Source organism: Chiloscyllium plagiosum, unplaced genomic scaffold, assembly GCF_037043375.1.
Source record: "Chiloscyllium plagiosum isolate Xiang-an unplaced genomic scaffold, Cpla_swu_hap1 HiC_scaffold_51, whole genome shotgun sequence".
Classification (NCBI taxonomy): domain Eukaryota; kingdom Metazoa; phylum Chordata; class Chondrichthyes; order Orectolobiformes; family Hemiscylliidae; genus Chiloscyllium; species Chiloscyllium plagiosum.
The window spans coordinates 34043263-34115351 of NW_028270189.1; the positions used below are offsets into that span (position 1 = coordinate 34043263).

The window sequence follows — 72089 nt, forward strand, 5'->3', positions numbered from 1 at the left end:
TTGCATTTATTGAAGGGAATGATAACCAGATCCTTACTGTGATAGTGGGAATTGATCTCAGGAACAATAAGATATTTACTGTGATTATTCCACTGAACAGTAATTAGATGGTCATGAAGATCTTTGTGTGGCTTTATGTGCAGTGTTTTGTTTGAACATTGATTTCAGTAACATTGAGATATTTTACAAGATTGACAATTGACAGTTAAAGATAAGTTTTAAAGGCAACATTTAAAAAAATTGTCAGTTTTGTTTAGCGAAACACAATTCTAAGTTTATGAAATCTCTACTGTGTGGAAACAGGCCATTTGGCCCAACAAGTCTACACTGACGTTCCAAAGAATAATCCACTCGGCACCATTCTGCTCTCAGATTACTGGACATTTACCCCTGACTAATGCACATAACCTACACATCCCTGAACAGAACGTACAGCTTAGCATGGCCAATGTACCTAACCTGCATATCTTTGGATTGTAGGAGAAAACCAGAACATGCAAACTCCACACAAACATATGGCCGAGGATGGAATCAACCCCAAGTGCATAACACTGTAAGACAGGAGTGTTAACCACTGATCCTCTGTTCTCAATGCCCAGCCCCCATGTTCAAGAGGTCTATGTAGCTGTTCATTGGTTCTCTTGTCCAGATACTAATTTATAATTGATATCGCTTTAATTGTGCCCGGAATTTTGAGATTTGTCTCAAAGTTAAGAAGAAAACGAGGAGCAATTAATATGAGAAGTTGAGAGAATAGAAAGCACAGTAAATTTAAATTACAGACTGTGAGAAACAATGCTCACTTACTTCAATAATTTCAGCCCAAGACAAGATCTGAAGCAATCAGTTTGTTTATTAGACGCTTGCAAGCGTGGTGCCTGGAATAAGGCACACAGAGTTTAGCAAATACATATCTTATATAGGATTCACTACTCCAAACCCGGTGTATCGAAAAGATTCCTGAAGGGCTTATGCCCAAAACGTTGATTCTGCTTCTCTTGAATGCTATCTGACCTGCTGTGCTTTACAGGCACAACGCTCTTGCTATTAGAAATATTTGACTGAACATTCAGAGACAATACTAAAATTTACCTCTGTCAATTTAATTTACTGCGCTTTCTATTCACTGAAGTTTTCATGTTAATTGCTCCTCTTTTTCTTCTTAAATCTGATACAAATTTCAAAATACAGAACACAATAAAATTCACATGAATTATAAATTTACATTCTGGGCAAGAAAACCAATGGAAGGCGATATAGAATTCTTGAACAGCCTACACATATGAATGAAAAAGCAATTCCTTCTAAAAAAAATGTTTCCACGTCTGTATCGTTTTCTCAATTCAATAATCCTGCAAGTAGTTTATAATTGTCAGTTGATCTCTCTGAATGAGTAGCTAATCAATGTCAATGTAACAGCTGAAACATTAACAACAGATTGATATCTGGGTGTTAAAGACCTTATTTGAAGCCAACAAATGTTTGGTATTTACTAGAATCCCACCAGAAAACATTCTTGAATCATAATACAAGAAGTGAGATATGTGAGAGATGTGCAAACCTTATTTTTAAATTAACAAACTCGAATATTTTCAAAGCATTTCAATCTTACGGTCAAAATGAACAGGTGAATGGAAAAATAAAAACAAGCTTCTGACAATTCATAAACTGAACAACAATTACATATTCACTTTGATCAAAGGACAGAGGAATATTTAGATGAATCACAACATTTAGTTACATAGTAGGTAACCAGCTGACTGACAAGTAATAGGTGGGAGCATTTGTTAGTTTCCTGAAGAAGATATCAACTTTATTTCCAATTTATAGCACGACAGAATAATGTTTAATGTGTATCAATTGTTTGAACTTGCCCCTTTGCAACAAAATAAAGGATCAATCTCATCGTAATCTTTAATTCTGCAACATTTTCAAATATTCTCCAGGAACTTATAAGCAATAGAATTAGATACAGGTATCCCCACTATCTGAAAGTACAGCGTTATTATGAAACCTTACATAAGCTGAAAAGGCGTAAATCGAAGAAGCTTGAATCTTTTTCCTTTTTTTTCGTAAAAGTGAAAATCCTCTTCAGATTTCTTCCAGTTAGAGAAAGCAGGGACAGATGTAAGTCTTTTGTAAAAGCAAAGTGGCTAAAGCAAACTTTCCAAAAGTAGGGGATACGTGTACACATATTTCTTGGTAACCTGACTCAAATAAGTATCACATTTTGTGATTATTCTTATAATAGATAAAAGCAGATCTAATGTTGGATTGAAAAGCAATTCAATCTGTGCTTGTGTACTCTCTAATCACCATTCAGAGCAGCTCTTGATATATTTCTGTTGAAGTTGTGATTTGAAACCTTCACTCGGGTCTAGTAATAGAGACCCTGCCACAGCTCCACAAGCTCCTTTCATAATGTTCCCACTCAGGACGGCAGGACTGCAATATTATGTTTAATGTGGTAACTCAAATCAAAACTCATCAGCTGTTTATTGCAGTAATTTGAATGGGAATTAATCAGGTAGTTTCTGTGTGTAATGGACTGGAAATTAAACAATATTTTACAATAACAATGGAATAAAGGAATGGTAAACTTAAATAAACAGGAATCTCATGACAATTCTTTGAAAGACAAATTGACAAAACTGTGTGATCATTGTACTTTGATTTCTAATATGCATCAGTCACTCAATGTGAATATTCAGCTGAAGACAATTTCCCTTCCTTTCAACAACGTACAACTTTCACAAATTCAAACTGAACAGGCATTGAAAAAGGAAGGAACAAGCAGATGGTAATTCGATTTTCTTTACATAAACATGCGATTAATTTTAAGTAAGTTTTATATACGTAAAAAGGAAACTTATTGTGGTTCGAAATACAATAAATGTGAGCATGAAGTGAAATATAATCAAATCAATTTAACTGTGTTTTCTCAGTTAAAATACAGTTCAATATTCAAAGTAATCGAGTGATTGTACACTGCAATATCTTTAATTCAGTGCTGAGATATAATTCCATATTTATACCCCTTAGAGTGAAGCAAACTTGTGCCAGGAGTCAGAGGGGGTAGGGGAGGTCCTGAATGAGTACTTTGCTTAAGTATTCACGAGTGAGTGGGACCTTGTTCTTTGTGAGAACAATGTGAAACAGGCTGATATGGTCGAACAGGTCGATATTAAGATGGAGAATGTGCTGAGAATATTGAAAAATCATGGGGATAGATAAGTCCCCTGGGCCAGAAAGGATATAACTTAGGTTGTTATGGGAAGGGAGTCAAGGGATTACTGTGTTTTGGCGATGATCTTTGCATCCTCACTGTCCACTGGAGTCATACCAGATGATTGGAGGGTGGCAAACGTCATTCCCTTATTCAAGAAAGGCAACTGAAATATTCCTGGGAATCATCGATGAGTCAGTCTTACATCAGTTGTGGGCAAATTATTGGAGAGGATTCTGAGAGACAGGATTTATGATTATTTGGAAAAGGATAGATTGATTAGAGATGGTCAGCATGGCTTTGTGAGCGGCAGGTTATGTCTCACAAACCTTATTGAATTATTTGAGGATGTGACAAACACATTGGTGAGGACAGAGTAGTGGATGTGGTATGTCTGGACTTTAGCAAGGTGTTTGATTAGGTTCCACATGGTAGACTCATTTAGAAAGTAATGAGGTCTGGGATACAGGGAAACCTGCCTGGTTAAATAATAAATTGGCTGGCCCATAGAAGACAGGGTGAGATTAAATGGATAGTTTTCAGCTTGGAGCACGGTGACCAATGGTGTTCTGAAGGGATTAGTTCTGGGGCCTCTGCTCTTTGTGATCTTTTATAAATGACTTGGATGAGGAAGTGGAAGGGTGGGTTAGGAAGTTTCCAATGACACGAGAGTTGGTGGAGTTGTGGATAGTGTGGAGAGCCTTTGTAGGCTGCTAGAGGACATTGACATAATGCAGAGCTGGGCTGAGAAGTGGCAGATGGAATTCTACCTGGGAAAATGTGAAGTTATTCATTTTGGAATTTCAAATTTGAGTGCATATTTTCAGATTAAATGCAAGATTCTTGACAATGTGGTGGAAAAGAGGGATTGTGGGGTGCACGTCCATATATCCCTCATAGCTGACATCCGAGGTGATAGGGTTATTAAGACAGTGTATGGTGTGTTGGCTTTCATTAGCAGGGATATTGAGTCTAAGAGCCACGTGTTTATGCTGCAGCTCTATGGATCAGTGGTGAGACTACACTTAGAATATTGTGTTCGGTTCTGATCACCTCATTATATATAGGATGCGGAAGCCTTAGAGAAGGTGCAGATGAGATTTATCAAGATGTTGCCTGGACTGGAAGGCATGTCTTCTGAAGAAATATTGAGGGAGCTGGGGCTTTGCTCATTGCAGTGAAAGAGGGTGAGAGCTTACTTGATAGCTTTGTGTAAGATGATGAGAGGCATAGATAGAGTGGATGATGAAAGACTTTTCCCCACAAAGTGGCATAATTTTAAGGTGAATTGGGAAAGTTGTGTGGAGATGTCAGAGATAGTTTCTTTATAGATAGTGGTGGGTGCGTGGAATGCACTGCCAGTGGTGGTAGTAGATTCAGATCCATCAGGGACATCTAAGCGACTCTTGGATAGGCACATGGATGATAGTAACTGAAGGGCATGTTGGTTCGTTTGATCTTAGAGTAGGATAAAGGATCGGAACAACATCGTGGCCAAAGGGCCTGTACTGTGCTGTACTGTTCTATATTCTATGGACTGAAATGAACAATTATTACATATTAGCAACATATAGATTTTCAAAACTCTATTAGCATACTTAAGAATAATGATAAATTTCATCTTGCTATTTGACTGTGCTATCTGCAAAAATGACCAGAAATTATTGTAGGGAAAAGTAATTAGGCTTTTCTAAATTTATAAGGCTGGGATTACACAGATCATTCAAATGAGCAAAAGTCATATTTATAACAGTGCGAGTTGCAGCAGAAATAATGGATTCTTTTGTAGGTGCATTGATTGGAAATAAAATTGATTTTTATATTACTGTATAGGTACTAGGGAATATTGGATTAAATTCAGATATAAACTTCACTGCTGTGTTAGCAAGACTAAACTAAAGCATATAATAATTATTATCATGCAAATGCCTTAATAATTACTGTTAGAATTCTGGAAAAAAAGATATATTGCACCATTTTTCAAACAGTCAATAAATTAAATTGTGAATCTCAGTATACTTGTTACCCAGACCAATTATTATGCAAATTATTGTAATGGTAATGACTTAATAACTAATGCTAAATCCTAAACAGATACATTGGTTCAATAATTTGTCAGCCTGTTGCTCTGAAATTGATTGGATATTTATTAAGATCCGTAAACTGAGGGACAAAATATAATAGCTCACTTGATAGAATTGAGGGAAAAAATGAGACAGTGTTTATTGAAAAGGATTGTTTTTGTTTAAAAATGCAGTTGATGCAAGAATAATATATTTTCCTCCATTGGTTTTCTTGTAGAGACATGGTTTTTTTTAATTGTCATGATTCAATGTTGAGACACTTGTGTCAGAGTCTGCAAAGGGGAGAGTGAGAGAGAAAGAAATTTTAAAAAAGCAGAAAGGAAAGGAACTGGCGAGCAGAGGAGCTCCAACTGTAGTGTCTCACCCTGCTATCATCTTATTGGGTGAGCTGGAATGCAGACTAGTCAAGGAACAACCTGACACAGTCATACGCTCAGAATTTTAGCTTACAATGTCCTAGACACCACCGTCGCCATCCCTGTATGTCCTGTCCCACCGGCAGGACATGGATGTCACTGAAATGCTGGGACATGCAGGGTTATGGACTAAGATTGGCAGAATGTGATCAGTGTGATTTATTTAACATTTCTCCAGAATATTAAACTCCAGTACAATTTGAAAAGTTATTAGCGTCATCAGACTTGAACTACAAATGTCAGAAAAAAATTATCAGGAAGTTAAAGCACAGATCGAGGCCACTTGGCCCATCCCATATGTGTTGACTGTAATAGAACTCCCTAGGCTTTACAGCTTTTTGTACTCACCATTGAAAGCCACAATTTCAGACTGTGAACTCTGCCAAATATGCTTTTATAATCTGTTTTATAAATGTATTTCTTTGACAGCTGCACACCTTGTTTCCTTGTTTCTTTCCCAGCCCTCACTCCATTCCCTTGGCCTTGCGGGATGACCATTTCTCCTGTTTAATCTCTCCTGCATTCCCCCGTGTGACAGACTGCCTTTTTGTCCTTGTCTCACCCCCACCTTGCTCACAACTTGTGACATTTCTGATGGTTCCCAGACCTCTGTAACTATCACTGCGCCCCCTGGGTCAATGGCGCGAGTTTTGAATTCTCTTCCTCCTGAGATAATCAGAAATCTTTCCGGTTGCAGTTTCCCCCAAACTTTATTTTGAAAAGCAAAGCATTTGTGTCAGAGTCAAGTTTTTGTGAGCCTTCATCCACAATTCCCAGCATTTGGATGTAATTTGTGACCCTCTCACAGATGTGTAACGTTACTGGATTGGCCATGCTAACATGGCCGCAGTGTGCAATACAGGTGGGTTGGGCTAGCCATGGGTAATGTGGGTTTATGGGGATATGGTGGGTGAGCAGCTCATTGTGGACTCGATGAGCCAAATAGACTCTTTCTGCACCCACTGGATTCTGTGATTCTAACTAGTTGTGATTGTTGTCACATTTTCCTCATGCCAGGTTCATTTAACTCAGATACATATGATTCTGTGGGTGCTCGCTCACTCCTTCCCTTCAGTTTTACATCAATTTCACACTGTATGTGAAGGTGGGAATGGGTGTGTAAATATAAATACTCCAACCGAAACCCCTCACAGGTCAGGACATGTTTCTGCTACTTTCATCACTCACAAGGAACAGGAAAATAAAGGTTCAGTCACAAATCTTACAGGAACATAGCGGTTATAATTACCAGGAAAGGCTGAACAGCTGAAAACGCTTTTCTCAAGAGGAGGCTCAGAGACAGCCTGGTACAAGTAGAAAGCTTTGTGTCTGTGTTTTCAGAGATTTGTGGTTGAAATCATTGGGTTGGAAGCATGTTTCATTGCCCCAGATCATCAAAGGTGCTATCTAAATGTGCATCTTTCTTTCTATCTGTCTGAGTTAACAATCAGATGGACAGGTCAATGTCTGAGTGTCTTACTAAATCCCTGATTGAATGTCTCCCCCTCCAAACTCAGGTGCCTCACCACTCACTGGGTCATGTGGAAACTCTGCCGTTACAATGAGAACTGTTTTTGCTGTCACCACTCCTCGTGCTTCCGCCTAACCCCGACTTCCCTTCATTAAATCCCAGCTGCCTCTAGCCCACCCACATGGACATGTTGAAGAGCATGACAGGAGAATGGATTGAAACCGAGAGTTCAATAGCCAGAATGAAATAGAAAGAAGAAAATAAACGGTGATTGTGGATCCCAGGAGATACAGACTCCAGGATTAGTCCTTGTGGGAATTCCTGCAGTAATACAAGACAGCATTCCATGATGAGTTAAACCCGGGTGGCAAGGCAGGGAGCCACTGAACATGGGCAGGTTGAGTTCAAACACAGGAGGTTTGTTCAGTCAGTAACAGTGTGTTCGACATGGAGGTGAAGTGAACAGTGAGGGGAAATGTTACCACAAGCTGCCGATGGATAACTTGCATTGGAACAGGAGGAGGCCATCAGCCCCTCAACCCTACTCTGCCATTAATGATGATCATAGCTGATGTGTGACCTAACGTACAACTTTCAAAACCCTCTAATTTCATCAATAAACTCCTCTGCAACACACAAGATGAGTATTGTAAAACTAAACATCTGCAAATGCTGGGACATCAGAAACAAAATCAGAAATTGCTGGAAAAATTCAGTAGTTCTGGCAGCATCGGTGGAGAGTGAACTGTTCGTGTCCAGTGACCAGCTGCAGCTGTCCATTCTGCTGTTTCTGTCACACTGGAACAGGTTCTGGTGCGGGGGAATGAGATTGACAATAACAACTGACAAAATAGGAGGATGTACTCAATCAGAATTAGGAATTCACTTACCCCTCCCAGTGGGACACACACCGACAAAGTCACACTGCGGAGAGGCTGTTCACCTGCCCCACGTATGGGAAGGGATTTACTCCATCTTACAATCTGCTGAGGCACCAGAGATGGCACAGTGGATTTCGACCCTTCACCTGCTCCATGTGTGAGAAAGGATTCATTCAAATCTCTCACCAGCGGAGACATTAGTGCATTCCCACTGGAGAGAGGCCATTCACCTGCTCAGTGTGTGGGAAAGCATTCACTCAGTCCTCTGACCTGCTTAAACACCAGTGAGCTCACTCTGGGGAAATGTCATTCACTTGTTCCCTGTGTGGGGGGAGATTCACTCAAATGCAGCACCTGCGGAGTCTCCAGTGAGCCCACACAGGGGAGAGGCCATTCAGATGGTCAGTGTGTGAGAGGGGATTCAGTAATTCATCCTGCCCCACTGAGAACCCAGTGAGCCCAAACCGCGGGAGAGCTCATTCAGATGCTCAGTGTGGGAGAAGGGATTCAGTGATTCATCGCTCCTGCTGAGACTCCAAGGAGCCCATACTGAGGAGAGACCGTTCAGATGCTTAGTGTGAGAGAAGGGATTCAGTGATTATTCCTGCCCCAGAGACTCCAGCGGGTTTACTCTGGGTAGGAGCTGTTCACCCCTCTGTGTGACAAGGGATTTGCTGCATCTTCAACATGATTGAGAGACCAGTGAGTGCTCACAGGGAAGTGGTCATACACCTACACCGTGTGGACTGCAGGATTCTCATTCTGATGTTACTATCCATCAGAGTCAGGAGTGGACCTTGTACATGATGACACTGTTGGAGTATTGATGTTGTTGTTGTTAACCACATTAACTGGGCTGGAGTTGACTGAACTTACATTGCCACTTTCTGAACCTCAGGATGCCTCTCTGGGCAGTAAGTGTCCACAAACAGCAATGTGACAAGGAGCAGGGATCATCTGTTTTGATTTAAATTGTGATTGCAGCACGGCTGCTTCACAGCCTTGGAGTCCAGCCTTGGCCAACAGCCTGTGTGGAGTTCCCACATTCTCCCCATGATAGTGTGGGTCCCCTCCAGCTGCTCTGGTTTCCTCCCGCAGTCCAAAGATGTGCAGGTCAGGTGGATCAGTCCTAAATTGACCACAGGATCCAGGATTGTGCAGACTAGGTAGATCAGCCATGGGAAATGCAGTGTTACAGTAAGAGTGCTCTCGGTGTGATGTTCTTCAGTTGGTCGGTGGGGTTTGATGGGCCAATGCTCTCCTTCCACACTGTCGTGATTCTATTCTATGATTGAGGATAAAGGCTACACAGCAGGGTGTCCTTGGAGAAGGAACATGTGGTATGCATCAGTGCTCTCGATGCCTTCAGATAGAGGTGGGCATCTCAGGGGATACAGTGCTTTATCTCCACCATTGCCCCCCTCCCCACAACTCTACCTCGATTTTGTCCCTTCTCATTCTGTCACTTGTAATGGTTTGCTTGGCCAGTAATGGGCTTTGTTTATAAATATTCAATTGGTTACACAAATGGTTTACTGCTGGTGATTATATGTCTAGATTAGAGTGGTGCTGGAAAACCAAAGCAGGTCAGGCATGATCCGAGGAGCCAGAAAATCAATGTCTTGGCAAAAGCCCTTTTCCAGCACCACTCTGATCTAGGCTCTGGTTTCCAGCATCTGCAGTCCTCACTTTTGCACTGCTGGTGATTATATGTTAGCCAAAAGCAAAATGGCGTAATGATGATTTTGATGGTGGAAAGGTTGCTGTGATAACATTTCTGGGTCGGAGAAATGGGGAAAAAGAACGCTTCACAGCTCATTGAACGAGAACTGAAAAGCTGTTAAATCAAACCTCAGACAGGGAGGCAATATTTCCCTGAGGTTTGAGTAACTGGAAAGTGATGGTGTCCGGGAATAGACAGGATTTTGTTTTACAGGAGGTTGAAAGCTTTAAAACTGTTATATTCAGACAGTTCAATTAATTTTCTTTAATTTTATTTGCTGTGCAAAAAACTTTTACAACATTTTAAAGCCAAAATGTACAAACCTTGTGTTAAAGATAAATGTTACATAAAATCCATCAAACCATCCCTCACTGAAAACTGTTGTGCAAGTGCAATCTCCTGGAGAATCCCTGCCCTGCCTACTCCTTCCGACCCGGGCTCCATGACTATATACATACCTGGGAGATAGCAGCAGGAGGAGGCCATTCAGCCTTTCAATCCTGCTCCACCATTCAATGGGAAACAGCTGACCATCCAGCTCAGTCTCCTGTCCCTGCTGTGTTCCAATCCCCTTTTATGACTTTACCTCGAAGAACTATATCGAAGTCCTCCTTTGGCTTCACTGCCTTTTGTTCCAGTGATGTTGATGTTGCTGTGTTACTGTGTAGGTGTAGGCAGGGGTAATGTGATGGTGCTGCCTACTGGAGGATGTACTCAGCATCCCTCATCATCCTGCAGTAACATCAACCGGGTTTCAGCAACTAGAGATAGATACCATTTCCAGGATATGGGCATCACTGGCTCAGCCAGCATTTATTCCTCATCTCTAGTTACCCTTGAGAACACGGTGGTGAGCTGCTGTCTTGAACCACTCGCAGTCCATTTGGTGCAGATAGACCGACAATGCTGGGAGGGAGAGTGTTGCAGGATTTTGGCCCAGTGATTCTCTATCTTTGGCTCTTCAAATATTGTTAAACTTAATCACCAGTCTGCAAATCTTCACCATCTCACACCCTGTATAAAGGAATATGTCCAGATTAGAAATTCAGAACAGATAATTCTAATTTCTCTGGAATATTTTTCCCCTTTGTTTCCCCAAAGCTGCAACCGTCCAGCCCACTTACTCTCTCCCATCATTCTGACTCTGCTGTCCCCTAATGTACACCCTCCCCATTCTCATGGAGTAACTGATAAACAGATCCATGCTACCACTTTCCGTCCCTGGTTAGACTCTGCACCCTTTCTGGGTTCACTTCCTTTCCCTTCAGTTGCTGCAAGTGAATAATGTAACAGCAGAATGAAACAAAAGGGAACAGACAGGGAGGTGGCAGATCCTGGACAGAAGAGGAACCTTCAGGCTGGGAGAATGGGTCAGATCCTTCTTTGTTTCTCAGAGGTCGATTCCCAGCATTACAACAAGTTGGGAATGGAACTTGGTTCCACGTGAGTGTGATGGCACTTTGACCCCCCCCCCCCCCAACTGATCAATACTATAAGCAGATGTGCCCCTTCTCCACCCAATCACAGTGTGAATGCTTTCTGCTGGTTACCCAAAACACATGCTCCAAAACCCATTCACATTCTGTACATGTACAGTAACAGGTTTCCCTGCACACATGTGATCCCTGCCTCAGGGATTGTGGGAGTTATAGTCCCCATGAAGCCTCTGGAGACCTGTTTCTGGAAAGTGAATGAAAAGTGTGGGGTGGAGGGTGTTGTGTATCCGATCCCCATTCAGACACACAGGACATGTGGGTTGTCACTGCGTTTTACTGAGACATCCGCTTAGAAAACTCGATTTCTGATGTAAGGAATATACATTCAGCCAATTGTGGGGTGGGGAGGTTAATAAGTGGCAGCAAATTTTAAGAGAGGTGGCTCAGTGGCTAGCACTGCTGCCTCACAGCGTCAGAGACCCGGGTTTGATTCCAGCCTTAGGCGACTGTGTGGAGTTTACACATTCTCCCTATGTCTGCGTGGGTTCCCGCTGGGTGTTCCGGTTTCTTTCCACAGTCCAAAGATGCACAAGTTGGATGGATTGGCCATGCTAAATTGCCTACAGGGTCCACGATGTGCCAGTTAGACAATTAACAACAGGAAATGCAGGGTTACAGGGAATGGATGGGTCCGAATGGGATGCTCACCATAGGGTTGGCGTGGACTCGATCGATGAATACCCTGTTTCTGCACTATAGGGACTCTATTCTATTCTCATGAGGAAGAATGTACCTATCTCAATGTGTTCTGAATTTGTGGAATTCCCTATTCAAAATGCAGTGGATGCCAGGGCAATGAGCAACCTTAATGAAAAGATACAGATGTTTAATTTGCAATGAGTTGAAGGGTGAGAGAGAGCAGGCGGGAAAATCCAGCTGAGAGCAAGGTGAGCTCAATCATCAGCGCATTAAATGGTGGAGATGGTTCGAAGGGCTGCATTGACTCTCCTGTGCGCAGTGCTTATCTTCTTACGGTAATAATTGGAAAGCTGAATCCAAAAATCACCACCTTCAGAAAATGCAGGATACTCAGATGGATTAGCATTCCAAACTTAGATAGTGAGGAAGCGAGTAGGAGATAATGATTTTGCAATTTTACACTGAGGGGACACAGTGATTTATGGTTTTCGACTGTGTAGGACATTCACACTGTCCAGAATACTCTGTTGGGAATATCTATCCTGTACTTTACTACAAAGCCAAGGTCTCTGACAATGAAACCCAAAACACCGCCTCCCCACGTAATCTGATAAAAGACTTGAGAAGTCTGGTTGAATTTAGAACACAGATGGAAAACGGGAAGATTAAATCCAATCCCAAGATCCTGTGCTTAAACAAAGGAGACGACAATAGGATGAGGCAGGAGTTGGCTAATATAGACTGGAAGCAAAGACTTTAGGGTGGGACAGTTGACAGACAGTGGAGGAATATCAAAGAATTTTTCAAACTGCTCAGCAAAAACATATATCAGTGAAAAGGAAGGACTGTAGGAAAAGGAGTAATCTGCCGTGGGTGGGTAAGGAAATAATGGAGTCTGTCAAATTGAAATAGAAAGCATACAAATTGGTAAAAACCAAGGAGAAACCAGGAGATTAGAAAAACTTCAAAGATCAACAGAAAGCTTGATGGGATTCGGGATAAAATGTAATGAGTAGCTATCTGCAGGGACAGAATAGCAGTTTACACTATTGGAGGGGAACCTATTGTTTGGAGAACATATGGCCTCTGTAATTGTTGAAGCACTTAACTGTTACCATAGAGATAATCCTGATCACGTTAAAACTCACAGCACACCCCAAAAACTTGTATGTCCAAATAAACCTGTTGGACTATAACCTGGTGATGTGTGGTTTTTAACTTTGTTGATCCCACCTCAACCCCGGCTCCTCCACATCAGAATCCTGATAGACAGCCCCACTGAAACTGAAGCGCCTGTCAGGCACTTGAGGGAGCCAAAGGGGCGTGGGGGGAGGGGTGCGTGGTTTAACCACAAAGTGCTGAACAGAACTAGACTTTTTAACTGCTGTTGCCATTGAGATAATCCTGAGAGATAGTCTCTATTCAAAGTCACAAACCACAAAGGTAGAAGAATGGGAGCCGTACACCGGACAGGCGGGGAGTTACCTGATGCTGCCTGGAGGCATTTTGCACGTAAAATATCCAGGTAACTACCATGTCTCATCAATAAAGACTCAAAGAAGACCTCTCAGAGTTCTGTGCCTATTTATTCCTACTCAGCAGGGTTCAGGAATATGAGGACACAGCAGTCAGAATTCACAGTGGAGGATATGAAGAACATGCCAGGAATTGATAAGGAGACTGAGGAAGGTGAGGACCTATAAATAACCGTTATCATGAAAGAGTTAGAGCTGGGCAACCTAATGGAGCTAAAGGTAGACAAGTCTCTTTGCTCTGATGGAATACATCCCAAGATACCAACAGAGTTAGGGGGAGAAATAGCAAATGCACTTAAGTCATAGAATCCTACAGCAGAGACAGGCACTTTGGCCCAAACTGGCCCATGCCAATCAGAATGTCCATCCACGCTAACCCTATTTCCATGCACTTGGCTCATCTGCTTCTGAAACGTTCCTATCCATGTATTTGTCCAAATGCCCTTTAGATGTTGTTAACAGACCCGCCTCAACCACTTCCACTGGAAGTTCATTCCATATACATACCACCCTCTGTGTAGAACAGTTGCCTCTCAGGGTTCCCTTTTAGTCTTTCTCCTCTAACCTTAAACTGATACCCTCCAGTCCTTATTCCCTGGGAAAAAGGCTGAGTGCATTCACCTTACCCATGCCTCTCATGATCTTATACACTTCTTTAATATATTCCCCCTCGGTTTCCTCTGCTATAAACAAAAAAGTCCTCGCTTGTCTAACCTCTCCCTGTAACTCAGACCCCTGAGATCTGGCATCATCCTTGTAAATTTCTTCTGCACCTTTCCAGTTTCATAACTGAAACCTACACTGCACTCATCACATTTCCAGTGTTTCCCCACGGCGCTGGAACCGACGTGACAACACCAATGGATTACAATCCATGATCGATAATTCACTCCGTTACAACAATTCCATTTTCACAGCTTTTTCCATGATGCAAGAATCCTTTTGTCTTTCTGGTTTCATGGTAAATTGTCCTCATACAAAACCAATCTGGGGCTTAACTGTTCCTGGGAAATGTGCCATGATGTTTTAGACTTTCAAAAACCAAATGAAATCTCTCTCCACAGTCCCCACGCTAACATGGACTTCGCTGTCTCAGTACTTTTTCCAGTCACGCTGACATTTGAGATATTCGTCCACAGGCAGAATGCACATCTTTCGTTCCAGATGAAAAGGCCAATGATATCCAGATCGGCACGGATCAAGTAACTATCAAAACTGAACATGAAATTCAATGTGAATTTCTCAACTACAAATTCCCCCTTTCAGTACTCTACAACAGAGAAAACAAAGTGCTGGAGCTACTCAGCAGGTCTGGCAGCATCTGAAATGGTGACAGATGCAGGAAACATTGCAGCCTGGAAGAAGTGTTTAGATGATTACACCAGGCACGTGCGCTTGATGACCAATATGGAGAAGATGGGGGCATTGTGTTCAACAGTTTTATACCAGAGACACTGACTCCATTTTATTCCGTGTTTCTCTGAGATTCCCTCTTTTCAGAAGCAGGCAGGAGTGGGAAGCAGTGGAGAATGTAAATGATGTGTGACCTTCCTAGTGAGAGGATTCGAGTACCGGAGCAGGGATCCCTTTCTGGAAGGGCCTTGGCGAGACCACACCTGGAGTACTGCGTGTACCTTTGTTCCCCTTTCCCAAGGAAGACTCTCCTGGTTACTGAGAGAGAGTAAAGGAGGGGCACCAGCCTGGGTCCTGGGATGTGTAGATAATTAAGGGCTGCAGATGCTGGAAGTCAGAGTTTATACAATGTTGATCTGGGGAAGTGCAGCAGGTCAGGCAGCATCAGAGGGGCAGGAAAGTTGATGTTTTGGGTCAGGACAGTTTGTCAGTCCGAATGAATAGTCCTGACCCGAAACATCAATTTTCCTGCCCCATCGTATCCATGCTGGTCATCAAACGCCTATTTATTCTAGTCCCACGTTCTGGCACTCCATGTAACATCTTGGTGTGATCATCTAAACACTTCTTCCAGGCTGCAATGTTTCCTGCATCTGTCACCATTTCAGATGCTGACAGACTTGCTGAGGATGTCCAGCAATTTATGTTCTTATTGCAGATTTCCACCATTTTGCTGAAGCACATAGACATGTATACAGCTCCATATTTTGTTGACTCACATTTCTGAGATGGCAGGACTGATGGCTGAAGAGGGACTCAATCCTTGTTTAATCCTCCTTTTCTTTGGCTTTCTGAGCTGCTGACTACATCACTAATATTCTACCTCCCATTCCCTGACCTGAATCTGACCCATCTAAGCCGACACTTTAGTTCCCAACCCCCTGCCAGACTAGTTAAAACCTCACCAATGGAACTGCAAAAGCCCCCATCAGATTTGTCTCAGCTCTGCCCAGGGGTAACCGGTCAGGCTGGTACAGGACCCACCCAGAAACAGTACCAGTGCCTGAAGAATCTAAACCTTTCTCTGGTACACCATTTCCCCAGCCACACATCCAGCTGATCTACCCTCTTATTCCTGCTCTCAGTAGCACATGGCACTGGGAGTAAGTCTGACCTTATTACATTTCAGGATCTACATTTTAATGCATCTCTGCTCTCCCTATATCTAGCTTTCAGGCCCTCATCCCTCTGTTTAGCGATGTCGTTGGTATCTGTGTGTTCCACCACCATGGGCTGTTTAACTTCCAGCTCCAGAAAGTCCTGCAGCCGCTCCATGATATTGCGGATCCTAGCTTTATGGAGGTAACATACCATCCTGGATTCATGTCTGTGGTCACAGCAGTGCCCGCCCTAACCCTGAGCATTGAATCCCCTGTCACTATAGCCGTGTTTCCTCTCTTTCCTCCCGCTCTTTGCAGCGGAGCTCTCTGTGGTGGCATGACCCTGGCTGGTGCTGATTTCCCGAGAAGCCACCCCACCCATTCCCACCCTTACAGAATCCCAAGCGGGATACAGTATCTGTATAAGAAGGGGATGACCACTGGGGACCCCTGCACCCCATTCCTGAGCCTTTTCCTTGATCTGATGGTCACCCATTCCCTTTCTGCCTGTGTAGCCCTCACCTGCAGTGTGACTAACTCACTAAACATGCTGTCCATAACATTCTCAGATTCTCCACAGTGAGTCCACTCACAGCTCCAGGTCTGAAAAGCAGTTTCCCAGTAACTGCAGATGAACACACTTGCAGCACACATAGCCGTCAGGCACACTGGAAGCGTCCCTTATTTCCCACACTGTACAAGAGGACCACACCACGGGTCTGAGGTGCCATATCACAACATCTCTCTACATTTATCTCGTTACTCCCATTAAGAAAATTTAAATGAGTGCGCAACCTTCCTTCACTTCAAACATGTACATTATAATTAAAAAAAACTTTACTTCAGCAGATATATCATACTTTAAAAACTTAAATACTCCGCAGGTATCACTGAGAAATTGGCTGTTCCCATTGGGACCACGTGAATTACTGAATGGCCTGAACTAAACTTGAGTTTCAGCTTCACCTTCTCCCAGTCTCACCTCACTCTGTTTACACCCAACTCCAAAACACTCTCATTGAGCCAAGCAGCACTCTCAGTGCAGCCTTGTCATTTTCAATGTCTGCTCACACCTACACTGCCCTCGGCCTCCTGTACTGTTCTAATGCATCTCAATGGGAGCTCAGGAACAGCATCTCATCTTTCAGTTCAGCCCTTTGCAACCCCAGAGTCAACATGGACTTCAGCAGTTTCTGGATGAACAGACAGTTGTCAGAATCTGGAATGTTCCACCTGAAATGGTGCTGGAATTTGAGTCCACAAGGAAATTCAATGAGAAGCTTGCAGGAAATTGGAAGTAGAGGGTTTACAGGTTAACATCATGAAATGGGTGACTGGGACTAAATCTGGCATTTGGATAAATCTGTGCTCTCTCTCAGGCCAATACCTCCTTCCACAGCTGCAGGGCCAAGAATTGAACACATACCCAAAGGGTGATCTGACCATGAACTTGAACATCTTTCTGCTTTTTGCTTGACAAAACTATTGGTGATATTTTCTCAGACTGAACAAACCTTTCTCGTTCCACAGTTAAATGCCAATGATATTCAGATCGTGATTATTCCGTGGACAGTAGAAACTTGTTTTTGAGATCCCAGTCTCAATTATTCTCAATTAATATCCTATAAAATGAATTCGCAAAACAAAGCTCACAGTCAGTGCAAGATGAATAGTGAAGGCGAACACTTCTCTTGGTATGTGTTTGATGTGTAAACACTCCTCTTGAAATCACCCCACCCCCCCAAAAAAGAGGACATGTGCATGCGCCTTGCTGTACCTTACCCCAAATAAAGATGGCGGCCATAACCCAGGACCTCTCACTGCCTGAGGCCCACAGCTGTTTTCCTCTTTGCTGCAAATGTGGGACCAAGATTTTCTAATTCAGATTAACAACCTGCACAGAGTATGACTAAACCCTCCCAGTCTACACTGATACATCTCATCCGGTTTCTGCTGCCACTCTCCCCTTTCCACCTCCTGCAAACACCAAGGGTCATCACGGGTTCTGTGACCCTTCATCAGAACCGAAAACAGCTGGGAAAAGTAGAATCCCTATAGCGTGGAAACAGGCTCTTCGGCCCAACAATTACACATCCACCCTCCGAAGTTCATTTCACCCAGACCCATTCCCCTCCCTATTACTCTCCATTTCCCCGGACTAATGCACATCCACGAACACTACGGGAAATTTAGCTGGGCCAATTCACTGAACCTGCACATCTTTGGACTACAGGAGATAGGGGTAAAGAGTAAATAATAGGTGGGGACAGAGTGCAAAGAGAGACAGGAACATTTGTAAAGACAAAGGAGTGAATAACGATCTGGTGGGACGGTGGAAAGCTGTTAGTGGAGGAGACAGGAACCTGGTAGCATCTGAGTGGCAGTGGTGGAAATGGTGACTGATGAGTTACATTGTGGCTGCAAAAAGGCCACACTTTAACGCAAGCTGGAAGAACAACACCTCACCTCCCAGTCGGGGACCCTGCAATCCTCTGGCTTCAACATCAAATTCAATAATTTTAGGTCTGAACTCTCCCACGTCCTAGTGTCTTTGCCCCCTACCCCACATACCAGGCCTTGTTATTACATAGCCTGCCATTACACACTACCTATGTTTAGCCACTAACAGTCCCCATAAACAGCTATTCACCCCCACCCCCCCCCAGCCAAATCGTTATCCACTCCTTTGTTCAACTGCTCCTATCTCTCTCTTTGGACTCTATCCCCCCAATCATTTACTCCTTAACCACTACCTTCTGCATAAAAACCAACATTTTTTTCCGAGTAGCACCAGCTCCTGAGGATGGGTCACCGAATCCAAAATGCGAACCGATTTCTCTTCACAGATGCTGCCAGATCTGCTGAGCTTTTCCAGTACTTTCAGTTGTTGTGTGTGATTTACAGGCTCCGCAGTTCTTTTGGTTCTAATTTCCCCGGAGTATCTAATTCAGGTCCAGCAGACTGAAACAGTGTTTATCAACCCTCCCAGTCCACACTAACTCCATCTCTCTCCCAGTATCTGCTGTCTCTCCCACTCCTTCACATTCAGTCCCCCCTCACAGTGACACTGCGCCTGCAAAGCTGATGGTCATGTGTTGGCCTGCTGGACCCACCCCTCATTCACTCCCATTGGCTGGAGGATCACGCCAACTCTCCTATTGGTCTGAAGCTGTGTCAATCAGTCAGGCCCCATTGTGACCTGAATGGTGGGATCCTCCCAGGTGCATCAGAGGCTGAGGGGTGACCTCACAGAGGTTTATAAAATCAGGAGGGGCATGGATAGGAAAAATAGACAAGGTCGTTTCCCTGGGGTGGGGGAGTCCAGAATGAGAGGGCATAGGTTTAACATGAGAGGGGAAGAATTTAAAATGGATCAGAGGGGCAATTGTTTTTCCCACTGAGGTTGGTGCGTGTATGGAATCTTCTGTCGGGAAGTGGAGGATGTTGCTACAATTATACAAATTTGGCATCTGGATGGGTATATGAATAGGAAAGGTATAGAGTGATATGTGCCAAGTGTTGGCAAATGGGTCTAGATTAGGTTGGGATATCTGGTTGGCATGGACTGGTTTATCCAAAGGGTTTATTTTCATGCTGTACATCTCTACGGCTCTGCCCTGGGATGAGCTTCATCATTCACAGTGAATTGGGCAGTATCACAGAGCACAGGGGCTGGAGGCTATTCCGCCCATTGGGGCTGTACTCTCTCCCTCTGGAGATAGTGCCAGTCAGTCCCAACTCAACTTCCATTTGGACACAGCCCTCCAAATCCTTCCTTAAAAAAGTTAAATTTCAAATTTGTTTTGACAATAGCTACTGAATCTGCATCCAGCTGTCTTTCAAACTGTTCCAGATGCTCAGAATTTAGTGAGTAAAATAATCTTCACATTTTTAATCTGCATTATTTGCCAGTTACCTGAAAGTAGTTACTAAAAATTGTGACGTTAAAAATTTCTCACTCTGTCTCTCTGTAAATGAAATGCCCTGGAAACAAATCAACTCCTGGTCGAAATCACTGCTTCACCTTCTCAGCTCCAAGGAGAATTGTCTGACCTTCTGCTAACTCTCCATAAAAGAGAAACCTATCTTAATTTTAATTTATTAGTGCCATAGAGATGTACAGCACAGAAACAGACCCTTCAGTCCAACTTGTCCAGGCCAACCAGATATCCTAAATTAATCTCGTCCCATATGCCAGCACTTGGCCCATAACCTTCTAAACCTTTCCCAATCACATATCCAATGAGATGTGTTTTAAATGTTGTAACTATACCAACCTCCACACTTTCTCTGGCAGCTTATTCCATACACGTATCACGTTCAGCTTGAAACTTTGCCCCTAATATCCCTTTTCAATCTTTTCCCTCACGCCTGTGCTTTCTAGTTTTGGACTCACCTAAACAGGAATAAGACCCTGGCTGTTTACCCTATCCATGCCCCTCACGATTTTATCAACCTCTATGGTCACCCCTCAGCATGCGATTCTCCAGTGAAAACAGCCTCAGCCTATTCAGCCTCTCCCTATAGCTCAATCCCTCAACCCTGGAAACATATTTTCTGAATCCTTTCAAGTTTCACAATATCGTTCCGATAGTGGGGAGACCAGGACTGAAAGCTGATTCAGTCACTTCTGGAATTCTATGTCCTGTACAGCCGCAAAATGACGTCACAACTCCTGTACTCAATGCACTGACCGATAAAGGCAAGAATACTAAACACCTTCTTCACTACCCTGCCTATCTATGATTCCACTTTCAAGGAACGATGAACCTGCACTCCAAGATCTCTTAGTTCAGCAACACTGCCCAGGACCTTCCCATTAAGTGTAGAAGTCCGGCCCTGATTTGCTTTTCCAAAATGCAGAACCTCACATTTATCAAAATTAAACTTCATCTGCCACTCCTCAGCCCATTTGATCGGAGTCTCATTGTACTCTGAGGTAACTTTACTGTCCACTGCACGTCAAATTTTGGTGTCTATTGTAAACCTACTAACCATAGCTCCTATATTCACATGGAAATCATTGATATAAATGACAAAAAGCAGTGGACCCAGCACCCAGCCTGACAGCATTTTGCTCACCACAGGCTTCCAGTCCTAAAAGCACCCTTCACCAAGACACTGACTGCTCAGCAAGGTTAGAGCTCATGGAATACAGGGAGAACTAGCCAATTGGGATCCAGAACTCGCTCAAAGGCAGAAGACAGAGGGTGGTGGTGGATGGTTGATTTTCAGACTGGAGGCCTGTGACCAGTGGAGTGCCACAAGGGTCGGTGCTGGATCCACTACTTTTCGTCATTTATATGAATGACTTGGATGTGAACATAGCAGGCATAGTTAGTGAGATGACACCAAAGTTGGAGGTGTAGTGGACAGTGAAAACAATTACCTCAGAGTACAACGGGATCTTGATCAGATGAGTGAATGGGCTGAGGAGTGGCATTTGGGGAAATCAAATCTTAGGACTTATACACTTAATGGTAAGGTCCTGAGGAGTGTTACTGAACAAAGAGACCTTGGAGTGCAGGTTCATAGCTCCTTGAAAGTGGAGCCGCAGGTAGATAGGATAGTGAAGGCGGCATATGGTTAGAACATTAAGTACAGGAGTTGGGAGGTCATGTTGTGGCTGTACAGGGCATTGGTGAGGTCACTATTGGAATATTGCGTACAAACCTGGTCTCCTTCCTATTGGAAGGATGTTGTGAAACTTGAAAGGGTTCAGAAAAGATTTACAAGAAAGTTACCAGGATTGGAGGATTTGAGCTCAGCTGGGGGTTGAATAGATTTTGAATAGACTGGGGCTATTTTCCCTGGAGCGTCCGAAGCTGAGAGGTGAGCTTATAGAGGTATATAAAATCATGAGGGGCATGGATAGGATAAATAGACAAAGTCTCTTCCCTGGGGTGGTGGATCCCAGCACTAGAGGGCATAGGTTTAGGGTGAGAGGGGAAAGACTTTAAAGAGACTTGTAGGGCAACGTTTTCACAGAGGGTGGTATGTGTATGGAATGAGCTGCCAGAGGAAGTGGTGGAGGTTGGACGAATGCAACATTTATAAGGCATCTTGATGGGTATAGAATAGGAAGGATATGAGCCGGGTGCAAGCAGGTGGGACTACATTGCGTTGGGATATCTGGTCAGCATGTACTGGTTGGACCGAAGGGTCTCTGCTTCTGTGTTGTACATCTATGACTCTTTGATCTTCCAGTCAATTTTGTATCCAAATAGCTAGTTCCGCCTGTATTCTATGGTGTTGAACTTGCTAACCAGTCTGTTATGTGGAACCTTGTGTCTTTCTCAAGTCCAAGTTATTGACTTCCATGCACAAAGCTATGCTGACTATCCCTAATCTTTTCTTGCCTTTCCAATGACATGTAAATTCTGTCCCTGAGAATCCCTTCCAACAACTTGCCTGCCACTGACTTCAGGCTCACTGGTCTATAGTTCCCTGGCTTTTCCTTACTATCTTTCTCAAATAATGATTTGGAGATGCCAGTGTTGGACTGGGGTGTACAAAGTTAGAAATCACACAACACCAGGTTATAGTCCAACCGGTTTAATTGGAAGCACACTTCCAATTAAACCTGTTTGACTATAACCTGGTGTGTGATTTTTAACTTTCTCAAATAATGGCACCCATCTTCCAGCACCCTGTCTGTGGCAATCGATGATACAAATATCTCAGCGAGGGGCCCAGCAATCACTTCCCTGGCTTCCCACAAAGTTCTGGGATACACCTGCTCAGATTCCTGGGATTTATCCACCTTTCTGCTTTTTAAGACATCCAGTACCTCCTCCACTGTAATATGAACAATTGCCAAGTTATCACTATTTATTTCTCCAAACTCTCTAGCTTCCATATCATTTTTCAGTAAAAACTGATGTGAAATACTGACAGAATCTCTCCCACCGCCTGCGGTTCCATGGACAGCCTAACTGATTTTTGAGGGTTGCTATTCTCTGCCTGGTTACTCTTTTGTCCATAGTATATTTGTCGAATCTCTTTGGATTCTCCTGAAACCAATTTCCCAAGCTATCTCACGTCCTCTTTTTGCTCTCCTGGTTTCCCGAGAGTTTTCCTCCTCTAGGGAGTCACACAAACACAGCTCTCAATACCTGCCATATCCCTCCTTCATTTTCTTGACCAGAGCCTCAATTTCTCTAGTCATGCAGCATTCTCTACACCTACCAGCCTTGGCCTTAAAAGGAAAATACTGTGTCTGTACTCACATTATCACAGGCCTATGGAGGCATTGGCAGATGTGGACATCAAAACAATCAATCATTCTCAGTAAAGAGGTACTGTTGAAAAAGCTAAGAGCCCAAAGGTAGATGGGTCTCCTGGCCCTGATAGAATGCATCCCAGAGATGGCGGGGGAAAATAGCAAATGCTCATGTGATTATTCACTAAAATTTGATTGACTCTGGGACAGTTCCGACAGATTGGCAAGCTGCAAACGTGATGCCACTTATTCTAAAAAAATGCATAGGGTGCTGGTGAGGCCACACCTGGAGTACTGTGTACAGGTTTGGTCTCCTTACTTCTGCAAGGATGTACTGGCACTGGAGGGAGTGCAGATGAGGGTCACTAGTTTGGGCCTGGAGTTGAGAGGGTTGGTGTATGTGGAGAGATTTAGGACTGAGTTCAGGAGGAACTTCTGCAGCTAAAGGGTTGTGAATCTGTGGAATTTGCTGCTGAGTAAAGCAGCTGAGGCTTTCATCTTGAATGTGTTTAAGGCAAAAGGTAGATTTCTGAACAGGAAAGCAATTAAGGGTTACAAGTAAGAGCAGGAAAGTGGAGCTGAGGCCATGAAAAGATCAGCCCTGGTCTTACTGAATGGCAGAGCAGGCTTGAGGGGCCAGATTGCTTACTCCTGCTCCTCTTCCTTATGTTCTTATGTTCCCCCTTTCCAGCCATCCCTTTCCCTGGAAATAACTTCCCGCAAACAAATTTTGCAAGTTCTTACCTTGTGCCATCGAAATTGTCCAATTTAGAAGGCTATCTATTAGATCTGGTCTATTATTTTCTGTAACTATTTTAAAGCTAGTAGAATTATCAGAGAATCCAGACAGCGTGGAAGCGGGCCATTCAGCCCATCACATCCACACTGAACAACAGAGCCTTCTACCCTACCCCTATAACGTTGCAATTCCAATGAGCAATCCACCTGGCCAGCACATCCCTGAACACTATGGGCAATTCAGCCTGGATAACCCACCCATCCTACACATCTTTGGACTGTGGGAGGAAACCAGAGCAACCAGACGAAACCCAAGCAGACAACCACAACAAGGTGATCATCCCTTTCTTATTTCCCAGTCCATCCAAATAACTTCACTGGAAATACTCCCAATAATATCCTCCCTGAGCACAACCATAAAGGTATCCCTAATCCAAAATGCCATTCTGCCTCCTCTCGTCCCTCTTTCTATCCTTCCCATTGCATCTATACCCATCCATCACTGAGCCACGTTTCTGTAATATTCATGATATCCCAGTCCAATGTTCAAAACCAAATCCTCAGCTCATCTGCCTTCCCTGTCGGGCCTCTTGCACTGAAATAAATGCAGTGAAACTGCTCGGTCCTTCCTCGTTCTGTGCCTTGCCCTTGCCTGCCTTGACTGTCTAACTTGGAGGAGAAAGTGAGGTCTGCAGACGCTGGAGATCAAAGCTGAAACTTTATTGCTGGAACAGCACAGCAGGTCAGGCAGCATCTAGGGAACAGAAGATTCGACGTTTCGGGCACATGCCCTTCTTCAGGAATGACTGTCTAACTTCTCAACTGTACCAGCCTCAGACATACCTCTTCTCTCACTATCTCTTTAGGTTTACCCCCCACTCCCTCACTGGTTTAATGCCTCCTGAGTAGCACTAGCAAATCTCCCTGCCTGGATATTAGACACCTTCCAATTCAGGTACAATCCATCCTTCTTATGCAGGTCAATTCTACCCCAGCAGAGATTCCAATGATCCAAACATGGCAATCCTTCTCCCTGCACCAGATCCTTAGCCACACATTCATCTGCTCTATCCTGCTGTTCCTACTCTCACTAGCATGCGGCACAAAGAGTAATCCAGATATTACTACCCACGAAGACCTACTTTCTAATCCTCCAGGATAATTTGCTATATTCTCTCGTCAGGACCTCATCCTTTCCTCTTCCGATGTCATTGGTACTAATGTACAATGAGCTCCCACTGATCATACTCCCTTTTGAGAATACTCTGCTCCCTCTCCGAGACATCCTTGTCCCTGGCACCAGGGAGGTACCACCCATTCTGATGTCTCACTGTCAGCTGCAGAAACGGCAGTCTGTGCCCTATACCAGAGAATCTCCTATCACCATCGATTACCAGGCACCTCATATACCTCACATTACATTGGAGCCAGTCTCTGTACCCCAGTACCTTGCTTGTCAGTGCGATATGCCCCTGAGAGGGTGACCTCCGACGCTTTCCGAAACAGTGTACTTGTTTGAGATCAATCAGCCGGGCCCCATTGTGAGGTAAGTGGTGGGATCCTCTCTCTCTCTCTGCCCAGTGATGAACTTCATCATTCACAGTGAATGGGGCAGTATCACAGAGCACAGGGGCTGGGGGCTATTCAGCCCATTGGGACTGTACTCTCTCCCTCTGGAGATGCTGCAAATCTGTCCCAACTCCCCTCTCACTTGCCCAAAGCCCACTAAGTCCTTCCTTAAAAAGTAAAATTATAAATCTGTTTGAGAACATCTGCTGAATCTGTGTCCAGCTGCCGTTCAGCCTATTCCAGGTGCGCAGAACTTACTGAGTGAAATAATGTTCCCATTTTCACTCTGCATTATTTGCCAGTTACCTGAAAGTAGTTACGAAAAATTGTGATCGTGCTAACAATTCCTCTCTCTCTGCAAATTAATTGTTTGGAAACAAATCTGCACCTGGTCCAAATCACCGCTTAACTTAATTATCTGTGCTTCTGCTAGCTCTCCACAAAAGAGGAACACATCTTAATTTATTAGTGTCATAGAGATGGACAGCACAGAAACAGACCTTCGGTCCAATTCGTTCATGCCAACTCGGGATCCTAAACTACTGGAGTCCCATTTGCCAGCTATTGGGCCCTATCCCTCAAAACCCATCCCATTCATGGATGCCTTTCAAATGTTGTAATTGTATCAGTCTCCACTACTTCATCTGGCAGCTCATTCCACACACACACCACACTCAGCTTGAAAACGTTGCCCCTTAGATCCCTTTTAAATCTTTGCCCTCTCAACTTAAGCCCATGTGCTCTTGTTTTGGACCCACCTCACCTGGGGGGGGGGGGGGGGAAGACCCTGGCTGTTCACCGTATCCATGCCCCTCATGATTTATAAATCTCCATAAAGTCACCTCTGTCTTTGACTCTCCAGGGAAATTACCCCCAGCCTCTCCCTGTAGCCCAAATCCTCCAACCCTGGCAAAGTCTTTGTCAATCTTGTCTGAATTCTTTCAAGATTCAGAACATCCTTCCCAGAACAGGGGATTTTGAACTTAAAACAGAATTCCTGAAATGGCTTAATCAATGTCCTGTCCAGCCACAATATGATGTCCCAGCTTCTGTATTCAATGCATCGACCAATAAATATAAGCATACCAAACACCACCTTCACTAGTCTGCCTATCTGCGACTCTACTTTCAACGAACAATGAATCTGAACTCCATGGTCTGTTTGTTCAGCAACACTGCGAAGGACTTTACCATTAAGTGTAGAAGTCCTGCCCTGATTTGCCTTTCCAAAATACAATAGCTCAAATTTATCTAAATTGAACTCAGTCTGCCATTTTTCGTTCCAATGGCCCATCTGAACAAGATCCTGTTGTATTCTGAACTAACTTTCTACACTGCCCACTACACCACCAATTTTAGTGCCTTCTGACCATATCTCATATATTCACATCCAAGTCATTTATTGAAGGCCCCAATATCCATTGCTGCAGCACACTGCTGCTCACAGGCCTCCAGTCCACAAAACAACCCTACATCACCACTCTCTGTCTCCTACCTTCAAGCCAGTTTTGTATCTAAATAGCTCATTCTCCCAGCATTCCATGTTATCTAACCCTGCTAACCAGTCTGCTTTGTGGAACCTTGTTCAATTCCCATGGAGACAACGTTCACAGGCTGCCATCAATCATCTTTGTCACTTCTTCAAGAAAAAAAACACACTCAAGTTAGTGAGACACGATTTTGCACAAACAAAGCCACTTTAACTCTCCCTAATCATTTCCGAATACACGTTTATCCTGTCCTTTAGAATCCCTTCCAACAACTTGCCTGCCACTGACTTCAGGCTCACTGTTCTCTTGTTCCATGGCCTCTCCTTCCCACCTTTTTAAAAATAATGGCACCTCGCTCGTCGCTATCAATGATACAAATATCTCAGGAGAGGCCCAACAATCTTAATGGAGGACAGAGGGGGTTAGGGAGGATATTCTAGAGGTTTGTGTCCTTGGCAGCTCCAATCGTGGAGTGATGTAGGTGGGGAATAGCTGTCAACGGAGACAATTAGTGGTTAATCGTGGGTAGTGTGTAATGGCAGGCAATGTGATAACAATGTGTGAGAGTTAAGGGTTGGAGGGGTGGAGCTCAAGGGCAGTGGTGTCGGAAGTGGAGGAGATACACTGGAGGGCATTGGGGTTGACCACATGAGAGGGGAAATTACAGTCCTTGAAATATGGTCCATTTGGTATGTTCTGGAGTGTTCTGCCAGCTTGCAACAAGCTTCACTGGATCACTGCACCTAAGCATGAGACAGATGTTGGCCAGGGAACACGCTCGCGTGTTAAAGTGGCAGGCAACCAGGAGCTCAGGGTCTTTTTTGGCCTGAGAGGGAGCATAGATTGATCCAAATTGCACTTCATTTCTTTGTAGGAACTGTAAGATTTAGTCCCAATCACCCAATTCATAATGTTAACCTGTAAACTCCTTATGGACTCGAATCCTAGCACCTTTTCAGGTGGAATGTTCCAGATTCTGATAACTCTGTTCATTGAGAAAAATGATCCCTTTTATATCTTTTCCCTCTCATCTTAAGCCTGTGTCCTCTAGTTCTGAACCCACAGAACCCGGGAAAAAGTCCCTGACTGCTCACCTTATCCAGGTCCATCATGATTTTATAAACATTTAGAAGGTCACCTCTCAGTCTCTAACTCTCCAGGGAAAATAGTCCCAGCCTATTCAGCATTTCCCAATAGCTCAACCCGTCCAACCCTGGCAAAGTCCTTGCAAACCTTTCCTGAAACCTTTGAAGTTTCACAACATCATTCCGAAAACAGGGAGATTGGAACTGAAAACAGAATCCCAGAAGAGCATTCATCAATGTCCTGTACAACCACAATATGACGTTACAACAGCTGCATTCAATGCATTGACCAATAACGGGGAGTGTACCAAACACTGCATTCACTACCCCGCCTACCTGTGACTCTACTTTCAAGGAACTATGAACCTGCACTCCAACGTCTCTTTGTTCAGCAACACTCCCCAGGACTTTACCATTAAGTGTACAGGTCCTGCCCTGATTTGCCTTTCCGAAATCCAACAGCTCACATTTGTCTAAATTGAACTCCATCTGCCATTCCTTGCGCCATTGGCCCATCTGATCAAGATCCTGTTGCATTCTAAACTAACCTTCTTCACTGTCCACTACACCTCCAATTTTTGTGCCTTCTGTAAACCTACTGACCATACCTTACACATTCACATCCAAGTCAATTATTTAAGGACCCAATATCGATCCTTGTAGCACACTGCTGACCACAGGCCTCCAGTCCGCAAAGCAACCGTCCATCACCACCCTCTGTCTCCTACCTTCAAGCCAGTTTTGTATCCAAATGGCTTGCTCTCCCTGCATTCCATGTTACCTAACCCTGCTAACCAGTCTGCTTTGTGGAACCTTGTTGAATGTCCACATAAACAACATTCACCGCCTGGCTTCATCAATTTTCTTTGTCACTTCAAAACACTCAGTCAAGTTAGTGAGACACAATTGTGCACGTACAAAGCCACATCGACACTCCCTAATCATTCCTTACCTTTCCAAATAGATGGATATCCTGTCCCTCAGAATCCCTTCCAACAACTTGCCTGCCACTGACTTCAGGCTCACTGTTCTCTTGTTCCATGGCCTCTCCTTACCACCTTTTTAAAATAAGGGCACCTCACCTGTCGCTATCAACGATACAAATATCTCAGGAGAGGCCCAACAATCACTTCTAGATTTCCAGAAAGTTCTGGGATACACCTGATCAGGTTCCAGGGCTTTATCAACCTTGATGTGATTTAAGACATCCAGTACCACCTCCTCTGTAACATGGACACTTTTCAAGTTATCTCTGTTTATTTCTCCAAACTCCTGAGCTTCCATATCCTTCTCCAGTAAAAAATGGCAAGAAATAGTTGCATATCTTTCCCACTCCCTGTGGTTCCATAGACAGCCTTGTTGATCTTTAAGGGGGCCTATTCTCTGGTCGAGTTAATCTTTTGTCTGTGATATATTTGTTTAATCTCTTTGGATTTTACTTAAACCAGTGCCTGAAGCTATTTCATGTCTTCTTTTTGCTCTCCTGATTTCCTTCAAGTATGAAAGCGTGATCCTGTACTCCCAATTCCTCTGCCTCTGCGATATCTGCTCCCAGGAGGAGCAATTCCACCCCAGGACATCCCAGAAAGGCCTCCTACTTCAAGGACCACAATTTCCCTCTCACTTGATCAACAATGCCCTCCAATGCATACCCTCCACTTCCCACACCTCCACCTTTATCCCACCACTTCAACCACAATAAGATTATAACCTTGCAGTCTTCACCTTCCACTCCACTAATCTCCAGATACAGTGCATTAACCTCTGTTATTTCTGCTACCTAAAGTCGGATCCCACCACCACAGACATATTTCCCTCTCCATCCCTATCTGCGTTACATGGAGACCATTCCCTCGACAACCCTCTTGTTAGGCCCACCCCCTCCCACCAACCCATGCTCCACACTCTCGACCCTCCCTTGCCGCCACGGGAGATGTAAAACATGCGGCCACACCTCCCTCTGACCTCTGTCCAAGACACGAAAAGGATCTTTTCACATCAGGCAGAGATTTCTCCGCACATCCCAAAACCTCATCTACTGCATCTGGACACTATGGGAAATTTAACGTGGTTCATCCAACTAACCTACACATCTTTGGACTGTGGGAGCAAACTGGAACACCCGAAGGAAACCCTCACAGACACTGGGGAGAACGTGCCAACTCCAACACAGAGTCGCCAGAGACTGGAATCAAACCCAGGTCTCTGGTGCTGAGGAAGCAGCGCTAACCACTAAGCCACAATACTGTGGGATCTTTGGTGCTGATGTGCTGCCCCACTGATACCTCGGTCACTCACCCTGCCTCATTTCCTAAGAGGCAGCGATGACAGAGTGAAATTATCGCTAGACAATTAATCCAGAGACCCAGATAACGTTCTGGGGACCTGGGTTTGAATCCTATCACAGCAGATTTTGGAACGTGAATTCAATAAATATCTGGAAAAATTAATTTTGTGACGACAATGAATCCATTGTCAATTGTTGGGAAATCCCATCTGGTTCACTCATGACCTGTAGGGAAGGAAAATGCCATCCTTACCTGTTCTGGTCTGCATGTGACTCCAGATCTATAGCAACGTGGTTGATTCTTAACTGCCCCCCGGTTAAACAAAGCAATAAATGCTGGCCAAGCCAGTGACAGCCTCATCCTGTGAATGAATAAAGAAAACAGGTCAGGTTTTGTTCCTTCTCTAGTAGGTACATCCTACAAACTGAATCTGAAATGTTCTCGTACACACTGAACAAATACCTTTCCATCCAAACCCTTAACACTACAGCACTCCAAGACTATGTTGGTAAAGTTAAAACCCCTTAAAATTGCATCCATATTATTCTTACAGATAACTGAGGTCTCCTGGTAAAATTGTGTCTCAATTCCCCGCTGACTATTGGGAGAGAGTCTATAATACAATCCCAGTAAGACGGTTATCCCTTTCTTATTTCTCAGTACCACCCAAGTAACTTGCCTGGATGTACTCCCAGGAATATCCTCCCGAAGCCCAGCTGTAATGTTATCCCTAATCAAAGACGCCACTCCCCCTGTACAGTTGCCCCCTTTCTATCGCATCTACACCCTGGAATATTAAGCTGCTAGTCCTATCCATCCCTGAGTGATGCCTCTGTAATTGCTATAATATCCCAGTGCCATGTTCAAAACCATTCCCTGAGCCCATCTGCCTGACCTGTCAGGCATCTTGCACTGAAATAAATGCAGTGTAACTGGTCTGTCCCACTTTATTCTGTGGCTTGCTCTTGCCTGCCTTGACAGTCTAATCTGAACTGTACCAGCCTCGGACATCCCTCTTTTCTCACTATCTCTTTAGGTTTACCCCAACTCCCTCACTGGTTTAATGCCTCCCGAGTGGAACTAGCAAATCTCCCTGCTCATCAGGACCCCATGCTTTCCCCTTCCTATGCCATTGGTACCAATGTACAATGTCCTCCCACTGGCTATTCTCCCCTTTGAGAATATTCTGCTCCCTCTGTGAGACATCCTTGACCCTAGCATCAGGGAGGCACCACCCCATTCTGATGTCTCACTGTCAGCTGCAGAAATGGCAGACTGTGCCCCTGACTAGAGTGTCCCCTAACACCATCGTTTGCGTGGAACTGGGTATACCTTACATTATGTTAGAGCCAGTCTCAGTTGCAGTGCAGTAACTTGGCAGTCAGTGCTATATTCCCCTGAAAGTCTATTACCCCCTACATTTTCCAAAACAGTACACTTGTTTGAGCTGGGGATAACCACTGGATATTCCTGCAGTACTTGCCTACAGCTGTGAAATGTCACTGTTTGTTTCTCTTTTCTCCAAGCTGCATTTCCGAGCGGTTTATACCTGCACAACCAGTCAGCTGGGAGAGGTCACTGCTCGGTTTTATTCACTGGAGGTTGCCTTTGCTGCCCAGACCAGTATTTATTGGCCACCTTTATGTGTCTTGGAGAAAGTGGTGGTGAACGGCCGCCCTGAAATGCTGCAGTCCATGTACACCACAGTGATGTTTGGACAACAATCCCCCACTAGACCCACATCCCTCCCTGTCTCTGTAATCCCTCTCCAGCTTCAGAAATTGCATGTGTGTAATTTTACCTCAAATTGTACACTGAGAATGATGGAGCTTTTTTAAAAATAATACATTGCTAAAAAGGGAGGCAATGGCCAGATGATATTCTTGCTAGACGAGTAAAATGAGCAATCTTCCGAGGATTACGGTTAGATGGTAGCACCATGGCTGATGGTGGCATCTGATATCAATAAAATCTCGAATGAAAAGGCTCATGATGACCATGAAACTACTGTCGACTGTTAGGAAAAAACCCATCTGGTTCACTAATGCCCTTTAGGGAAGGAAACGGTCTTCCTCACCCGGTCTGGCCAACATGTGACTCCAGACCCACAGCAATGTGGTTAACTCCCAACTGCCCTCAGGGTAAACATCCACATCTGAGTGAATAAACAAAAAGAGATTTATATTTAAATCGCAGAGGAAAGATTTTTTAAAAACAAAATGGTGTTTTCAAACTTTAAAAAAATCACCTTGGTCAGATGGCACTATAGACGCTGCAATAATCAGGGAGAATATAAGGAACAAATATACAGAGAGATCTCCGATATACAGTCACAACAATAAGGTTATAGTAGTAGGTGATTACGATAGTGTGAAAGGTTTGGTTGGTAAAGAATGTGTTAAATGAGTTCAAGAAATGTTCTTTATCAATATTTAAATGTTCCTATCAGGAAGCAAGCAACACCTGACCTTTTCTTGTCTGATCAGACAGGGCAAGTGACTGAAGTGATAGGACGGGAACAGTTTGGGTGAGAGGAAATTGTGGGCACCATGGAGAAATAGTTGTGTAATCGATAACTACAGGTGAGCTGCCTGATGACTGGAGAGTGGCTAATGTTGTACCTTTGTTAATGAAGGGGTGTAAGGAGCAGCCCAGGAACTGTAGACCTCAGTGGTGGGTAAGCCGTTGGAGGCGATTCAGAAGGATAGGATTTGCATGTATTTGGAGAGTTAAGGAATGATTAGGGACACTCAACATGGTTACTTAACAGGGTGTCTCACAGACTTGATTGAGATTTTTAAGGTAGTCACCAAGAAGATCGATGAGGGCAGAGTGGCAGACATTGTTTATTTGGACTTTAGTAAAGCCTTTAAAAAGGTTGTGCAGGGAAGACGAAGTTGTAAAGTTCGATCCCATGGGATTCAGCAAGAGCTTGCCAACTGGATACAAAATTAGCTTAACAATAGGAGACAGTAATAGTGGAGGGTTGTTTTTCACACTGGAGGCCCGTGACCAGCAGTGTTCTCCAGGAATCGGTGCTGGATCGATTTTTGTTTGTCATGTGTGTAGATGGTTTGAATTAGAATATACAAGGCATGGTTTGTTTGTGGGTGACATCAAAAACTGTTAAGGTAGACAGTAACAAAAGGTTATCCACGAATACAGAGGGATCCTGATCAATTGGGTGAATGGGCTGAAATGTGGCAGATGGAATTTAATTTGAATAAATGTAAGATATTATATTTAATAAAACAAAATCTCCTTTAGCCTCATTAATTAATTACACTAATTAAAAGTAAGGCCTTGAGTAGTGATGTGGAACAAAGAGACCGAGGGGTTCAGGTCTTTGCAGTTTGTGTCACATGTAGACAGGGTGGTTAAGTGGGTGTTTAGCACGCTTACCTTCATTGCTCAGACCTTTAGGTATAGGAGTTGGGACCCTGTCATGAGGTTATACATGATGTTGGTGAGGCCTCTTCACTGTGTTCAGTTCTGGTCCCCGTTAGAGGAAGGATGTTATTAAATTGGAGAAGGTTCAGAAGATGTTTCCCAGGATGTTGCCATGAATGGAATGATTGTTTTAGAAGGAGAGGATGGATAGGCTGGGATGTCTGTCACTGGAGAGCAGGAGGTTGAGGGGTGGCCTTATTAGAGGTTTATAAAATCATGGAGTGTGAGCAGCAGCTAAGGTAAGACAGTTTGTTTTAAAATTACTTACCGGTAGCGGACAACGGTGTTTTTTTCTCTCTTTACAGAAAGAGCGGGAGCAGCAGGGGAAAGTGACGAAGACCGGAGGGGCAGTCGGGTAGGTTTTTTTTCCCTTCAAAAGCGCGCAGGAGAAGAACCCGAGGCACTACAGAGGTAGTGTCTCCCAGCCGCCCTCCTCCTCTAACCTAAATAATAAGACCCGTTGTGGTAAGTAGGTAAGTGCTGCATTTTGCTTGTTCTATTCTTTAGACCTAGTTTTTTTTTTACAAAAGGTTACTTTCAGAGGGATGGCAGTGAAGGCAGTGCAATGTTCCTCTTGCAACATGTTTGAGGTGAGGGATGCCATGGACATCCCTGCTGAAAACACTTGCCGGAAGTGCACCCATCTCCAGCTCCTCCAAGACCGTGTTAGAGAACTGGAGCTGGAGTTGGATGAACTTAGGATCATTCGGGAGGCAGAGGGGGTCATAGATCGGAGCTTTAGGGAAGTAGTAACTCCAAAGATGGCCGATAGATGGGTGACAGTGAGGGGGACTGGGAGGAAGCAGCCAGTGCAGGGACCCCTGCGGCCGTTCCCCTCAAGAACAAGTATACCGTTTTGGATACTTGTGGGGGGGACGACTTACCAGGGACAAGTAACGGGGCTCAGGTCTCTGGCACGGAGCCTGTCCCCGTTACTCAGAAGGGAAGGGTGGAGAAGAGCAGAGCAGTAGTAATCGGGGACTCGCTAGTTCGGGGCACAGATAGGAGGTTTTGTGGGAACGAGAGAGACTCACGTTTGGTATGTTGCCTCCCAGGTGCAAGGGTACGTGATGTCTCTGATCGTGTTTTCCGGGTCCTTAAGGGGGAGGGGGAGCAGCCCGAAGTCGTGGGCCACATTGGCACCAATGACATAGGTAGGAGGAGGGCTGAGGATGTTAGACAGGCTTTCAGGGAGCTAGGTTGGAAACTCAGAGTTAGAACGAACAGAGTTGTTGTCTCTGGTTTGTTACCCGTGCCACGTGATAGAGAGTCGAGGAATAGGGAGAGAGAACAGTTAAATGCGTGGCTACAGGGATGGTGCAGGAGGGAGGGATTCCGGTATTTGGATAACTGGGGTTCTTTCTGGGGAAGGTGGGACCTCTATAAACAGGATGGTCTACACCTGAACCTGAGGGGCACCAGTATCCTTGGTGGGAGGTTTGCCAGTGCTCTTGGGGGGGGCTTTAAACTAACTCTGGAGGGGCATGGCAACCCAGACTGTAGCTTTAGGGTGCAGGACCTGGAGTGTAGGGAGGTTAGGAACATGGCATCAATTTCAAAGGAGGGTGCCTGTAAACAGGAAAGTGGTTTGAAGTGTGTATACTTCAATGCAAGACGTACACGGAATAAGGTAGGTGAACTTGCAGCGTGGGTTGGTACCTGGTTCTTCGATGTTGTGGCTATTACGGAGACATGGGTAGAACAGGGACAGGATTGGCTGTTGCAGGTTCCAGGGTTTAAATGTTTTAGTAGGGTCAGAGGTGGGGGTAAAAGAGGGGGAGGTGTGGCATTGCTTGTCAAAGATAGTATTACAGCTGTGGAAAGGACGATGGATGAAGACTCGCCATCAGAGGTAGTTTGGGCTGAGGTTAGGAATAGGAAAGGTGAGCTCACCCTGTTAGGAGTTTTTTACAGGCCTCCTAATAGTCCTAGAAACGTAGAAGAAAGGATTGCGAGGATGATTCAAGAGAAGAGTGAAAGTAATAGGGTGGTTGTTATGGGGGACTTTCCTGATATTAATTGGGAAAGCTATAGCTCAAGTTCGTTAGATGGGTCAGTGTTTGTCCAATGTGTGCAGGAGGGTTTCCTGACACAATATGTAGATAAGCCAACAAGAGGTGAGGCCATACTGGATTTGGTTCTGGGTAATGAACCAGGCCAGGTGTTAGAATTAGAGGTAGGTGAGCACTTTGGGGACAGTGACCACAATTCGGTGACCTTTACTCTAGTGATGGAGAGGGATAAGTGTGCACTACAGGGCAAGAGTTATAGCTGGGGGCAGGGAAATTATGATGCTGTGAGGCATGACTTAGGATGTGTGGCCTGGAAAAGTAAGCTTCAAGGCAAGGGTGTAATTGATATGTGGAGCTTGTTCAAGGAGAAACTATTGAGTGTCCTTGGTAAGTATGTACCTGTCAGGCAGGGAGGAAAGGGTCGTGTGAGTGAGCCGTGGTTTAATAAGGAATTGGAATCCCTTGTTAAATGGAAGAGGGCGGCCTATGTAAAGATGAGGCGTGAAGGTTCAATTGGGACGATTGAGAGTTATAAGGTAGTCAGGAAGGACCTGAAGAGAGAGCTAAGAGCAGCAAGGAGGGGACATGAAAGGTCCTTAGTTGGTAGGATTAGGGAAAACCCTAAGGCTTTCTATAGGTATGTCAGGAATAAAAGAATGACTAGGGTAGGAATAGGTCCAGTCAAGAATAGTAGTGGGAAGTTGCGTGTGGAGGCTGAAGAGATTGGGGAGACACTGAATGAATACTTTTCGTCAGTATTCAGTCAGGAACAGGACATTGTTGTCAATGTGAGTACTGAGTCACAATTAAGTAGAATGGATGGCTTTGAGGTATGTAGAGAAGAGGTGTTGGAAATTCTGGAAAGGGTGAAAATAGATAAGTCCCCTGGGCCTGATGGCATTTATCCTAGGATTCTCTGGGAAGCAAGGGAGGAGATTGCAGAGCCATTGGCCTTGATTTTTATGTCCTCGTTGTCTGCAGGAGTAGTGCCAGAAGATTGGAGGCTAGCAAATGTGGTTCCCTTGTTCAAGAAGGGGAGTAGGGATAACCCTAGTAACTATAGGCCGGTGAGTCTCACTTCTGTTGTGGGCAAAATCTTAGAGAGAATTGTAAGGGATAGGATTTATGAACATCTGGATAGGAATAATGTGATCAAGGATAGTCAGCATGGTTTTGTGAAGGGCAGGTCGTGCCTCACAAACCTTATTGAATTCTTTGAGAAGGTGACTAAGGAGGTGGACGAGGGGAAAGCAGTAGATGTGGTGTATATGGATTTTAGTAAGGCGTTTGATAAGGTTCCCCATGGTAGACTACTGCAAACAATACGGAGGTATGGCATTGAGGGTGAGTTGGAGGTTTGGATTAGGAGTTGGCTGGCTGGAAGAAGACAGAGGGTAGTAGTTGATGGCAAAGGTTCATCTTGGAATGCCGTCGCTAGCGGTGTTCCGCAAGGATCTGTTTTGGGACCATTGCTGTTTGTCATTTTTATAAATGACCTGGAGGAGGGGTTAGAAGGTTGGGTGAGCAAGTTTGCGGATGATACGAAAGTCGGAGGAGTTGTAGACAGTGAGGAAGGATGTGGCAGGTTACAGCGGGATATAGATAAGCTGCAGAACTGGGCAGAAAGGTGGCAAATGGAGTTCAATGTAGCTAAGTGTGAGGTGATTCACTTTGGTAAGAGTAATAAAAAGATGGGGTACTGGGCTCACGGTCGGATACTTGGTAGTGCGGATGAGCAGAGGGATCTTGGTGTCCATGTACACAAATCTTTGAAAGTTGCTACCCAGGTAAATAGTGCGGTGAAGAAGGCATATGGCGTACTGGCTTTTATTCGTAGAGGAATTGAGTTCCGGAGTACTGAGGTCATGTTGCAGTTGTATAGGACTCTGGTGCGGCCACATCTGGAGTATTGTGTGCAGTCTTGGTCGCCATACTATAGGAAGGATGTGGAGGCACTGGAACGGGTGCAGAGGAGGTTCACCAGGATGTTGCCTGGTATGGTAGAAAGATCGTATGAGGAAAGGCTGAGGCACTTGGGGTTGTTTTCATTGGAGAAAAGAAGGTTTAGGGGTGACTTGATAGAGGTGTATAAGATGATTAGGGGTTTAGATAGGGTCGACAGTGAGAATCTTTTTCCTCGTATGGAGTCAGCTATTACAAGGGGACATAGCTTTAAATTAAGGGGGGGGTAGGTATAGGACAGATGTTAGGGGTAGGTTCATTACTCAGCGAGTCGTGAGTTCATGGAATGCCCTGCCAGTAGCAGTGGTGGACTCTCCTTCATTATGGGCATTTAAGCGGGCATTGGATAGGCATATGGAGGATAGTGGGCTAGTGCAGGTTAGGTGGGCTTGGATCGGCGCAACATCGAGGGCCGAAGGGCCTGTACTGCGCTGTATTCTTCTGTGTTCTATGTTCTATGTAGATAAGATCAATGGCTGCATGGGAGGGGGATTCAAGACACCGGTGCATACACTTTGAGAAGAGATGACAAAGATTTTAAAAAGACATGAGTTTTTCTATTTTTGCACTTATGGGTTGAACTTCCAGAGGAAGTGGTAGCTGTGAATAGAATTACAATACTTAAAAGATATTTGAATAAGTACATAAATAGGAGATATTTGGAGGGATATAGGCCAAGCAGAGGCAGGTGTGATTAGTTTAGGTGGAATTATAGTCGACATGGATTGGTTAGACCACAGGATCCATTTCCATGATACATAACTTTGAAACTCTTAACTCTCGGTGTCTTCGTGTTCACAACTCTCCCTATCACTGTCACCTCATGAAGCTTCACAACTCTTCCTTATCTCTGCTATCATAAGCATCTCTGTAACATCCTCCAATCACACAATCCTCCCTATCTCTGTAATCTCGATCCCCACAAATCTCTCTGCTAAGTGCCTTTCTGTAATTCCAGCCTTGAGGATAGCCCATTTTTAACTCAGATTCCTGCACCCTGAGCTCCAGAATTTCCTACTAAACCTCTCTGCTCATTTGCCTCCCCAAAACATTAACCAATCATCTATCATCTATTCTAATATCAAAAAGGTATGAGATGATCGCAGCGGGCCTGTGTGCTTGATGACCAATATGGAGAAGATGGGGGCATTGTGTTCAACAGTTTAATACCAGAGACTCTGACCCCATTTTATTCCGTGTTTCTCAGTGATTCCCTCTTTTTGAAGCAGACATGAGTGAGAAGCAGTGGAGAATGTAAATGATACACAGTCTGCATAGTGAGAGGATTCCACCACCACTGGCTGTTTACCCTCCAGCTCCACAATGTCCAATAACCTATCCATGCTATCGCGGATCCTGGCACCAGGGAGGTAACATACTATCCTGGATTCATGCCTGTGGCCACAGAAGTACCTGTCTGTACCCCTGACTATTGAATCCCCGTCACTCTCTTTCCTCCTGTTCTGTGCAGAATCCGAAGCGGGATACAGTATCTGTTTGATAACGGGATGATCACTGGGAACTCCTGCATTTCCTTCCTGAGCCTTTTACTTGATCTGATAGTCATCCATTCCCTTTCCTAACTCACTGAACGTGCTGTCCATAACATCCTCAGAATTGCAGATGAGCTACAGTGAGTCCATTCACAGCTTCAGATCTGAAAAGCAGTTTCCCAGTAACTGCAGATGGGCACACTTCCTGCACATATTGTCGCCAGGGACACTGGAAGCATCCCTTATTTCCCACATTGTACAAGAGGAGAATACCGTGGATCTGAGGTCTCCTGTAACAATGTCTCTCTAGATTCAGCTAGTTCTCCTATCGCGAGAACTTAAATGAGCTAGCAACCTTTCTTCACTTCAAGCATGTCCATTATAATCTAAAGCCCTGACCTTTACTGAAGCTAACATGTTATACTTTAAAATCTGTTACAAAATATTCAGCAGGTATCTCATAAAAATTGGCTATTCCCATTGGGGCCATGTGAATTTCTGAATGGCCTGAACTAAACCTGAGTTTCAGCTTCACCTTCTCCCTGTCTCATCTCATTGTTTTCACCCAACTCCAAAACACACTCACTGAGCCAAGCAGCATTCTCAGTACAGCCCTGTCATTTTCAGTTGTCAGAATCTGGAACATTCCACCTGAAAAGATGCTGGAATTTTAGTCCATAGGAATTTTAATGGGTAGCTTGCAGAGAACTGAAAATAAAGAGTTTACAGGTTAACATTACGAAGTGGGTGATTGGGGACTAAATCTGACAGTTCCTGCAAAGAGATGAGGTGCAATTTGGATAAATCTGTGCTCCCTTTCAGGGCAATATCTCCTTCCTCAGCTGCAGGGCCCAGAACAGAGCACACACCCAAAGGGTGATCCAGACACAAATTTGTCAATCTCTCTGATTTTTGCTTTACAAAAGTATTGAAGATTAGATTTAGATTACTTTACAGTGTGGAAACAGGCCCTTCGGCCCAACAAGTCCACACCGACCCGCCAAAGTGAAACCCACCCATACCCCTACATTTACCCCTTACCTAACACTACGGGCAATTTAACATGGCCAATTCACCTGACACTGCACATCTTTGGACTGTGGGAGGAAACCGGAGCACCCGGAGGAAACCCACGCAGACACGGGGAGAACGTGCAAACTCCACACAGTCAGTCGCCTGAGGCAGGAATTGAACCCAGGTCTCAGGCACGGTGAGGCAGCAGTGCTAACCACTGTGCCACCGTGCCGCCCACTAAATGATATTTTCTCATAGACAGAACAGACAAACCTTTCTGTTTTCACAGTTAAATGCCAATTATATTCAGGTCCTGATGTCTCTGCTGACTGTAAAAACCTGTTTTTGAGATCCCAGTCTCAATTAATATCCCATAAAATGAATTCACACAACAAAACTCACAGTCAGTGCAGGATGAATAGTAAAGACAAATATTTATCTTGCACCTAACCTACACGTCTCTGAAAACTAGGGGCAATTTAGCTCCCAGTGCAATGGCAAAGGAGATAGGGGTTAAAGAGTGAATAATAGGTGGGGACAGAGCCCAAAGGAACATTTGGAAAGAAAAAGGACTGGGATAGCGATCTGGCTGGGAGAGTGCATAGCTGTTAATGGAGGGAACAGGAACCGGTGTCTGGCAGCATCTCAGTGGATGTGATGGAAATGGTGGCTGATGTACGTTCTGCCGCAAATAAGACCCTGAGCTTCCAGTTGCCTGCCACTTCAACACACGAGCCTGTTCCCTGGCCAGCATCCCTGTCTCATACTTACTGCAATGTTCCAGTGAAGCTTGATACAAACTGGCAGAACACTCCAGAACATACCAAATGGATCCGTATTTCAATTACAGCAATTTCCCCTCCCATGTGGTCAACAATACCCTCCACCGTATCTCCTCTACTTCCCACACCTCCGTCCTTGAACCCAACTCCTTCAACTGCAACAAGGATAGAATCCCCCAAGTCCTCACATTCCACCCAGGTACAACACATCATCCTCCACCATTTCCACCACCTACAATCAGACCCCATCAGAGATATATTTCCCTCCCCAGCCCTTTCAGCATTCCTCAGAGACCATTCCCTCTGTGACTTCCTTGTTAGATCCACACTCCCCACCAACCCATCCTCCACTCCCAGGCACCTTCGCTCGCCATTGCAAGAGGTGGAAAACCTGTGCCCACACCTTCCCCTCACCTCCATCCAAGACACCAAAGGATCCTTCCACATTCAGCAGAGATAGTTCTTACATTCAAACATCTCACCTATTGAGTCCTTTGCTCTCGATGTGGTCTCCTCTACAGTGGGGAGACAGGACACCAACTTGCGGAATATTTCAGGGAACACTTCTGGGACACGTACCAACCAACCACACTGCCCTGTGGCCGACAACTTCAACAGCCCCTCCCACTCCGCCAAGGACATGCAGATTCTGGGCTGCCTCCATCGCCAAATCGACCCATCCGAAGCCTGGAGGAATAACACCTCATCGTCCGCCTTGGGACCCTTCAACCACACAGCATCAATGTTTCCTCATCTCCCCTCACCCCACCTTATCCTAGCTCCAACTCTCCAACTCGGCACTGGCCTCTTGAACTGACCCACCTGTCCATCTTCCTTCCCCATTATCCACTCCACCCTCTCACCATTACCTCTCATCTGCATCTACCTATTGCCTTCCTAGCTCCCTTCCCCCCCAACCTACACACCCCCTCCTATTTATTTCTCAGCACTCTTTCCCACACCACACATTCCTGATGAAGGGCATATACCTAAAATGTCGATTCTCCAGCTACTTGGATGCTGCCTGACCTGCTGTGTGTTTCCAGTGCCACATGTTAACGAAGCTGGAAGAAGAAAATCTCATCACCCACTCGGGGACCCTTCAGCCCTTTGGCCTCAATATCAAATTCAATAATTTTAGATCCTGAACTCTCCCACGTCCTAGCATCCTAGCCCCCTACCCCACACACCAGGCCTTGTTATTATATAGCCTGCTATTACACACTGATTAGCCACTAACAGTCCCCATAAACAGCTATTCACTCTCCCCCAGCCAGATCGATATACACTCCTTTGTCCAATTTCTCCTCTCTCTCTCTTTGGGCTCTATTCCCAATCATTTACTCTTTAACCTATACCTTCTGCATATAAACCAACATTTTTTCCTCAGTCACATCAGTTCTGAGGAAGGTTCATAGGATCAGAAATGTTAACTATGACTTGTCTTCAAAGATGCTGCCAGACCTGCTGAGCTTTTCCAGCACTTTCTGGTTGTTGTTTATCATTTCCATCATCCACAGTTTTTTCTGGTTTTTATTTAGCGGGAGCTTGTAATTCATGTCAAGCAGCCTACATCATGTGTTTATAAACCACCCCAGTAGCCACAAACTCCATTTTTCTCCCAGTCTATGCCACTCCCATCACACTCACTGAGTCCCCCCCTCACAGTGACACTGCGCCTGCACAGCTCATGGTCACGTGTTGGCCTGCTGGCCACACCCCTCATTCACTTCTATTGGCTGGAGGATCACGCCAACTCTCCTATTGGTCTGCAGCTGCTGTCAATCACCTGGGCCCCATTGTGTCATGTTGGTGGGATCCTCCCATAAGTGTTGGAGGCTGAAGGGTGACCTCATTGAGTTTTATAAAACCATGAGGGGCATGAATGGGATAAATAGACAGGTCCAGAACGGGAGGGCATAGGTTTAAGTTGACAGGGAAAATATTTAAAAGGGACCTAAGGGGCAACTTCTGTCAATCAGAGGATGCTGCATGCATGGAATTTTCGGTCAGGACAAGTGGTGGAGCCTGGTACAATTACACCATCTGAAACGCATCTGAATGGGTATATGAATAGGAAGGGTATAGAGGGATATATGCCAAGTGCTGGCAAATAGGACTTGATTAGGTTAAGACATCTGGTCAGCATGGACGAGTTTGACCGAAGGGTCTGTTTCTGTGCAGTACATCTCTATGGCTCGATGGCTCTGCGGTGGGATGAGCTTCATCATTCACAGTGATTGGGGCATTATCACAGAGTATAAGGGCTGGGGGCTATTCAGCCCATTTGAGCTGTACTTTCTCCCTCTGCAGATGCTGCAAATCTGTCCCAACTCCCCTCCCATCTGTCCATAACCCTCCAAATCTTTCCTTAAAAAGTTGAATTCCAAATTTGTTTTGACAGTAACTGTTGAATCTGCATTCAGCTGTTGTTCAAACTGTTCCAGATGCTCAGAACTGACTCAGTAAAATAATCTTCTCATTTTTACCTTGCATTATTTGCCAGTTACATGAATGCAGTTACTAAAAATTGTGACAAACCTTCTACTTTCCCTCTCTGTCAACTAAATATCCTGGAGACAAATCTGCTCCTGGTCGAAATCACGACAAGGGGAGGTTGAATAGGCTGGGGCTGTTTTCCCTGGAGTGTCGGAGGCTGAGGGGTGACCTCACAGAGGTACATAAAATCATGAGCGGCATGGATAGGATAAAGAAGATAAATAGACAAAGTCTCCTCCCTGGAGTGGGGGCTTCCAGAACTAGAGGGCATAGGTTTAGGGTGGGAGGGGAAAGATATAAAAGAGACCTGAGGGGCAACGTTTACACGCAGAGGGTGGTACGTGTATGGAATGAGTTTCCAGAGGAAGTGGTGGAGGCTAGTACAATTGCAACATTTAAAAGGCATCTAGATACGTATATGAATAGGAATGATTTGGAGGGATATGGGCCGGGTGCTGGAAGGTGGGATAGATTGGGCTGGAATATCTGGTTAGCATGGATGGGTTGGACCGAAGGGTCTGTTTCTGTGCTGTATATCTCTGTGATGAATGACCTTTCAGCCATTTTTTTTTAAAACCAAATAGCTAGTTCTCCCCGTATTCTATGATGTTGAACTTGCTAACCAGTCTGTTGTTATGTGGAACATTGTGTCTTCCTGAAGTCCATGTTAACGATGTCCATGCACAAAGCCATGCTGATTCTCCCCAATTATTTGCCTTTCCAATTACATGCAAATCCTGTCCCTTAGAATCCCTTCCAACAACTTGCCTGCCACTGACTTCAGGCTCACCGGTCTATAGTTCTCTGGCTTTTCCTTACCACCTTTCTCAAATAATGGCACACATCTTCCAGCACCTCACCTGTAGTTATTGATGACACAAATATCTCAGGGAGGGGCCCAACAATCACTTCCCTAGCTTCCCACAAATTTCTGGGATACATCTGATCAGGTCCCAGGGATTTATCCACCTTTATCCATTTTAAGACATTCAGGGTATCCTCCTCTGTAACATGGACACTTGCCAAGTTATCGCTATTTATTTGTGCAAATTCTCTAGCTTCCATATCGTTTTTCAGTAAAAACCAATGTGTAATATTCATATAGAATCTTTCCAACCTCCTGCGGTTCCATAGTCAGTCTTGTTGATCTTTGAGGGTCCCTATTCTCTGCCTGGTCACTCTTTGTCCTTAGTGTATTTCTAGAATCTCTTTGGATTCTCCTTAAACCTATTTCCCAAAGCCATCGCTTGTCCCCTTTTTGCCCTCCTGGTTTCCCTCAAGTATTCTCCCACTGTCTCTATACTCCTCCAGGGATCCACTCAAACCCAGCTGTCTGCACCTGTCATATCCCTCCTTCATTTTCTTGACCAGAGCCTCAATTTCTCTTGACAGGCAGCATTCTCTACGCCTCCCAGCCTTGCCCTTAACAGGAACATACTGTCTGTGTACTCTCATTGTCTCATTTTTACAGGCCTACGGAGGCAATGGCAGATGTGGACAGAGAATCAATCATTCTCAGTAAAGAGGAAGTGTTGGGAAAGGTAACAGCCTAAAGGTAAAAGGGGTGCCTGGCCGTGATGGAATGCATCCCAGGGGCGAAAAGAGATGGCCAGGAAAATAGCAAATGTGTTTATGATAATTCCCGAATATTTGCTGGACTCTGGGACGTATCTGACAGATTGGAAAGCTGCAAATGTGATGCCACTATTTTAAAAAAAAACACCCATTAGTTTAACTTCTGTAGTGGGGAAAATGCTTGAACCTCTCAAGGAAGTAATAGCGAGTTATCTGGGCAGAAACTATCCCCCATTGAGCAGACACAGCATGGATTCATGAAAGGCAGCTCATGTTTAACGCATTTACTTGAACTATTTGAGGACATCACAAATGCATTGGACAAGGGGGACCCGGTGGATGTGGTGTATCTGGATTTCCAGAAAGTAATCGACAAGTTGCCACATGAAAGGCTGCTGTATAAGATAAAGGCTGCACGGCTTTATGGGTAATGTATTAGCATGGATACAGGATCGGTTAACCAACAAAAAGTAAAGAATGGGGATAAACGGGTGTTTGGATTAGTGTTGGCACTACAACTGTTTACAATTTACACAAATGTTTTGGAGTTGAGGACCAAGTGTACGGTGTCGGAGTTCAGATTTGATACAAAGATGAGGTAGAGCAATGTGTGCAGAGGCCACCGTAAGTCTGCACAGGGATACAGATCGGTTGAGTGAGTGGGTAAGGATCTGGCAGATGGAGGACAATGTTGGGAAATGAGAGGTCATCCATTTTGGTCGGACTAACAGCAAACTGGATGATGAAATGGTGAAAACTTGCAGCATGCTGCTGTGCAGAGGGAGCTGGGTGTCCTTCTGCATGAATCACAGGAAGTTGGTTTGCAGGTGCAGCAGGTAATTAAGGCAGTGAACGGAATATTGTGCTTCCTTGCTAGAGGGATAGTTATGCTGCAGCTGTACAGGCCACACCTGGTACAGGTGTGTACAGGTTTGATCTCCTTACTTCAGCAAGGATGTACTGGCACTGGAGGGGGTGCAGAGGAGGGTCACTAGTTTGGGCCTGGAGTTGAGAGGGTTGGTCTATGTGGAGAGATTGAGAAAACTCATTGTAATTTAGAAGAATGGGAGATTGGATGGGGTAAAAAAACAAAATTATGAAGGGAGTAAGTAAGATAGAAGCAGGGAGTTTATTTTCACCAGGGGTGGGTGAAACTAGAGAACGTAGCGTCAAAATAAGGTGGAGCAGATTTAGGACTGAGTTCAGGAGTAACTTCTTCAGCTGAAGGGTTGTGAATCTGTGGAATTCCCTGCTGAGTGAAGCAGTTGAGCTATCAACTTTATTTGCCTTTAAGGCAAAAGGTAGATTTGTGAACAGGAAAGGAATTAAGGGTTATGGTGAGAGAGCAGGAATGTGGAGCTGAGGCCATGAAAAGATCAACCCTGATCTTATTGAATGGCAGAGCAGGTTTGAGGGGTCAGATGAAAGTTTTTGCCTTGTGCCATCAAAATTGACCTTTGAAAAGTTAAGTTTCTAAATTGGACAATCTGGTCTATTATTTTCTGTAACTATTTTAAAATTAATAGAATTATCAGAGAATCCCAGAATCCCAACAGTGTGGAATGAGACCATTCGGTCCATCACATCGATACTGACGCTCAGAGCCTCCTAACCTCCCCCTGTAACGTTGCATTTTCCAGGGCCACCCAACCTACACATCCCTGAACACTACGGGCAATTCAGCCTGGATAATCCAATCTACCCTGCACATCTTTGGACTGTGGGAGGAAACCAGAGAACCCGGATGCAATCCACGCAGACAACCGCAATAAGGTGATCATGCCTTTCTTAATTCCCAGTTCCACCCAAATAACTTCACTGGGCGTACTCCCATGAATATCCTCCCTAAGCACAAACATAATGCTATCCCTGATCAAAAACGCTACTCCCCCCCTCTCTTGACCCCGTTTCTATTCTTCCTATAGCATCTATACTCTGAAACATTAAGCTGCCAGTCCTATCCATCCCTGAGCCACGTTTCTGTAATACTCATAATATCCCAGTGCCATGTTCAAAACCATACCCTAAGCCCATCTGCCTTCCCTGTCAGGTCTCTTGCATTGAAATAAATGCAGTGTAACTGCTCAGTCTGACCTCATTCTCTGCTTTGCCCTTGTCTGCCTTGAATATTTGACCTCAGAACTGCACCAGCCTCAGACATACCTCTTTTCTCACTATCTATTTGCAATCACACCCACTCCCTCACTGGTTTAATGCCTCCTGAGTAGCATTAACAAATCTCCCTGCCCAGATATTACACACCTTCCAAATCAGGTACTATCCATCCTTCTTATCAGGTCAACTCTACTCCAGAGGAGATCACAATGATGCAAAAATGTGAATCATTTTCCCCTGCACCAGCTCCTTAGCCACTCATCCAGCACCTCCTCCTCTGTAATATGGACATTTTTCAAGACGTCACCATTTATTTCCCCACATTCTATATCGCCCATGTACTTCTTCACAGTAAACACTGATGCAAAGTATTGTTTCCCTATCTCGCCCATCGCCTGAAGCCCCACACAAAGACTGCCTTGCTGATCTCTATTTTCTCCTAGTTAGCCTTTTGTTCTTAATGTATTTATAAAAGCCCTTTGGATTATCCTTAACCCTATTCGCCAAAGCTATCTCACGTCCCCTTTTTGCCTCCTGATTTCCCTCTTAATTATACTCTTACTGCCTTTATACTTGAAGGACTTTTGGATTGGAATAAATGCAAAATACTACATTCTGACAAAACAAACGAGGGTAGGACTTACACTCAATAAAAGTAGGACCTTGAGTAGTGATATGGGAACGAAGAGACCGAGGGCTTCACTCTTGGAAGTTTGTGTCACATGTAGACAGGGTGGTTAAGAAGGTGCTTAGCACACTTACCTTCATTGTTCAGACCTTTGAGTACAGGAGTTGGGACGTTATGTTGAGGATGTACAGGACGTTGGGGAGGCTTCTTCTGGAATACTCTGTCCAGTTCTGGTTGTGCTGTTATAGGAAGGATATTATTAAATTGGAGCAGGTTCAGGAGAGATTTACCTGCATGTTGCCATGAATGGAGGGATTGTGTTCTAAGGAGAGGCTGGATAGGCTGGGAATTTTTTCCACTGGCGTGCATGAGGTTGAGGGGTGACCTTATTAGAGGTTTATAAAATCAGAAAGAGTGTAGATAAGGTGAATAGCCGGGGGAGAGGGGGATTCAAAACTCGGGTGCATTCATTTTGAGAAGAAATGAGAAAGGTTTGAGAAAAGACATAAGGGTTTTAAAAAATATATATACGTGTGGAATGAACTTCCAGAGGAAGTGGTAGCTGTGAATACAATTACAATATTTAAAATACATTCAGATAAGTACATAAATAGGAAATATTTGGATGGATGTGGACCAAGCGGAGGCACGTACACTTAGTTCAGTTTGCAATTATGGTTGGCATGGACTGGTTGGACCACAGGGCCTGTTTCCTTGCTGTATAACATTATGACTCTAATCCTCACTAACTCTAAATCCCTCCATCCTCAACTCTCCTGATCACTGTCACCTCATCCAGCCTCACAACTCTTCCTTATTTATATAATTCCTCACCAGCCACAGAACGCTCCCTATCTCATGTCCTCCAGTTTCTCAGATCTCTGCTACAAGTGCCTTTCTTTAGTTCCAGCATTGAGGATGCCCTCATTCACTCTGATTGGTTGGAAGACAAACTGGTACGACCTGGTCCTCTAGTACTGCCCTCTGCCCCCTATTGGCCTGCGCTGACATCAATCACACGAGACCCATTGTGAGGTGAGTGGTGGGATCCTCCCTCTCTCTGTCCTGGGATGAGCTTCATCATTCATAGTGAATGGGGCAGTATCACAGAGCACAGGGGCTGGGAGCTATTCAGCCCATTGGGACTGTACTCTCTCCCTCTGGAGATGCTGCACATCTGTCCCAATTCCCTTCCCATTTGCCCATAGCCCCCCCAAATCGTCCCCTAAAAAGTAAAATTCCAAATCTGTTTATGAATAACTGCCGAGTCTGTGTCCAGCTGCCAATCAGACAGTTCCAGATGCTCAGACTTTACTGAATAAAATATTGTTCACATGTTCACATATTATTTGCCAATTACCTGAAAATAGTTACTAAAATTGTGACATTGTTCACAATTCCCTTCTCTCTGCAAATTAAATATCCTAGACACAAATTTGCAGCTGGTCAAACTCACTGCTTAACCTTCTCAGCTCCGCATACAATTATCTGTGCTTCTGCTAGCTCTCTACAAAAGAGGAACACATCTTATTTTCATTTATTCGTGTCACAGAGATGTACAGCACAGAAACAGATCTTTGGTCCAATTTGTCCATGCCAACTAGGAATCCTAAACTAATGGAATCCTATTCCCAGCTATTGATCCGTATCCCTCGAAACACTTCCTATTCATGTACCCAATCAGATGCCTTTCAAATGTTGTAATTGTATCAGCCTCCACTACTTCATCTGGCAGCTCATCCAATACACACACCACACACAGCTTGAAAACTTTGCTCCTCAGATCCCTTTTAAATCTTTGCTCTCTTGACTTAAGCCCATGTGATCTTGTTTTGGAACCACCTAACCTGGGGGGGGAAAGACCCTGGCTGTTCACCTTATCCATACCCCTCCTGATTTTACAAATCTACATGAAGTCACCTCTCAATCTTTGACTCTCCAGGGAAATTACCCCCAGCCTCTCCCTGTAGCCCAAATCCTCCAACCCTGGCAAAGTCTTTGTCAATCTTGTCTGAACTCTTTCAAGATTCAGAACATCCTTCCCAGAACAGGGGATTTTGAACTTAAAACAGAATTCCTGAAATGGCTTCATCAATGTCCTGTCCAGCCACAATATGATGTCCCAGCTTCTGTATTCAATGCATCGACCAATAAATATAAGCATACCATACACCACCTTCACTAGTCTGCCTATCTGCGACTCTACTTTCTACGAACAATGAATCTGAACTCCATGGTCTCTTTGTTCAGCAACACTCCGAAGGACTTTACCATTAAGTGTATAAATCCTGCCCTGATTTGTCTTTCCAAAATGCAGCACCTCGCATTTGTCTAAATTGAACATTCTTTGCCATTCTTTGCTCCAATGGCCCATCTGATCAAGATCCTGTTGTATTCTGAACTAACCTTCTTCGCTGTCCACTACACCTCCAATTTTGGTGTCTTCTGTAAACCCACTGACTATATCTCATATTTACATCCAAGTCATTTATTAGAGGACCGAATATCCATTCCTGCAGCACACTGCTGCTCACACGCCTCCAGTCCGCAAAGCAACCCTCCATCACCACCCTCTGCCTCCTACCTTCAAGCCAGTTTTGTATCCAAATGGCTAGTTCTCCCAACATTCCATGTTATCTAACCTTGCTAACCAGTCTGCTTTGTGGAACATCGTTCAGTGTCCATATAGACAACGTCCACAGTCTGCCTTCATCAATCATCTTTGTCACATCTTCAAAAAAACTCAATCAAGTTAGAAAGAGAGAATTACTCACACAAAGTCATGTTGACTATCCTTAATCTTTCCTGGTCTTTCCAAATACATGTAAATCCTATCCCTCAGAATCCCTTCCAACAATTTGCCTACCACTAACTTCAGGCTGCCTGTTCTCTTGTTCCCTGGCCTTTCCTTACCACCTTTTTAAAATAACAACACCTGTCTTCCAGCACCTCACCTGTCACAAACGATGATATAAATACCTCAGGGAGGGGCACTGCTTTCCTAGCTTTCCACAAATTTCTGGGATACGCCTGATCAGGACCCAGAGATTTATCCACCTTGATGCCATTTAAGACATCCAGTACCACCTCCTCTGTAACATGGACACTTTTCAAGTTATCACTGTTGTTAACTATCAAGTTCTCCAAACTCTCCAGAAAAGAGTAGCATAGTATCTCTCCCACCTCCTGTTGTTCCACAGATGGCCTTCTTGATCTTTAAGAAGTTGTATTCTTTGTCTGTTTTTTCTTTTATCCTTGATATATTTGTAGAATCGCTTTGGATTCTACTTAAACCATTTCCTAGAGATATTTCATGTTCCCTTTTTGCTCATCTGATTTCCCTTGAGTATATCCCTGTAAAAACATGAACCTGTACTCCCAATTCCTCCGCCTCTGCCATATCTGCTTCCAGGAGAAGCAATTCCACTCCAGGACATCCCAGAAAGGATTCCTATTTCAAGGACTGCATTTCCCTCCCACGTGATCAACAATGCCCTCTAATGCATATCCTCCACTTCCTGTACCTCCACCTTCCCCTCACCCCTCCAACCACAATAAGAATATAATCCACCGGTCCTCACCTGCCACCCCACGAATCTCCAGATACAGCGCATTAACCTCTGCAATTTCCGCTACCTACAGTCAGACCCCACCACCAGGGATATATTTCCCTCCCCAGCCCTTCCACAGAGACCATGGGATATTTGGTGCTGATGTGCTGCCCCACTGATACCTCAGTCACTCACCCTGCCCAATGGTCTAGTGATACTATCGCTAGATGGATAATCCAGACACCCAGATAACGTTCTGGGGCCTAGGATTTGGATCCCGTCACAGCAGACAGTGGAATGTGAATTCAATAAAAATTTGGAAGTAAGAATCTATTAAAGACCATGAATCCATTGTTGATTGTTGCAAAAAAAAAAACCATGAGATTCACTAATATCCTTCATGGAAGGAATCTGCCATCCTTACCTGGTCTGGCCTGCATGTGACTCCAGACCCACAGCAACGTGGTTGAATCTTAACTGCCCTTGAGGCCCAGCCAGTGACACCCTCATCCTGTGAATGAATTAAAAAAGGTCAAGTCTTGTATACAATCATACTATTCTTACAGATAAGTGATCTGTTGGTAATTTGCTTCTCAATTCCCGGCTGACTATTTATTTCTCAGTTCCACCTGTACAACTTGCCTGGATGTACTTCCAGGAATATCCTCCTGAAGCCCAGCCATAATGTTATCCCTCATCAAAACCACCTCACCCCCCTGCTCTGTTGCCCCCTTTCTATCCTTGCTATAGCATCTATACCTTGGAACATTAGGAATCGTTAGGACCAGTAGCTTAAGTCATACCTCTGTAATTGCTGTAATATCCCAGTGCCATTTTCAAAACCATACCCTGAACTCCTCTGCCTGACCTATCGGGCCTCCTGCATTGAAATAAATGCAGTGTAACTGCTCAGTCCTACCTCATTCTGTGCCTTGCCCTTGCCTGCCTTGACTGTTTGACGCCTGAACTATACCAGCCTCAGACTTGGCTCTTTCCTCACTCTTTTGAGTTTACCTCCATTCCTTCACTGGTTTAATGCCTCCTGAATAGCACTAGCAACTCTTCCCTTTCAGTGCAGGTACAATCCATCCTTCTGATGGAGGTCAATTCTACCCCACAAGAGATTCGAATGATCCAACAATGTGAACTCTTCTATTCCTATGTCATTGATACCAATAAACAACAGCCTCCCCTCAAAATGGTTACTCTCCCCTTGAAGAATATTCTCTCCCTCTCTGAGACATTCTTATACAAAAATTACACATTCGAATAATAAACCTTACACTCATTACATCATTATAAAAAGATTACATAACACATGATGGTTTGGGGAGACCTTTTGAGAGAATGTGATGATTCAAAGGAGAATTTTTAAGCAGCAAAAGGGATTGATCTGGAATGCAATACTCACAATGCGAATATCCAGGTCCTGATGTACTGAGTAATTCAGAGTTTGGCAGAACATTTACTGAGATTACCATCTGAATGTCCACCTGTAATATCCTGTAATACAAGTTTATAAAATCTGTCACTCTCAGTTCAAGTTAGAAACCCACAACATCCCCTCCTCCTGGCGCAGGATTACTGTACATAGTTACAACAGGTCATCAAGAAGGGGAATGGAATGTTTTGTTTAGAGGGTTTTCAGTATGAGAGTTTGGAGTATATACCTGAGAGTAACATGAGGAAGTGGTGGTGAGACCACCATATCTGGAGTAAAGTGAGCAGTTTTGGTCCCTTTAGATACGGAAATGTGTCACTTTATTGGAGGCATTTCAGGAAAGATTCACGAGTAGAAAGTCCGGACTGCAGATGCTGGAGATCAGAGCTGAAAAATGTGTTGCAGGAAAAGCGCAGCAGGTCAGGCAGCATCCAAGCAGAAGGAGAATCAACGTTTTGGGCATAAGCTGAAGAAGGGCTTATGCCCGAAACATTGATTCTCCTGCTCCTTGGATGCTGCCTGACCTGCTGTGCTTTTCCAGCAACACATTTTTCAGCAGGGAAGATTCACTGGGATGATCCCTGGTTTGGATGGATTATCTTTTAAATAAAGGCTGAACAGGTTGGGACTCTACTCACTGGATTTTGGAGAAAGAGAGGTGATCTCATTGAGACAGATGGGATTCTTAAGGGGTTTGACAGGATAAATACTGAGTGGATGTTTCCGAGTGTTAATACTGAAAAGGGAGTCTGGAAACAGATTCTGGGTCAGTCGCGGAATCAAGGGTTCTGCTTCAGATTCGTCAAGTTTAAGGCGACACAGAGGCGGGTAAGGGGTTTCAGTCGCAATGGAGCTGGGGTGAGGTGGAGACAAACAATGTTTAAGAGATTGGAATTCCCTGGTGTTTGGGATTGTGCAGATGTCTGATCAGAAGGTCACCTTGGGGTCAAATATAACAGCAATATTGTGAAGAACATATTTCTGCCTCAGACAGTTACCAGGGAGAGGGAGAGGCTCAGCAGTAAGAGAAAGGAATTTGGAATAACAACTGAAGGCAATGGGTTTAACCGTGACAATGTTTCACTGGAGGAAACTGCAGCTAATCGAGTAGTGGGAATGTGATAAGCAGTTTGGTAACTGAGTAACAGTGGAGTAATGGAGAGGGATGATGGGGAGGGAGAGCTGGGCAGTGTCAGTGTACATGTGAAACCTAACATGGTGCTTTTTCACAATGTCAACTCCTGGCAGTATGTAGGTGAGATAGAGGAGAGAGCAAGGATAGATACTGGAGGGACACCAAATGCAAGGAATTCAGAAAGGAAAGAGAGAGTGGAAATGGAGCAGGATTTTCCAAAAACCGTGAGGTCAAAAGGAGGTTTTTCAAAGAAGGGGAGAGAAGGGCATAACCAGAAAAGACAGACCGACAGAACAAGATCTGTGAATCGGTGAGGAGGAGGAGGAGACAGAGTGTTGGAAAGTCTGTGATTTAGCGAGCGTTGGGTAAATTGTTAAGATGAGCTCTGATAAGGCTTAACAAGAGACTGGAGAAAGATGTAGGTTTCGGACAAAAACCAGGAACACCACGTGAGGCAGTTTGGCTCAGTGGGCTAGTGGGAGGGAGGGAAGCAGCAGATCGGATTATCTCAGTCTTAGTGACAGAGAAACTCCATGTGCCCCTCACTCGTTGTTGGAGGGGAGGATGGAGGAGACAGGATGATGGACAGTGTTTTACAAGAAACAAATCCAGGGTTAGTGATATTTAAAATGAGTGAACAAACCTGATGTATTTAGCTTTTATCCAGAATATTAAAACAAACGACTGAAGTCCTGGTTCGAATCCCGTCTTGGCAGATGGTAGAATCTGAATTCACGAGAAATAACTAGAATTAGGAATCTCCTGATCTCCATGGAATCATTGTCAATGGTGAAAAAAATCCTGCCAACCTGACAGCAGCCCATCCAGCTATTCATTGTACTAATCACTGCCAAGTCTCAACACAGGAATGAAACTGAATGGACCATGTGGCATCTAACAAGGCACCAGAAATTGCAATCACAGAATCAGCCCTCTCAATGCTGCAACGTCCTCCTCACTAACATCTAGTTTTTGGTGCCAAAACGTGGAGAGCTGTACCTCAGACTAGTCAAGAAGCAGCCTGACATAGTCATATTCACGGAATCATCCCTTACAGACAATGACCAGACACCACCATCACCATCCCGAGATATCGAGAGTGTGGTGCTGAAAAAGCACAACAGGTCAGGCAGCATCAGAGGAGCAGGAGAATCGACGTTTTGAGCCTCAGCCCTTCATCAGCCTGACCTGCTGCGCTTTTCCAGCACCAGACTCTTGACTCTGACCTCCGCATCTGCAGTCTTCAATTTCTCCTAAAATCTCTGGATATGTCCTGTCCCACCGGCAGGACAGACCAGACAGAGGTGGTGGAACAGTGGTGTACAGACAGGGAGGATTCGCCCTGGGAGTCTCATGGCTCCTGCTGATTACCACGTACTGTCCTCCCTTGGCTGATGAATCAGTTCTCCTTCGTGTTGAACAACATTTGGAGGAAGCACTGAGGCAATAAAATGGTGTCAAACGTACTCTGGGTACAGGATTTCAATGTCCACAATCGAGACTAGCTCTGCAACAGAATTACTGACTGAGCTGGCCAGGTCCTAAAGGACATAGCTGCTCAACTGAGTCTGCAGCGGGTGGTGAGGGAACCAACAAGAGGGAAAAAAACATACTTGATCTCATTGTTATGAATTGACCAGCTGCAGATACGCCTGGCCATACAGTATCGGTAAGAACGACCATCACATGTTCCTTTTGGAGACAATGCCTTGCCTTAAAGTTGAGAAAACCTCCACTGTGTTGAGTGGCACCATCACAGTTCTAAATGAGACAGACTTCAAAGAGATGTAGGATCTCAAACAGGGTATCTATGAGGCACTGTGGGACATCAACAGCAGCAGAACTGTACTCCAGCACAATCTGTAATCTCATGGGGTTGTAAATCCTGCTCTCACCCATCACAATGGACAGTAAAGGAGGGCATGCCATGAGCAGCACCAGGCAGACCGAAAAATGAAGTGCTAATCTGGTGAAGCTATCAAACAGAATTACCTGCATATCAAACAGCATCAGCAGCAAGCAACAGAGCTAAGTGATCCAACATCCAATGGAACAGATCGGAGCTCTGCAGTTCTGCCACACCCAGTTGTGAACGATGATGGACAATTAAACAACTCACTGATGGAAGCATCACAGATATCCCCACCTTTACTGATGGAGGGGCCTCACACATCCATTCACCAGATAAGATGACAGCATTTGCAGCAATCTGCATCCAGAAGTGCAAAGTGGGATGATCCATCTCAGCCTTCTCCAGTGGTTTCCAACATCACAGATGTGAGTTTTAAGCCAGTTCGATTCAGTTTGAATAACATCAAGAAATGGTTAAGTCGTGCAAAGGTTACAGGCCCTGCCAATATTCTGGCAATAATACTGATGGCTTGTGCTCCAGAACTTGCCACCAACCAAGCCACGTACCGCTCCAGCACTGGCATCTACCAAAAATGCGAAACATTGCCCAGGGATGTTCAACACAAAAACACAGGGCAATCCAACCCAGGCAATTTCCCTCTGTCAGTCCACACTCGATCAGCAGTAAAGTGATGGAAGTAGTCATCAACAGGGCTACCAAGCAGCAGCTGCTCAACAACAGCCAGCTGAGCGACACTCACTTTAGGCTCCACCAGGGCCACTCAGCTCCCGATTGTGTCACCGCCTGATTCACAACCTGACAACCAGCTGAATCCCAGAGGTGAGGTGAGGGTGATAGCTCAGTCCCACTCCAAGATCACTATTTCTAGCTGATTTCACCCTTGTCTCAGCTCATATACTTTCATCCACATTGTGTTATCTCTAGACTTCATTATCCAAACTCACTCCCTGGCCAGCTTCCCACATTCAACCTCCCTTTAATCTCAAGAACATCTAAATATCTGCTTGTTGATTCATCAAAAGTCTCCTATTCATAAGCAACAACATAGAGTCATAGAGATGTACAGCATGGAAACAGACCCTTCGGTCCAACCCGTCCATGCCAACCAGATATCCCAACCCAATCTAGTCTCACCTGCCAGCATGTGGCCAATATCCCTCAATTTAAATTTCTCACACTTGATTTAATTCCTGGCTGTGATAATCCCTAGCCTCCTGCACCACACACCCTTTGAGACCTCGACAACCCATTTTCTTTGAGACTCCCAACCATTTGTTAATTCATTACTTCATCTGTGTGGCTGTTTCTACAGTTACTGAAGCAGCATGGTCTGAAATTCGCAGCCAAAATCTCACAGGTCTGCTTTCCACCTTTAAGACATCCCTCAAAACCTGCTTTTAGTCACCTGACCTAATATCTCCATCTCTGGCCTTATGTCTAAAGTTCTCAATAGTATTTTTGTGAAATTATAAGCATGATAATAAAAATACAAACTGTTGTTGATTTGACATTATTTTCAAATCATCACTGTTGCTGTAATGAATACTCTGTAATGTCTCTTACCCAACCACATTGTCGGAGCACCTTCACCACACAAACTGCAGCTGTACAAGAAAGTCAAACATCACCCTCTCCACAGGCAACAGGGTTTTGGCATTAATCACTGGTATCTGTGGAAGGAGAAACACAGTTGATGTTTCATGGAGTGCAAAATGGATTTACAGGGAATGAAAATGGTGCAGAATTTGATAATCAGAAATGGAAGGAAAATACATTTGCTTATTGGAGAAAAGAATTATTGACTGTCAAAAATATTCAAGAAAAAAGTAATCTGATAATAGAGCAGTACATAGTCAGGGGCTGGGCCACAGTGAAAAACTCATTTGCAAAGGTCTATAAAAGTAATAATACAGTAGTAAACAGACCAAAACTACACCCATGGTTCGAGACTGAGGAAGCTAGATATTGACAAAGTGGTGATGAGGGAGCCCAGAGGAGAATCAGAGCAGTATGGGCTGCTATGATCACAATGACTCTATACTAGAGAAAGGCTGCACATGCGCCTGGCTGCACCTTGCCCCCTACAAAGATGGCGGCTCCGCACGTGTCCAGTGAATCGTTGTCCCGAATAAAGATGGCGGCGCTCACTCAGGCCCGCAGCCGCGCTGAGGCAATTCCCCATTTACTGCAAACACGGGACTGGGACGTTCAAATTTGTATTTTCCGATGCGCACAATTTGTTTGTAAAACCTCTCCGCTCATATCAACACAGTTTTTCTCCGCTTCCCTGTTTATTTCTTTCCTTACCGTATCCTTTCTCTCCACAACTTCCCGAGCATTCATTACAGCGACTCTGCGCCGCGCGCGAGGGGGATCACATGGTTTAGTTTAGCTCCGCCCTTCATTCACGTTGATTGGTTGGAGGACGAACATCCCGCTCGGTCCTCCAGCTCCGCCCACCGTCCTTTCATTGGTCCGGTGCTGACATCAATCACCCGGGTCCCTTTGTTGGCTAGAGCATGCGCAGTGTGTCCTGCTTTAGCTGATATGTTGGGTCATGTGATGGGAGAGTTTGCTGAGGGGAAGGATTCCCTTTGTGTGAGCTCTGCAGTAGATTTCCTTTATTCATGGAGGGAATTGCCTTCCTACTCATGACTGTATAGCTGTGATTGATGAATCAATGCCATCTGAATCAGTACATAAACACCACTTTTTCACATCTGAGATCTTTAGCACATTGTATCACGCTCTTCTTTGGAAACAAAAAAAACATGAAACGGAGACTCAAGGAATCGGAGCAGGAGTAGGACATTCATCCCCTTCAGCTTGTTCCCCCATTCTATCAGATCATGGCTGGGCCAACCCAGACCTCAACACCTCTTTTGTGCTTGATCCGCATAGCCCTCAACTGCTCAATATTTCAAAAATCTATCTGCCCTCTTTTAAAATAATTTGTGATTGAATCATAGATTCCCTACTGTGTGGAAACAAACAGGCCCTTCAGCCCACCAAGCCAGAATAACCCACCGAAGAGTAACCCAACCATTCCCCTCCCACATTTAACTTTCACAATTGTTTGGGCGAGAAAATTCTACCCATTCACTGAGAGAAAAAATTCTTTACTTTTTCTAAAATGTATGTTCCCTTCGTAATATCCCCTGGTTTGAGACTTCACTGGTGCTCGAAGATCTAGTCAACATCTACCCTGTCAAGCTCCTCAGAATCTTGTTTCCATAAGATCACCACTGCTCATCTATTCTTGATAGGTCAACCCTTTTGTCCTCAAAGCAGCTAAGTGAATCTTTTTTGAATGGTCTCCGATGTTACTTTATCCTTTATTAAATATGGGAGCTAACATTGTATACAGTACTCCAAGTGAGGACTCAGCAACAGCCAGTGTGGTTAACCAATCCTCAGTCCATGCTAATACATTACCCCGATACCATGAGCTCCTAAATTGTGCAATTAACTTTTATGTAGCACCTTATCATTTACATTTTTAAAATCCAAATACGGAACATCATTGGATTGCCCTTTGTCAGCCCTGCTTGTTATCTCCTCAATGAACTGTCGTAAATTTGTCAAATATAGTTTCTCTTTCACAAAACCCAGTCTACCATGTTTAATGATAAGCTTTTCCAAATGTCCTGCAATTTTTTCTTTAAGACTCGACTCTGTAGATTCTTTCAGTAGATTTGCTAAGTATCATTCCCCTCTCTTAAATCCATGCGGACTCTGTCCAATCCTGTCACTGTTCAGTAAGAAACTTGACTGTACTCCAATATAGTTAGTAAATGTATCTGTATTTATTTTTAAAAATTGATTACTTATAAATGCTGGACCCATGCAATATCAATGAATTAGTGACTCTGAATTTGGGTTATAATGTTTTTTTTGTTAATTCCTTTTCGTACTGTGTTATGCAGACAGCACCAAGTGATCACTGTTAATTGTGAGTAACTTTGAAAATAATATATTTTAAAAATGACATCCCAAAATGCTGCCTCATTATTATGCAAGGAGGATTTTGCATTCTATAGTTTGCAGATAAAATTGAACAGATTTTTGCTGCAATTTGGCCAGACTGCAGGTTCCACCAAAGTGATAACTCTGTTGTCAAATTCTTACTTGACACTGCCCAAGGCGATACTGATGGGACTTCACTTTGCCATTCTTGTTCACCAGCTTTATTTCCAGGTTTAATCGTATAATCATTCTAGAGCTTGTAATTTTAGACAACTTCTCTTTTAGGTACATATGTAAATATCATACTGAAATGTTGCATGAATGGTACCAAATCTGAAATTAGTCTCTAATCTGATAGTAACATGCTCTGACCCTTCTGCATATGGATTGGCATAAGTTATGCCAGTTATTTTTCTGAAGCCTGTGATTCCTGATGAAGGGCTTATGCCCGAAACATCAACTCTCCTGCTTCTCGGATGCTGCCTGACTTGCTGTGCTTTTCCAGCATGACACTTTTCGACTCTGATGTCCAGCTTCTTTGGTCGTCACTTTCTCCTTTTATCAACAAAAATTATTCTTGGTTAAATCTTCTCAAAGTGCAATAGGAATCAATTCATGAAATTCATATATCTCACATTTACCTTTACTATGTGAAGGCTACGACATTACTAAATTATTGTTAATAATTGAAACCGTGCTGACAAACCTGTGCAATATCAGTGCCTCAGCTTTAGAGTTTTTCTCGATATCACGCAGCTGCAGTATTTTGTTTTGCACTCAGCTATATGTTGTTCTCACTTGTTTCTTTGTGAAAGATTACAAAATTAATTTGGATGAATGAACTTATGATTTCTTTCACCAATGTTGGGAGAAACAAAAGTTCAGTATTTCAAGTCTGATATGTAAAATAAACTGATAATCAGTAGAAAGGGTTTAAGATGGATATGGAACAAATGCTGGCAAATGGGACTAGATTAATTTTGGATATCTGGTCAGCATGGGCAAGTTGGACTGAAGGGTCTGATTTTGTGTTGTACAACTGTGACTTCATTCTCTCAATTATTCAAGAAGTTAAATACTTCGATGAGGAAAAGGAGAATTTACGCAGAGAATGCACTTGCAATGATGATTGAGGTATGTCAAACTCACATTGTTTCATGACCTTTTCCTCTGGTTTCTTCAATGAACAAACTTGTTTTATTATCTGAATAACTATGGATCATGTGATTTGTTTCGCACAAAATATTTCATTAGGATGTGGTGAACTATTCAGAAGTGTTCATGTTTAAAATTTAGGCAGCGTGATTGTTAAGCAAGAAAAGGTTAGCATTTTACTCCCACTGAATCATTGCTCTATATAAGGTAACAAGCTTTTTGTCTGTTCTGGGCACTGAATATATGGAAGTCAATTCTGAAGGAAAAAATCCTCGTCGGTAATGTTCCCACCTATGTGGAGTAATTGCTTCTGGTCACTCTTCAGGTTATAGAGGCTCGGAAAGAAATGAGTTGGCCAAAGTTAGCAACATCATTCAGATGGACTATGCTCATTGGGGAAACTTGCAAGATCTGTAGAAGAAACACATGTTTCAGAGTGTATGCAATAAACCGGAACATTGTTTTTTTTCAGAGTTTGGGACCCGACTGGAGCAGCAATGAAGCTTGTATTGTTTTTTAAATTTCTGAGCTTGCCAAATTATTGTTGGTAAATGCAGGTGACTTTATCAAAGCACATTTCACACTCTCCAGCCAGGAATTTGATCCCAATTCTGTCAGTCCATCCATTCCTATGGATTACAGGTATTTTAGATGTGAGCATTTCATTTAACTATTTGAATTGAATACTTCAGTGGTTACGTCCTCTTGGATTCTTAATTTCAAATTACTCAGTGATTTTCTGTCCCCCCTGAATTTGCCAAGCACTGGGCAGTTCTGTAATATTCCAAATATTTACAATAGATGCATTCACACTATTGAAGGCAACCTGGCAGATTTGAATACCATTCAGGTAGTCAACACCAATACATAAAGCTACTTATGAATTGCTTACTGTACACCAACAACGCAAGCCAAGTATTAGTGAAACCACAGATTGTTTCCCATGGATTCCCAAATCTAAACAGTGCATTCCAGATATGCTCACTATCACCATCTGGGAGCAGTCTCCCAAAGTGCTCCCAGAATTTAGAAAGTGCACACACTGTCCTCCAAAGCTAACTCTGCTGTCACAGGCTTCACTCTTATTGTATACAATGACATTTATTGTCCAGTTCTTTAACGTGACAAATGATTTTATAAGTAATTTATAAAATACTTTAAATCCTGAAGAAATGTGATGTCAGCCCTTTGTAGAAGTGAATGGAAAGTGTGATGTTTGCTTGACCTTTGGCTCTATGTATCAGACTGAACCGAACCTTTAGCAAGATGTGGGATGGTTCCCACCCACTGTTTAAAAAAGCAAAGATTCCTCGCAATACTGCTGAACTTTAATCTGGTGAGAAAAAGTGAATAGAATGAAATTAGCAACTAAAACGTTTTAGAGAAAATATTGGACTTAAATTAATAGGCATAGACAAAGTCAACAGAGGTTTATGAAATAGGAATCATATTTGAGCAAAATTATAGAGAAGGTATCAACGCAATACGATTGGAAAATCAGAAAGATTTTTTTGATAAATCCCCAAGCATTTTGTGCAAATTCGAATTCTGTGGGACTGGGGCTAATATATGATCATGGTTTTAGAATGAGAGAGCTGACAGGAAACAGTGAGTAGGAACAAAACAATGTTTTTTGAATGGAAGGCTTGGAGGATATAACAAGGATCGAGATTTGGCATCTAGCTACTCCTAATACACATCATATTTTTTGGTTGAGGGGCTCAATTGCAATATTCCCAAGACCACTGACAGCACTAAATGATGTCAGCTTGTGAGTGGATGAGGAGGATGTAAAAATGGTTCCAAGGTGATTGAGACAAGTGGAGTGACTGGGCAAATACCTGGCAGATGGAGAGCAATGGCAGAGATGACAGGTTATGTACTTTGATGGGATCAATTGAATGGCAGCCCATCATTTGAAAAGTGATTGGTTGAAAATTTTGAGCAATAAATGAACTTATGCTGCATTTTAGTTTTCTTCTGCCCAACCTTCCGAGTCCATGTAGGGCAGTGAGTTCTGAACACAGAAGTCAATACTGGGAATGGCAATGGCACGCTGTATAGAGTGAACATAGACCCAGAAAGTGGGGAGCTGTAACAGTGAAAAGAATCTGGATCTCCTTGTTTCCCAGTCACTGAAAGCAATATTGCAGGAGCAGAAAGCAGGTAGGCAGATAAATGGTGTATTCACCTTCATTCCAGGGGGATTTAGAATACTGGAGTAAGGCTCATTTACTGCAACTGTAAAAGGGTGGGACCCCATCTCGAACATTGTGCAGTGTTGTGTGCAGTTTTGGTGTCCTTACCTAATAAAGGGCAAATATGACATTGAGGGTGTGCAGTGAAGGATGACCAGACTGATCTCTGGGATGACAGGTTAGTTGTGGGAGCAGAGTTTGGGGTGACTCGGACTGTAAACAACGGGCTTTAGGAAAATGGGTGGAGATCTCTGTGATATATAAAACTCTGACAGAGTGTGACGGATTTGAAGCAGAGATGATATTTCACTTTATAGAAAATGGTTCAGGAATCGCATTGCAGTCAAATCATACTTAATAAACAAGCCGAAGGCCCATCATGTTTAAACATATTTTAGGATATGAACATTGTGTGGGGAAAACTGCATTGAGGAAATGTTCCGCCATGAATTAGCATGGGGAAAGCTCAATGTGCTGAATGACCTCCTCCTCTCCCGATGTGTCTGTGCAGTCTGTGGGAAAGCTCTGTAAATGTTGTCACAAGCTCTCAGATGTTAGGAAGGATGTCCATGCAGGGTCAACAGGACTGTGTTTCCCATTCACTTTTCTGATAACGAGGTTGATGCCGGATGATCTGTCAGGTTTTATCCTTTAAGACATCAGGGAAGTTTGATACTATTGCGTGTCTCACTTGGCCGATTCAGAGACCATGTCTGTGTGTCTGGAGTCACTTTTCGGCCAGACCAGGAAAGCACGGGAGATTAACTTCCTGAAAGTACATTGGGGAAGGAGATCGATGTTTACAATCAACATTGGACACTATTACTGACACCAGATTTTAGGTCTCGATATTTTATTAATTATTCTTAACTTCCACCAGCTGCCAGAGCATTGGCCTGGTCTGGATTCGTAATCCAATGTTATGTCCACTACAGCACCATGTCCACATGGGGACCGATCAGAAACCACACTGACCTGATCATTTTGGTGCTACTTTCCCAACAATTTGACAGTCGAGATGGGACTGAGGGTGTGGTAATTGGTCAGATTGTAATTATTCTCCTATTCAGGGACTGGACATAGTTGAGTAATTTTCCTCATTGCCAGGGAGATGTCAGAGTTAGAGATGGAATGAAACGTCTTCCACATGGGCACGGCTTGTTGTGCAGCACAAGTCTTCAGTCCTATTGCAGTAATGGAGTAAGGGTCCATTGCCTTTGTCGTATCTGTCGTGTTCAGCTGTTTCCTCATGAACGTACAGCGAATCGAATTGATTGAAGGCTGGCGTCTGTGATTCTACAGGAATCATGATGAGTGTGAGTTGGACCATCAACTCAACAAGCCTGGCTGAGGATAGTGCAGACACCGCATCATTGACTTTTTTCAATGACGTACAGGGCTGTTCAGATATTTAGGATGAGGATATTTGTGGAGTCCTCTCCTCCTGCAAATTGTTTAATCATTCATCGACATTTATGTTTGGATTTGGCAGGACGACAGAGCTTAGATCTGATCTGTTAGTCTTAGGATCATTTCCCCTCTCCATCAGACATTAGTTCCGCTGGTCGGAATATAACCAGTTAAGTGTGGTAGCTTTATTGGGTTGTCACCAGGTTTAGGTCCACGTGATTTAGACCCTGGCATGTTAGCCACACTCATCACTGAACCATGGATCGGCTGATGCTAATGGTAGACTGATGAATTATCGTCGGGAAAATATTACATATTGTCATTGAATACAATTTTGTTTCTGCTGCTGCTGTGGTCTACAGCATCAAATAATAACCCAGTTTGAGTTGCAATATCTACAATTCAATTCTACTGACTTTCCCCCAGTTCACACCGAGACCCATTCACCCATCAGCCCTGTATTCTCTACCTAACCTGGTTTCTGATGCGGTAACACTTGCATTGTCACATTGTCATTCTGCTGAGGGCCTCTCCCTGGTGTCACGCCTCTAATTTGTTACTTTAACTCAATCCATTTAAAGTAATGATCTAAATCGTTTCTCTTCCACAATGTCACCTTCTGTATTGGAATTGAATGTGTTTCCCTCTGTTTTTCTCCTTGACCATGATTAAGAGCTCCGTAGTGTCAGTGATGCCAGACGTATGTTGTTTAAGAGTCAAGGAACTTGCGCACCATGCGTTATTGTTCAGTTCCCAATATTCGTCACTCCATGTTGGACAGGATGTTTGAGCATCTTTGACATCCTACATTGAAAATTATCCAAAAACAGAAATTGCTGAAGATGTTGCAGCATCTTCTGGAATGAATGCAGTGTTAAACTTTCAGGTCCAGTGACCCTCGACAAAGCTCCCAGTTTCTCAAGCAATTTTGGCATTTTTATTGCCAGTATCCATAGTTATTTGTGTTGTGAAAATTTGTTCTGTGCCTATTCATTTCTGGAGAAACTCAGCAGGTCTGTCAGTATCTGCAGAGACAGAGAAACAGCGTTCGCATTTCAAGCCCAATGTGACACTTCTTCACAACTGAAAAGCATTGGAAACTTGGCTTTTTAATAGTTTGCCAGAGGTGACAGGGAAAAGAGGGAGTGGCAAAGATAAACCGGCTTTTAGCAGTAGTGAACGAGAAGCTGATATAAAATGGGTTTAAATTAAGGAGTAGGAGGTTCTCTCTATTGAGTGCAAGATAAAGAAGACACAAGCACACAAGGTCATAGGGAGGCCAGGAGGGAGAATGTTGACTATGTGGCATTATAAAGATCTGGCCATAAATGCGTTTTCACTGTCGAGATCATCACCTCCTTTAGACAAAGGATATCAGGTGCTTGACTTCTTATTGGCACTAGTAAGCGTTTCATGCTGCCTTAGTATCGTAATGGGGAAAAAAAAACAAATCACAGTATGAAGTTTGGGCTCAGTATTGTTTACCTGTCATGTTTACTATAGTTTCAAATTTGCACTATTTATCTTTAAATAGATGTTCTTGAAGTTAGTATTGGATGGAGTGTAGAAAGTTGAGGGATAACATTAGAGAAGTTTCTAAAATCATGAGAGGTATGGATAGGGTGAATAGCCAAGGTCTTTTCCACATGATGGGGGAGTTCAGCGATAGAAGGCACAGGTTTAAGGTGAAAGAGGGAAAATTTAAGAGGGATGCAGGGGCAGTGTTTTTACACATTGTGTGGCGTGGGTATGGAATGAGCTGCCAGAGGAAGAGTGGTAAATCCATGTACAGCTAAAACATTTAAAACTCATTTGGACAAACATATGGATGGGAAACATTTAGATGCATATGGGCCAAATGAAAGCAGATGGGACTAGCTTAATTTGGAAAACCTGGCCAGCATGGACATTCAGAAAAGCTTCACGCAGATTGAGTGAGGTTGTGTGAAAGATAAATTATATTTTGCCCTGTAAAATCATGCAAAGTACTTCTGGAGATGCCTGGGAAAGTAACAAGCGGATTTGATAAAGGGGATCTTTTAGACACCAGGCTTTCCAGAGTTTTTCCACAAGGTATTACAAAATAAAAGTGCTTACACAAGACAGAAGCTCGTAGGATTACGGAAAATGTGTTAACATGGGATAATGATTGCTTAACATATAGAAATCGGACAGTCAGGATTAATGGATCGTCATGATAAAGGTATATCAGTCCGATGGCATCAATTATTTACACTCTATACTGATAGTCTGAAGGAGGGAGCTGAGTGCAATATACATTCGAGTTTGAGGATGACACTGAGAATCAAAAGGCAGGCTGTTATTTAATAGAGAGAACTTCCAGAAAAAGAACAGTACAAAGGGATTGGAGTGTTCCTGTGTATGAAACATAAAGTCAGCATGTTGGGGCAGCAAATAAGTAGGTTGGTTCATTAGCCGGCTTCCAGGGATGAAAGGGTTGTGTTATTGAGAATCTGTAAAATGGAGACGCGATTATTCATTGGGGTTTAAATGAATGAGGAGTGATACTGCTGCAAAATACAAGACGTAGAAGGGACTTGAGAAGGTAGATGTTGAAAGGTTGTTACCATTCCTGAGTGGAGTCTCGAACTCGAGGACATAGAAATCGATATTCTATATTCGGTATTTATCTGAAATGCAAAGTGATGTCTTCTCTCAGAAGGTAGTGAATGTCTGGAATTCCCTAACCCAGAGAGGTGTGGACGGATACAAGGTTTCGGGAAGAAATTGGAGTCGAGCCCTGGAGTAGATCAGCCATGTGGTATTAAAAGACAGTGCAAGCTTGAGGGGCCGAATACCCTATTCTTCTTACTATTTATTAATTTCACATGTTATGCTTTTGCAAAGTAACTGGTTATTTTCCGGGAAGTTGTGTTATGTAATGCTACACTCGGTGAATGAGGATTTGTTTGAGTTAACGCTGGGTAGGGTATGGGGGCTGTATTCACAGTAAATCTGAGTCTGTGACACCACTCACATCTGGAGCAGAGGTTGCGGAGAGGGGAAGCCTGGAAACATAGATTGGGGGTGACTGTCACTTCCTCACCCAGCCTGGATTTTCCCAGTACATTTCCAAAACTGCACCTAACCATCGGAGTGGCCTTGATCGGCCCCTATGTAGCAGATCCAAAGGGCTGAACGGAACATCAGAACACAGAGCTGAGGGACACGAGTGGGCCATTCGGCCCTTTGACACTACTCCACCAGTAAATAAGGTCATGGCTCATCTCATTGTGGTTCCAGCTGTACTTTTCTCTCCATGCACCATTATCCCTGATTCACCTGTCTATGGAAAATCAGACGAAGCCAACCTTGATATAATGTAAAGATTCAGCCATCCCAAACTTCTGGGAAAGAGAATTCCCACTTGAATGAATTCCCACTTTGTGATTTTTTTCTCACTACAGTTGTGACAGAGGATGGAGGGTGTCACTCTTTCCTTTTCTCGTCCCACTCTTCCACTGCTAACAACAAATTTTAAATGTAAACAGGTTGGTGATACGGCCGGTAATAAAGGTCTCAGACTGGGTCAGGTCCAGTGATAAGAACAAGTCAGGCTTAGTTCATTACTCAGCCACAGGTTACTAACAGAACTAACGGAGGTGTATGTTGGATCTGTGGGTAGCATTGCTGCCTCACATCACCAAGGAGCTGGGTTCATTTCTAACCTCGGGCGACCCTCTATGTGGAGTTTGAACATTCTCCCCGTGCCTGTGTGGGTTTCCTCCCAGTGCTCCAGTTTCCTGCCACAGTCCAAATATGTGCAGTTTAAAGTGGATTGCCCATAGTGCCCAGGGTGCATAGATTAGGGGGGTTAGTTATGGGAAATGCCGGGTTACATGGATAAGATTGGTGGGGCACGTCCAGGTGGGATGCTGTTTGGTGAGTCAGTGTGGACTTAATGGACGGAACGTCCTGCCTCCACACTGTCGAGGTTCTATGACAATGACAATAAATTTGGACTATACAAACGACAATACTAGACGGCGGTGATCCAGAAGGTCTGCTTTGCTGGGCTCTACATCAACACACGGGCAAAGTGATTCTCTAACCCACCCCATCCCAGCCATTTACGTAAAATTCAACACTAAAAGAGCGATAGCATCTTTACTAATCCCGATTTGTCAAAGTGAAGTGACAAAACATGAGGAAAGGATCGAGTAAGTCCCAACAAGCATCGAGCATACCTGAGGCCATAGCTGCAACCCACTCTGCTCGTTCGATGGACCAAGTTACTCACCAGGCCTTGGTCACTGAGTTCATCAAGTTACGTGAAACGAATGAAGGCATGATTGAAGAAGGATTCAGCCGTGGCTCTAGCCGCTCTCAGCCGTGCTCCAAAACATGAGCAGCAACTTGACAGCCTTGGAAACAGAACAGACGATGCTAAGCGGCGAACTGCAGCGACAGCGACTGTGATCGATTCCTCTTGGGAGAGGATCCTCACCCTTGAAAAACAGTTCTGCACCTTAACTGAACAAGATGACGAGCGCGAGAACAGGGGTAAGATGAAGAATATTCACATCATCGCTTTGCTGGAGCGGACAGAAGGTGGTCAGCTGGTGAGTTTTTTCAAGAACTGGCTGCAGCGATTCCTTCACTTCGAAACTGAGGAGGGACGGGTGAAGAGGGAGACAGTTACGGCGCGGAAGTCAGACTCAGACCAACGCCTTCATCCCGTCCTTACGCGATTACATAGTTCAGGGGACAAACAAAGACTTATGGAAGCTTTCAGAACCCAGTGGAAAGATCCGATGGGTTTAATTCCCGAGGGCTCCAGGATTATGTTCTTTCAGGACTTTTCAGCGGCGGTGATTCAAGAAAGAAAATCTTTTGATGAGATCAAAAGAAGGGGAAGGGAACTCTGGATTCAGTATTCCTTACGGTAGCCAGCGGTGCTCTGTATTGCTTTCAATGGATCCACGAACTCGTCTGACTCTCCAGAGAAAGCGAAAACTTTGTGGACATCTTAAAGTAAGCTGGATATTTAGATAATCATGTTTCTCCTAAAGAAATGTTATTGGATTTTTCTGGTATTAACCAGCATTAAATTATAGTCAGGAATGGGTAGAGTACTCATTTTTAATTTCTTCATTGGTATTACTACTCGTTTCCTCTTTCTTCGCTCTTATCTGGGGTGCAGCTCAATCTGGAGGGAGTTGCAAAGGTAGTTGCAATGGCTAAGTGCCGACCGAAGGGCAGTTCAAGCCCGACTTTTGTTGTTAATTGCCCTGGATTCCATATTGTTAGCAAGCACAAGATAACGTTTTGAGATATGTAAGCTTCCCCAGTAGGAGGTGGGGGGGGGGGGGGGGGGGGGGGGGGGGAATTCCCCAATCGAGTGTCTTTGGCGTTTTGAATATTTCATTCTTTGGTTTTTTATGTGTTTAGCTTTGGAAAGTTTTGAGAGCTTGTTAGTTGTAGTAGTTTTAGTTTGTACTGTTTTATAGGCTCAATGAGTCTTTTTTTCATTAATGATCAGCGATGTGTAATTCAATGTGAAACTCTAGAGTTGAAATGTTGCTACAGTGCGTTATGGATAATGATGTGCTTAAACATTGTACCTGCAACATTAAGGGGAACCATCTGCCAGTAAAGAGGAAAAATGTACTTTCTAGTCTTCAAAAAGGGAGGGTGGATGTTGTCCTATTGCAGGAGATGCACCTTGATGACAAGAAACATTTGACGTTATAGCAGGGCGGGTTTGATAGGGTTTATTTCTTGTCTTTTAATACAAGGAGTGGGGAGAAGCCATACTAGTGAAGAAGAATCTTCCATTTAAATTACTAGATTGTATTAGACACTCACGGAAGGATCATCATCCCCCAAAGACTTGAACTGTGGGAAATAATACAGTATTTTGAATGCTTATTGCCCCCTGGCGCACCCTATTAAAATCCTGGCAGATGCATTTTCCAAATTAAGTTATCTTGCATCGTGGCACATGATTGTAGAAGGAGATTTCAACTGTCTGATGGACACACGGTGGACAGAATGTCCAAATGTCCCCCAATACCCTTGTTATAATGTAAGCAATTAGTGGGTTTGTGTGCAGAACTAGAGCTGGTGGATGTCTGGAGGCAGATCTACCTCACAAGTAGGGATTTTATTTTCTTCTTTAACCCGCACAAATGCCACACGAGGGTTGATCTCTTCCCCATCCCTGCAACAATTTTAGACACGGTGGCATCCAACACAATTGGGAATATTACCCCAACATACCTGACCCAGAAGTAAGATAGAAGCAACATGAGATTATGTTCTATGCAGATGAGGGTCTTATGATTTTTTTCAAATCCCACAGTTTCAGCAGCTCACGTGATGCAATGCATTAATTGTCTTATCGCTTTTCTGGCTATAAGATTAATTTTACAAAGTTTGTGGCCATGCCTATGGGAGGTCTCAGGGAAATACCTGATGTTGAAGGCAAATACTGGTTTTCTTTCAGATGGTCACGGGGGTGGTTTCCCTCTTTCAGTATGTTCAGTACATCAGTCTTTAATCATTTATTTAACGTGAACTATGTCCATTTTTTTGACAAAATTAAACAAGACCTTCAAAGATGGGAGGCACTTCCAACATCCTGGTTAGGTCGGATAGCTGTCCTTAAAATGAATTTCCTTCCTTATTTGCTATACCCCGTGTGAATGTTTCCTTTGATGTTTCCCAGACAGATAGTTAGGGAACTTAATGGCTGGTTGAGCTCTTTTTTTGCCATCGTAAGCGACAGATTGTGGGGACTAGATCTCCCAGATTAAAAGCTATCAATTAAGCTCTTTATTATCCTATGTTAGTGTCTGGGCCACTGAGGACTCGGTGTCAAGACAGTTAAATATCGAACACTCTCAGACAAAGTGAACCCTGACTAGTCTGCTGGTCTTAGACAAAATAACAACATTTTTGGAGTATTGCCATAACCCAATAATTATCAATACTGTTAAAGCATGAATGACAATGCGTCAGATAGAGGCAATTCAACCAAAACCATGTTTCTTACCCCTGTAATTTGTATCCCGGGTTGTCAACCAGGGATAATGGATTCCAGATTTAAACTGTGGGTAGCCAGGGGCGTGCCTTGCTTGAGTGATTTAGAATTAGTAGAATCCCTACAGTGTGGATGCAAGCACATGGGCCCAGCAAGTCCGCTTCGACCCTTTGAAGAGTAACCCATCCAGACCCATTCCCCTACCATCCTATATTTACCCTGACTAATGCTCCAACCTACACATCCCTGAACACTATGGGTGATTTATCAATAGCCAATTCATCTAACCTGCACATCTTTGGATCCTGGTGCTGTGAGGCCGCAGTGCTATCTACTGAGCCAACATGTGTTATTTGAGGGAGAAAGAAAGACATCATTTGATCAAATGACTCATAAGTATGGACTACCTAGTAGGGAAATCTTCTGTTTTTTTTTCGATCAAAGCTTT

The 72089-nt window shown here is 43.9% G+C and overlaps 1 long non-coding RNA gene across 9 annotated transcripts; it reads right to left on the reverse strand.

Moving 5' to 3' along the window:
• Window positions 1-10050: 10050 nt before the first annotated feature.
• On the reverse strand, window positions 10051-58284 carry LOC148135148 (uncharacterized). Of its 9 annotated transcripts, none has more exons than XR_015755468.1 (9): window positions 58214-58284; window positions 57470-57576; window positions 54677-54759; window positions 52869-52960; window positions 51882-51968; window positions 48041-48145; window positions 30629-30737; window positions 17499-17606; window positions 10051-10815 (listed from the first exon to the last, which is right to left on the reverse strand). It is a non-coding gene; the product is annotated as an uncharacterized LOC148135148 (long non-coding RNA). The 9 variants fall into 9 exon arrangements; XR_015755467.1 differs by lacking the exon at window positions 17499-17606 and adding an exon at window positions 32454-32531; XR_015755465.1 differs by lacking the exon at window positions 48041-48145.
• Between the last annotated feature and the right edge of the window lie 13805 nt (window positions 58285-72089).